The 60,948-nt window shown below is 38.3% G+C and overlaps 1 protein-coding gene, 1 long non-coding RNA gene and 1 pseudogene across 2 annotated transcripts; all 3 read right to left on the reverse strand.

The window, feature by feature from the left end:
- Positions 1 to 21,825: 21,825 nt before the first annotated feature.
- LOC113656492 (von Willebrand factor A domain-containing protein 7-like) lies at positions 21,826 to 35,870 on the reverse strand. Its single transcript, XM_047811911.1, has 16 exons — positions 35,620 to 35,870; positions 35,315 to 35,520; positions 34,940 to 35,212; positions 34,536 to 34,629; positions 33,389 to 33,502; positions 32,984 to 33,164; positions 32,656 to 32,825; positions 27,951 to 28,063; positions 27,496 to 27,612; positions 26,391 to 26,576; positions 26,061 to 26,193; positions 25,811 to 25,963; positions 25,588 to 25,677; positions 25,229 to 25,497; positions 23,214 to 23,507; positions 21,826 to 22,814 (listed from the first exon to the last, which is right to left on the reverse strand). The coding sequence occupies exons 2-16, from the start codon at positions 35,510 to 35,512 to the stop codon at positions 22,356 to 22,358; spliced, it is 2,844 nt and encodes a 947-aa protein (XP_047667867.1). The 5' UTR covers positions 35,513 to 35,520; positions 35,620 to 35,870; the 3' UTR covers positions 21,826 to 22,355.
- A 668-nt stretch (positions 35,871 to 36,538) lies between these two features.
- On the reverse strand, positions 36,539 to 42,652 carry LOC125140998. Its single transcript, XR_007140300.1, has 3 exons — positions 42,091 to 42,652; positions 40,033 to 40,248; positions 36,539 to 37,082 (listed from the first exon to the last, which is right to left on the reverse strand). It is a non-coding gene; the product is annotated as an uncharacterized LOC125140998 (long non-coding RNA).
- Positions 42,653 to 49,576: 6,924 nt separating this feature from the next.
- Positions 49,577 to 60,667, reverse strand: LOC113656516 (annotated as a pseudogene).
- Positions 60,668 to 60,948: the final 281 nt, after the last annotated feature.

A 60,948-nucleotide genomic window follows, 5' to 3' on the forward strand; every position in this document is an offset into this window, starting at 1 on the left:
GGCCTTACATGTATGAGACTCACTTCTACAGTACTGTACATCTGTGAACATTCAAATACAAATTCTTTAACAGCAACACATCAGCTTCTTTGTGTTTCTCAAACCACTCTTGTTCATAATGTTCATCTGGCCCAGTGTGCATGTGAGCCAATGTATTGTGTGCATGTAGGGTTAGTAATAGTGCTGGCCTTATCGATGAGAGCTTGATTCACTGAATTCACAAGAGGTGCCGAGTTTTCACTCATACACCTACAGAAGAGGTCTGGGGTCCCACTTAATGCCCTGAAATTCAACTGTTTGACTTATACCCAATTTCAATCTGTTTGGGGTGCTAATTATGCTTATTCAGAATTTGTTAATCAACGTGATTTTAAAATCCTATTTATTTTTGCAGTCAGTACTTTAACATGCATCTCACAGTTGAGTTAGGAGATTACTGTAAGAGGTGTTTCTTCCACTGTCATGTTTTGAGTGCCCTGTACACACTTTTTTTCCGGCCAGTCGCACTTGATTTGTGCGATATCAGCCCCTAACTTAGTGGAGTAGTCGCCACAGTTCAGTGAGGTGGGGCGAAACTCTTTGCCGAATCTCTAACTTCACGGCAAACTTTTCAGGAAAGGGAAAACACACTCCATCACTCACCACATTAGTTGTGATACAGAATCAGGGCCATAATTATTTCTCAGAAAATTCACATTAGGTCCATTGACACTCTGTGTTTTTACTGAATTTGCCTTTAGATTTTCTGTTGCCCATGACGATCTTAGTTTAATGTTGGCAGTCTTTGTGTCAGAAAGCCTGTTTTGTCTTGGTCTCGATCTGTACAAAACAAATAACCTATTAAGAATAACATGACCTCACCTTTCATACCTCCAATTGCTCATGATTCCGGCATTGAGGTGGCTCATGGCGAATTCCCGCGTCCTCTCAGGCTCGGAGCCAATCACGCGATCGAGGTGAACTTAACAGTCTCCAAGGCATCTGCAGTTCGCCTCCTTGGGTGTTCCCATATCCAATCCTCAAGTGTAAAATCTTGTCGACTACGCCTTTTTGTGGAATTTTTTGAGAAAATAAAGTATCAAACTGGTAGGCATGGGCAAGAGTCGAAAGATTCATGATTTATTTATACTGCTCCTTGTCCAGCATGAGTGAGGTCGGGGCCCAATAATTTGTTACTCTGAGTTTTTATAAACATGATTTAAACACAGAATCTGAAGAACGGAAAACATTATCTACCATTGGCTAGATGGACAATGCCTGAACATCTCCTGATCAGGATAATCTTACCCTTACCATGGTCTATAATATTTTATACAAAAAACATTTGGTAATAATTTATGGTCAAAACCAACTTCTAGTCCTTCACACAGAAGGTCAGAACTTCTGAGTAAAGTTTTCCATCACAAGACAGATAGATAAACAACAGTGTCGCTAAGGGAACACCCACATCTATGTCATCCCTGTATCCTATTTGTCCAAACATTAAAGTGCTGACAGTAACAAGTTTAAGAATTTCAAGCTAAAATGGTACATTCTAGCTCATATCTCAAAGTCATAAAAGCACACTTTATACACTATGAAAGGATATTACTTTGATTTCTACTTTAAAATGGCAATAGCATTGGATCACTGCATGATGCCCCACCTCATTTCAATCAAACCTCATAAAATCATCAAAACAATTGATTGGAATCCTGGATGAGAGAGATGATGTAGCTTCCAGAAAGTATAACGTACCATTATTTTACAAAGGGTTTTGATAGTAATATCAAATTCCTTGCTGTTCATTCCTTGCTGAATGAACAGTAATACTGTATTTAGGGACAGCCCAAAAATGTTACCCTTTCAGCATAAAAGCTATATAATTTAAAATTTGATGTAAAATTTATAAAAGAATGCATATGTTTTAAATAACAAATTTAATATATGTGAATGAGCCTTGTCATTATTTCCCTGTAATTTTCACCATTTTCCCCTCCTCTCCACCGCCCCATCCTGCCCTTCTGCTGGCACTGTCCTTTGTGCTCCTGCGCCCTCTACTGGCCGATCACACCGCTGCAACCATGCAGGATAGAGCAAACAGCCAAATTGCACTAAACTTATTATGCCAAAGATAAAGTTACAAATTAAACAAAATAATCCAATAAGTTAACAAAAGAATTAGCAAATAATAGCAATCAAAAAACTAATTAAATAAAGTTATCAATTAAATACAAGACCAAGTACTTTTCATTTACAAACAATTATCCAAAGCTAAAATATTAAGACGTCAATGTTATATGACAACATGCAAGTTGATGGTATTGTTTGATGGGTTTGGATTTTGGGGGTAAGAATAGACAGAAGTTCATTGTCAGGTTTGCACAATGTCTTGGATTGGACTGCTCCATCCTATAAATGACCTGCATGATGTCACAAGGAAATCACATTATTTGAGCAGTATTTGGCAAATTTTAGAATTTTTAAAAAATTTAGAGTGGGCAAATGAGAGTCTTGATTCAGAGAGATTACAATTAACAATATTTTATTCACTAGTAGACAAGGATTTAGGTTTCAGACGAGGACAAGGCCAAAATAATAAACAAAACGATATTCCTCAAAATACTTCACTCTTACTTAGACCAAAATGAAAGACAATAAAATACAAATCATTACTTACCCAACTCCCTCTAAAAACAAAAAACAAACAAACAAAATAAATGGTGTCGATCCCACTAAATACCTTGTCACAATATGTTGGTACTTGTGGAATAAAAGTGTATTATAAAGTGGCTAATAAGTCAAAATCAAAGTCAATATCACACATTTGTCAAGCACAAACAAATCTATCAACTAAAAAAAATAAAAATAACAAATAAATAATAATAATAATAAACACTCACAGGCTCTGAACACAAAATTACAATCTTTCTCTCTAATATGACAATAAACTATAAACAAAATTGATTAAGTCCTAGAGGATATACTATACGAATGCGCAATGTGAAAGCTCAACGCAAACAAAAACGCCACAATCAGAGATCCAGGCAGTCCTTTTATAATGAACAGATGGAGATAATAACCAATCGGAGCCGTCATCATATTAACTCCATTAACCGCCTTCCTGAAAACAAATGTCAAGTACAAAGAGAAGACACAAGAGGGCAGCACAGAAATGACTGAAGGTCATAACACCAACCAATAGGTTTCATATTTTTATGAACTCCTGCCTCGATGCCCGATGACGCCTGAGATAGGCACAGGCTCCCCGAGACGTTCGGATAAGCGGTAGAAAATGAATGAATGAATGAATTTTTATGAACCTTAACATAGCAGTTATGTTACTCATGTAGACAAATTTAGCAGCAGAGTGATAATTTTTTTTAAAAACGAACAAAGAAAACCGACAAACAAACAAACAAATAAAAAACTTCATAAAAACAAAGTCTTTGACTTTGATATAACTCAATAATGAATATACATTCTTGTTTTTATGACCCAAATACACAAGAAATATGAACTAATAAAATATAAAAATAAATAAATAAATAAATTCTTATATTTAACACAATTTAAAAAAAAATAAAAAATACAAATTTGTTTCCCACACAATTCCTGCAGTAATTCTCTGCTAATTCATAGCTCTATCTGGATCTGCATTTAAAGAGAAAAGTCCCTTACAATTTAACTATTCCCTTTAAATGACCATTTTTACGTAGTTTTAATTGTAATGCATATTTATGTCTTGTGCATATGTAATGAATTAATCCTTATTTATTTGACATTAAATGCAAGAATTTCAAGCAATTAATTCCACAATGTGTGTTCTAAATAGTTGCACAATAACAAGCTTGTTCATGTTCTTTGTATTCAATTCAATTCAATTCAAGTTTATTTGTATAGCGCTTTTTACAATAGACATTGTCTCAAAGCAGCTTTACAGAACATAAACACAGAGCAGAAGGTAAACATAATTAATGATAAAGGAATTAACGAATAATAAAAGAAATAAGAATTAACAGAATAAAAATTCTAGATTATTATTAGATGTATATAGTTCACAATGTGTATGTATTTATTCCCCTATGAGCAAGTCTGAGGTGACTCAGGCAGCAGTGGCAAGGAAAAACTCCCTTGAATTGGTAAAGGAAGAAACCTTGAGAGGACCCGGACTCAAGGGGGAACCCATCCTCATATGGGTGACACTGGGGGTGTGATTGTAATATACAGTCAGTTAAATGTTGTATTGGTGTGAGGTTCAAGGACTTCTGATCTCCTGAGTACCACAGAGTCTAACTGGAGATGTCTCAGGATTCTTAGAGTCGGCCTCGGTTCAGTGGACGTCCAAAGACTTCGTCCCACAGAGGACGTTGGGAGCTGGTACAGTGTCTGGATGCCTCGGGATAGGTACAAAGAGAGAAGCAGTGGAAAGGGATTAACATATCTGCTGTTCATAAAAATGTGCAGGTCTGATGTACTGGTGCATGATATTATGGGATGTATTATGTGTACGCCTGACTAAAGAGATGAGTTTTTAATCTACATTTAAACTGGGAAAGTGTGTCTGTGCACTGTTTTTTGGACCTATGAGTAGTATTTCTGTCTTATCGGAGTTTAACAATAGAAAGTTGCAGCTCATCCAGTCTTTTATCTCTCTAAGGCACTGAATTAATTTGGACACTGTGGCTATTTCATCTGGTTTTGATGAGATATATAACTGTGTGTCATCAGCATAACAATGGAAACTAATCCCATGCCTTCTAATAATGTTCCCTAATGGAATCATGTATATAGAGAAAAGCAGAGGTCCTAGAACTGATCCTTGAGGGACCCCATAATTAACTGGTAGTAAACTGGAGGATTCACCATTTAATTCTACAAAATGGTATCGGTCAGACAGGTAGGATCTAAACCAGCTTAAAGCCTGACCATGAATACCTGTGTAATATTGTAAGCGATCTAGAAGAATGTTGTGATCTATAGTGTCGAATGCAGCACTAAGGTCAAGTAGTGAACTAATAGTGACATACAGTCTTGGTCCGAAGCTAAGAACAAGTCGTTTGTAACTTTAACAAGTGCAGTTTCTGTGCTATGATGGGGCCTGAAACCTGACTGAAACTCTTCAAGGATGTTGCTCTCCTGTAAGAAGGAGCTCAGTTGAACAGACACAACCTTTTCAAGTATTTTAGACATAAACGGAAGGTGTGAGATAGGTCTGTAATTTGATAGTTCATTAGGGTCTAAGTTAGGTTTTTTGATGAGTGGCCTAATAACTGCCAACTTAAAAGACTTCGGGACGTAACCTAAAGATAACGAGGAATTAATTATATTAAGAAGAGGCTCACCAGCTTTATGTAACACTTCTTTCAGTAGTTTAGTTGGGATGGGGACTAGTGAACATGTTGTTGATTTAGCTGTAGTAATAAGTTTATCTAACTCTTCCTGTCCTGTACTTGTAAAGCTGTGTAAAGCCTTAGGTGAGATTGTGTCACTGGTTGCTCTCATATGTTGAGAGTCACCTATTTTATTCCTGATACTTTCGATTTTATCAGTGAAGAATCTCAAATTCCTCACTACTGAAATGTGATGGAATAGTGTGTTCAGATTTCTGATTTTTTGTTAAACTAGCCACTGTGATAAATAAAAACCTGGGATTGTTCTGGTTATTTTCTATGAGTTTGCTCAGGTGCTCAGCCCTAGCAGCTTTTAGAGCCTGTCTGTAGCTGGACATACTGTCCTTATACGCAATTCTAAACACCTCTAATTTAGTTTTTCTCCATTTCCGTTCGAGGTTACGGGTCTCCCTCTTGAGGGTGTGAGTATGACTATTATACCATGGTGCAAGTGTTTTATCTCTAACCTTCTGTAATCTGACTGGGGCAACAGTGTCTAATGTGCTAGTGAATATAGCGTCTATGCTGTTAGTCATTGCATCTAGGTCGTTTGAGTTTGAGGGTACAGTAAGAAGTCCAGACAGATCAGGCAGGTTATTTGTGAATCTGTCTTTGGTGGTCGAAATAATGGTTCTACCGAGTCGATAACGTGGTGAGACACAGTTAGTCTGTTCTATAGGTAGTGTGTACATTATGAGGTAATGGTCTGTGATGTCATCACTTTGAGGTATGATATCTATATCAGTGACTTCTATTCTGTGTGATATTATTAAATCTAGTGTGTGGTTACGTCGATGAGTTGCACTAGTGATGTTTTGTTTGAGCCCAAGTGAGTTTAGTAAGTCCATAAATGTGAGTCCTAAAGCGTCGTTTGTGTCGTCAACATGAATGTTAAAGTCTCCTACAATTAATGCTTTGTCAAAGTTAACTAATAGGTCTGAGAGAAAATCTGTGAATTCTCTAAGAAAAACTGTGTAGGGCCCTGGGGGTCTGTACACGGTCGCTAGAGCAAGAGACATCGGGGATTTCTTCGTGTGCACGTGCGATATTTTAACATTAAGGACGAGCACTTCAAAAGAACTAAATCTAGGCTGTGTTCTCTGGGTAACAGTGAGGTAATCACTAAGGATAGTGGCGACACCACCTCCACGACCAGTCAGACGAGGCTCGTGCTTATAGATATATCCTGATGTTGTAGACTCGTTTAGACTGATGTATTCATTTGGTTTAATCCACGTTTCGGTGAGGCAGAGTGCAGTAAGGCTATTATCTAAGATCATTTCATTTACAATAAGTGCTTTGGGTGCAAGAGATCTAATGTTCAGAAGTCCAAACCTTAAGAACTGTTTTTGTTTGTTTCTTTGGCATTTTTCTGGTCTAATTACAGTAAGATTATTTTGAGAACTTCTCGTGTATTTACTTTTGGATCTCACTGCTCGGGGAACAGACACAGTTTCTATAGGGTGAGCTATGTGTGCATTTTCTGTGTCAATGTGCTGAGGTGAAGGATGGCTATTAAGATTTAAATTTAACTAACTAATAACTAATAACTTTGTATTGCTCTTTCATTTACTTTGATTCCACTATACTCACAATATTAAAAAAAAAACTTTTTTAATATGAAAATAATTCCATAACTTCACTATTATGGAAATTATATTCAATAACTTCACTGTAATACACTGTACTGTCACCAAATTCAGCTCACACATCACCGATGTCCTGATACTTAAACACTTATTTAGAGAAACCTTGCTTTTTGATTATTTTTATTGTTTCCATTATAATATTTTATATATATATATATATATATATATATATATATATATATATATATATATATATATATATATATATATATATACACACATATATTATTTCACTGTGACGTAAACTTCAACGTGTAAGTCAACTTTTGTCAAACATATGTAATCCTGCTGCATATATTAGTGCTATTACAGATATTGTTAAACTCTATGGTCTCTGTACTTGCTTTAGATCAATGCGCAATACCAAGAGATATGTCAGCTCGGTATTTGTGCTTCTGTCATCCCAAGGCATTTTATGTGGAACCATTTTGTGCAGGTTCCACACTGAATCTATAAGGGGGGATTATGTAAATTATATCTATAAAATATTTGCTTTATGAATCCTGTAATTCATAAACATATTGAAATATTTAATTACTTTAAATTTATCCATACACTCCCTGACAAAAGTCTTGTTGCCTATCCAAGTTGTAGGAACAACAGATAATAACTTGACTTCTAGATGATCATTTGGAATCCGAAGTGGCTCATATGAAAGGCAAAGGCCTCTAGATTAATCTTAGTTTACCAAAATTATGTTTTTGTGTGGGGGGTTGGAGGTGTCACTCTTGCCTTTCTTCAAAACTTGAGAGCCCTGCCTATAGGGGACAGAGGAGGGCTCAGGCCCTGGCATTGTGGCAGCAGGAAGAGCTCTCACAGAAGGAGGAGGCCAAGTAGCCCACAGGCTTTGGTGGTTGTGGTGCCCACAGTTTTTTAGATGATAACTGGGGGCTTGCAGCAAAAGCGTGGAAGAGTCTGGTTCCAGTATATACCAGTTCCTCCATTTTCTGTAAAAAGCTTAGAAGTGAAGATGATGGAGAGCGGTATAATGTATCTGGTGAATGGGGCTTTGGCTCTGGTATTTCTGGTGGCTGAAATATGTTGTCCTGGCTTCCCTGGCTGTTTAGCAAAAAATTCTCATTGGGTGCTGAGTCTTGGAGCTGTTCTGATACATCACAGTCTGTCTGTGATGAGCTCTGTGGGCAGGGCTCAGCTGGTATAGTGTCCATAAGCAGTGCTTGTTTTGACTGTGTGGCGTTGTGCATGTCCTTGTGGGATGTGTCGACCACATGACGACTCTGAAGCTGATATGAAGTTCTGTCGTTACTCATACTTTGTCCAGGTGTGTGTACCATGTTGGGTGGACTGGCACACTCTACTAAAGGATTATGGAGTGAAAAATAGATGTTGTCCTTTAGCACTCTTGCACCAAGTTTGTTTGGGTGGAGGCCATCCAGTGTAAACAGTTGGCTACAGCCCCAGAAAAGGTGTTTAGAGATTTTAACAAGTTTTAGTCTGTAGGTGTATGGAGTCACCCACTATCAGAGTGATGCGCTCGGTTGTGCTCTGAGCTGAATCCTTTGTAGAAGTCTGTGGCAGTTCACACACACTCTTCACCCTCCTGCCATCTGGAAAAAAGGTACCGAAGCATTCAGGCCCTCACGACCAGACTGTGTAACAGTTTCTTCCCACAAACCATCAGACCTCAATAATAGAAATGAACTGTACCGAGCACAACATACACACACATCATCTGTATGGACTGCACAGACCCACACAAAACACACAATGACACATCAAACTGTTTACATGCTGCCTACAATCCATCAAACTGTTTACATTCTGTTTTGCCCACTTTTTTGCTCTTTTGCACAAACTGTGCAACATCTCAGCCGTTTTCACATACTATACAATATTTCAGTAATTTGCTGTTTTTGCACAATTCTATATATTATCTCAAGGACCTGCTGCTAAGAAACTGTTTATTCTGATGTTACTGCACAAAACATTGTTTGAACATTCAGTATTCACACACAGTATTTTTTTATACTTTTTGTATTGTCTTGTAACTTTTTGTCTGCATTGTCTTTGTCCTGCACATTGTCTGTCTTGTCCTGTACTGTTTGCACCAGGTTGCACAGCTGCAATTTATGTGGCTAAGACTACTTACCTTAGTCCTTAGCCCTGTCTTTGTTTTATGTAGCAACAAATTATTGTATGTATTGTAGGGCATATGAGTAAGGGTCAGGTGATGATTCTGGAAAATAAGGGGAATTTAGAAAGCCAGGATATGAAGTCACTGAAGGGGCGTATGAGGTAATTCGGGGAAATAAGGGGATTTTGGAAGAAGCATGTAAAAGATTAGGCGGAGCCCCAGAGAGCAACTTGAAACATAATGGGAACCTGTCTGAGAGTAGGAGGGATCAAAATAGGAGGCGCTTAGCAGCGCCAGGGTATATATTGAGGGAAATTTGGAGGGGAAGGAGAGAGTGTTTTTCGTGGGGTAGCTTGGACGGTGAAACCATTTTTGGATGCTGCAGCTCCTTCATTTCTTTTGATACTTTAACTTTTGTTTTACGAGAGAGAAGTTTTTGGTGACGAGTGAATGCTCCTTTTGGGTTTTTCAATTGTGCCTTTTTGACTTAGTGATTTGTTTTCTTTGAGCTCAATGGAATGGATGACTGATTGTCTACAATAAAGAAGTTTTTGCTCATTCTCATCCAGGTCTGAGGAGTTTTCTCACTACTTCAACAATTTTGATTATAGTATAATTAGAAGGATTTAGTTAAATTAGTTGACAATACAGTTACAGTTATAAGTATAAATCACCCTTGTGATATGTCAGCTTGGAGGCGGGCTCTAAGTTCCGACAATGATCCTGGAGAAACATTGTCTCATTTCACTATGTATTGCAGCAGCTATATATGGTTGAAAATGACAATGCTTCTTGTCTTGACTTGACTTGACTTGACTTGATCTTTCTTCTGTGATGAAATTAGACAGCTGTGTTTTCCCATCTCCAGAATGTAAGCTGCTGTCTGTGGGAGGCAAAGAGCCTCCGTTTTTGTAGTTATAATTCCAGTTCCGAAGTTTTTAGTTTAGTGTTTGTGCTAAAAATGTGTTGTTTAAGTAATGTGCTGATCTGCTAAAGTTAAAAACTTAGAAAAATCTGAGAAAAGTACATAAAAATGGAGCAAAGCGCAGAGCAGTATGCTAGTCTTTAATAGACATCAAATCTATTAAATCTTTGCCTCCCACAGACAGCAGCTTACATTCTGGAGATGGGAAAACACAGCTGTCTAATTTCATCACAGAAGAAAGATCAAGTCAAGTTAAGTCAAGACAAGAAGCATTGTCATTTTCAACCATATATAGCTGTTGCAGTACATAGCGAAATGAAACGTTCTACTAATTTTGACTTAATATGTAAAAAATAATACATACAGTATTTTAATAAGGGTAAATCCTATCCCATAAATGCAAATATATTTATATGATATTTTAAGCATAGCCCACAGACTGACAGGATGTCCAGACCAGGGGTCGGCAACCCGCGGCTCCGGAGCCGCAAGTGCCTCTTTCATCCCTCTGCTGTGGCTCCCTGTAGATTTGGAAAATAAATATTTAATTTAAATTTATTTTATTTTATTTTGTTATTTTATTTTAATTTTTTTAATAAAATGTAATTCTAAGATTATGATGCTCTTGTAATGTTAAAATAAACCGTGCTTAATTTTTTTGTCGCTCAAAATACGTGTCATAACTGCCAACTTGTGAAATCCGACACATAGAAGCAGACGACTTCCGGGCGAATGGCGGGCTAGTCGCACGTTTTACCTTGACACGGCTCGTGCAATCTCCGAATTTTGTTTTGACTACTGTTATTGCTCTACTACAGGCACTCGTTTTTCTTTATGTAAAGCTTATGAAGACAGCATCTTAGATTTTATAATGCAGAAGTCACGACAGAACGCGAAACCGCCGAAAATTGTTATTCCACTGGCGGGAGATATGATCAGGGTAAATGCGGAGTCCACTCCACCCATCATTTAAAAAGGTAACAAGAAATCTGAGAAACGGCGTGATTGTTCTCATATCACTCCGACGAAAGGTAAAGACGAGGAAGAGCTCTCCAATGTGGTCTTGTTACAAGCCATCAATGCTCTCATGGCACGTTTTAAAGTTTTAATGGATCAGATGGAAGTTTTAATGGATCAGATGCTGAAAATTAGTGTCATGATAGCAGAAATTTCGAAGGCAGTTGAGTTTAATGCAGCGGAGATAAAAGACTGTAAAAGAGAAAATGCAGAAATAAACAAAGAAATCGTGACACTGAATAAAACTGCAACCGAATTGAGGAACAGAATGGTGGAATTGGAGCGTTACAAGAGAAGATGGAATCTCCGTATCAGCGGCCTGCAGGAGAAATTTGACGAAGATCCCCGTAGAGATATGTGTGGGCTCATCGGTGAGATAGCTCCACATCTGGTTCACAAGTTGGAGGATGTCATTGACTCTGTGCGTCGCGTTGGGAAAAAAGAACATGGAAAACAGAGACAAACGATTGTACAGTTCACAATGAGGAAATATAGAGTTCAGATCTGGAAAGCGACAAAGAACTCTTCAGTGTGCAAAGATCGAGGAGTAAGATTTGTGGAAGACCTGACAATGGAGGACCGAAATGCTCGGGCTGCGCTGTGGTCTCAAATAGAGAAAGCTCGGAAAGAAGGGAAAAAAGCTTTCTTCAGAGGTGCACATGGTTATATCAAAGGGAGACAAATTAGTGTTACCTAGTCGATTTCTCGCTGTATTATCACTCGAGTGTATCTGTCATGAGATATATTACGCTTGAGAGAGACCGGGCTGTGAGGCATGTGTTAGTGCTTCTAGAAACATCCAAACAAGAAAACTTGTAACTACTTGTTTATTTTCCAATTTGTGTTTTTGTTTTTTATTTAGCTTGTAGTTTTTTATGTGTTGATCTTGTATGTTTTCTGTTAAAATACCTTTTTCGATTACTTCACTTAATGTCAGGGGATTACAAAATTTAGTTAAAAGAAAAGCTATGTTCCTATTCTGTAAAAATCGGGGCTCGCAGTTTATCTTTCTTCAAGAGACACATTCCAGTTTGAATGATGTTATATTTTGGGGTAATCAATGGGGAGAAAAAATTGTATTCAGTCATGGAACGACCCGTTCAGGCAGAGTAGCGATTTTGTTTAACATCTTCTGGAAAAATAATTACAACTCGTGTTGATTTGAATGGGCATTGGGTGGCGCTCGTGTTAAACATTGAAAAGATCTTGTTTATTTTAATTGATATATGCGGGTATAACAGTATTACACTTAATCAGCGCTTGTTCTCTGAGCTTTTAGATATTATTATAGAGTTAAGAACTGATATCTGATATCCAACTGATGATATTATTTTGGGTGGTGATTTTAATATTGTACCAGATGAGGTTATTGATCAATACCCATCCAAATATACTTCTCAACAAAATGCATGCATTTATTTCTCGGTATTGTGAAAAATTAGGTCTGTTAGATGTATGGAGATATTTGAATCCTTCTCGCAAACAATATACATGGATGAACTCCAGTTCTTCAAGTAAATCTAGAATCGACTTTTGGCTTGTGTCAAATCAATTGATCACTTATGTGAAGGAATGTTCCATTTCGGCCGCTCCGCTTACAGACCATTGTAGTATTGATATCTCATTTAAACCAATATCGGAAATTTCAAGGAATAAAGATTATTGGAAATTTAATGCGGATTTACTGTTTAATGAAGGTTGTTGTAATAAGATAAGTGAGAGTTAATTCAGAAAATTACAAATGATACAACACTACAATAATATTTTAATATTAAAAACAAAATTGGACAATATATATTAGAAAGGCAGAAGGAGCGTATATTAGGTCAAGAGCTAGATGGCTTGAAGAGGGAGAGAAGAGTACTACATATTTTTACAGAGTTGAAAAAAGAAGGCAAGCCAAAAATGCTATATTGTCATTGATAATTGACAAAACAGAAATTTCTGACCCTAGATTAATAAGTAATGAGATATTCAAGTTCTATAAGGATCTGTATTCACCTCATTTTTCTCAAGAAGATTGTAATTTGTTTTTTTAAAGACTACAACAGTTTATTCCTCATATTGATAGCGAATTTAAAAATCTTTGTGAGGAAGATTTGCAAATAGAGGAAATGAATTTAGCTGTGAAAAACCTCAAATTATATAAATCACCCGGTCCTGATGGGATAACCTCTAAATTTTATAGACTTTTTTGGAATGATTTAAAAGAATTATTATTTAAAGCTTTTCTACAATCTATCGAAGAAGGCACATTAAGCTCTACACAGAGACTAGGGCTGATTACGTTACTACCTAAACCCGATAAAGACTCTAGATACATAGATAACCTGTGTCCGATTACTTTGTTAAATACGGATTATAAAATTTTCTCACACATTTTTGCCAACAGACTTAAAAAAGGTATAAATAAGGTAATTAGTGAATCTCAGTCAGGATTTTTGTCGGTCCGTTCCATTCATAATAATATAAGATTGATAATGGATATGTTGGATTATAGTGAGTGGATAGAAGATGATGGATTTATATTTTATTTTTGGACTTCAAAAAAGCTTTTGATATGTTAGAGCATCCTTTTTTATTTCATGCTCTTCAGTCTTTTGGTTTTGGTGACAAGTTTGTAAATGTTATAAGGATGATCAACAGGGATATAAATAGTTCAATATCTCTTCCGTTTGGTACATCTAAAAGGTTCAAGTGTGAACAAATTGAAGGTATTTAATATGACTATTGGTATTAGTCAGTTAGCAGACGATACCACTCTTTTTTTACAAGATGCAAATCAAATTTCCCTTTCTATTTCTCTAGTTGAATTCTTTTCTGAAGCATCAGGACTCCATTTAAATATGTCCAAATGTGAGCTTATGCCCCATTCATAATTGTGATCACACTTCTATCTATAATATTCCTGTTAAAAATTCCACTAAGTATTTAGGTATTATAATTACCAGAAATTTGGAGGAATGCATGGAAAGAAATTTTTAAGAAAAATTAAAAAAGGCCAAAACGATCCTAAACAATTGGTTACAAAGAGACCTCTCTAGAGTATTGTTGTCTAAGCTGAGTTCCTGTCAAGGGTCATCTATCCAACAATTGCTTTAGCCCCTTCTTCATATGTTTCCAAATTAATTAATCATTCCTTGTATAACTTTATTTGGAAGAATAAGATTAATTTTATTAAGAAAAATGATATAGTTAAATCTTATGACCTGGGTGGTTTAAACATAATTGATTTTGAATGGATGAATGGCATGCTGAAGTTAAAATGGATGCAAGCTTTTGTATACAATTCAGAGAGTTTTTGGTTTAAAATTACAGCATCCTTATTTAAGAAATTGGGTGGAATTGAATTTTTACTTAAGTGTGATTTCGAAATCTCTAAACTTCCGCTGAAATTGTCTACTTTTCATTGTTTTACAATATTGGAAATTAGCACACACTCATAATTTTACACCACACAATTCATCGATATGGAGTAATACATATATTATACACAGAAATAAATCATTGTTTTATGAGGATTGGTTTTGTAGAAATATTTGGTCATTAAATGATCTCTTTAATGATGCTGGAGAGGTGTTGGATTACAATGCTTTTACTTTTAAACATGGTTTTGCATGCCATCCAAAACAGTTTTTCACAGTAATCTCTGCCATCCCATCTGGAATTAAAACTATTATGAAAGGTTATCTATTATATAGTCAATTTACACCAATCTTACCGGCACTATACTTAGGGCAAACTAAATTTAAAAGTAAGGATTGTACAAATGTTTATATTAGGCAAATCTTAAATAATATTATGTTTCCCTACAGGTCTTTAAATAAGTTTTCTTTGACAAAAAAATGCTTGAGCATATTAGAACCTCATACTTGAAATTTCTAGTTCAACCCAAAATTAAAGAATCTCACTTTAATATTTTATATGATATTTACCCATCTGGGGAGTTTCCAAGGGTTAGATTTAATTTTGATATGACATTATGTAAATTATGTAACTCATCTCCAGATGATACAAAGCATATTTTTTGCTTGTAAATATTCTAGTGTCTTCTGGGACAAAATGCAATTATGGTTAAAAGAAAGAAATGTGGTTAAATTAAAACTGTCCTTTATAGATATTAAATATGGAAACTATGAAGAAGATGGCAAAAAAGGTTTGTTGATTAATGTCTTACTTTTGTTAGCGAAGAGCTTTATTCATAAATGTAGATTCTTTAAATCACCCCCTAGGTTTACAGTATTTAAGAATTATTTGAGACAATATTTAAAAACTTAAAACAATAAAAAAGCTGGAATCCTGTTAGATTTATTTGATAAGTATAATTTATTATTACATTTTTTTTCATCCCCTGGACGACCGTGAGGACGCTTATTTTCACATGGGCATTCTGCCAGAGCACAGGAAGTTCCTCAGGTTCACTTTTGGGGGCGAAGTGTATCGGTATTGTGTTCTTCCTTTTGGCCTAGCCCTTTCACCACGCACGTTTACAAAGTGCACGGACACTGCCGGTGTCTCCAGGGCATCCATGTACTGAATTACCTGGACGACTGGATCATTCTGGCCCAGTCGAAGGCTAGGTCAGCCAGTCATCGAGATGCTGTGCTTGCCCATATGAGGTCTCTAGGCCTCAGGTTGGACCAGAAAAGGGTGTGCTTTCTCATTTTCAGAGAACCCCCTTTCTGGGGCTAGTTTGGGACTCCACCACGATGCGGGCACATCTGTGTCTCGCTCGGGTGGTTTCCATCTTGTCAGTGGTGAAAGCTATTCAGCTAGGCCAGGGCCTCTCTGTCACCGAGGCACAGAGGGTGCCCGGCCTCGTGTTGGCAGAGCCAACGTTATCTCTTTGGTTCTGCTTCACATGAGGCCATTCCAGCTCTGGCTCAGGGTTGCGGGCTTTCATCCTCGCAGACATCCCCTCAGGGCTATAAGGGTTACGCGCTGTGGACTTTGTACCCTTCTTATGTGGAAAAACTGGCCTTGGGTCCCACTCTAGGGGTGTGTCACTGTCGCAGGACTCTTTCGACGGGCGCCTCGCTTTCTGGCTGGGTAGCGGCCTAGGATGGCCATCCTGCCCAGGGTTTATGGGAGGGGCCCTATCTCTCATGGCACATAAACTGCCTAGAAAAGAGGACCGTGTTTCTAACACTTTCTTCCATGCCTCAGGGGCTGCCATGTCTTAGCATGAACAGACAGCACTGCGGTGGTTCCGATCAATCATCAGGGCGGTCTGCATTTGTGCCCCCGTTTTAGGTTGGCACAGTGGATTCTGCGCTGGGCAGAGATCAGGTTCCTTTCGCTGAGAGTGATTTTCATCCCAGGGCATATAAATAGGGAGGCAGACTTCCTGTCGAGGCAGGTGCTGAGGCCCGGGGAGTGGTGTCGATGCCATAAATGTTTCCACCCGACATTGGTGTTGACATGGCCGAGGCTACGCCGGTGCGCCTTCCCCCTGGTAGCTCTGCTCCCGCAAGCTCTAGTCAGAGTGCGCCACGACCGGGTCAACCTACTCCTAGTTGCCCCTCGTTGGCCCTCTTGAGTTGGTTCATGGTCCTCCCTCCTGAATGGCACTCCATGGAGGTTCCCGTCAGGGAAGATCTAATCTCTCGGGTGCAGGTTGCAATCCTACACCCCCACCCCAAGAGATGGAAGATTCAGGTCTGGCCCCTGAGGGGGACCAGTTCCTAGAGGCAGGCCTCTCATCTGAGGTGATCAAAACTCTGCTGAATGCTAGTACTCCCTCCACTAGGAACCTATATGCTCTGAAGTGGAGGCTTTTTCGCCTCTGGTGTGATGAACTGTGTCAGAATCCAGTTCACTGCCTGGTTGGTACAGTGCTGGAGTTCCTGCAGTCTCTCTTTTCTCGGGGCTTGTCCCCATCTACTTTAAAGGTGTACGTGGCCGCCATTGCTGCCAACCACGAACCTGTCCTCGGGGCCTCCTTGGGTAGGCACTCTCTGGTCTCTCGCTTCCTGCGTGGTGTCAGGTGGCTTAGGCCTTCCTGCAGACCGTGCCTTTTCTCCTGGGACCTCTCTGTGGTCCTGGAGGGGCTGCTGGAAGCCCCCTTTGAGCCCATGGAGTCAGCCTCTGAGAAGTTTCTGACCCTGAAGTCGGCTCTGCTTTTTGCCTTGGCCTCTCTCAGGAGAGTCGGGGATTTGCAGGCTTTGTCGATCGCCCCCGCCTGCCTAGAATTTTCCCCCGGCATGTCCAAGGCTATTCTGCACCCCAGGCCGGGATATGTCCCTAAGGTGCCCAAGATGGCGGGGTGTCCAATCATCCTGCAGGCCTACTGTCCCCCGCCCCATGAGTCAGCGGAACAGGGAAGGCTGCACTTCCTTTGCCCGGCAAGAGCCCTGAGGACTTGCGTCCACCGCTCTAGCTCGTGGCGTAACTCCTCCGCCCTTTTTGTCTGTTTTGGGGGCCAGAATGGGGTAAGCCGGTTTCCAAACTGCGCCTGGTGCACTGGGTGGTGGAGGCCATTACTCAGGCCTATGAGGTGCGCGGTCATGCCTCACCTCTCGGCATCAGGGCCCACTCCACTAGGGGTATCGCCTCATCCAGTGCCTTGGCCAGGGGTGTCCCCATTGAAGATATTTGTGCTGCGGCAGGATGGGCCTCTCCTAGACCATTCTATGACCTGGACTTGGACCCCACTCCAGGGTCCCAGGTATTCAATGCAATTCAAGTTTATTTGTATAGCACTTTTTACAATAGACATTGTCTCAAAACCCCTTTACAGAACATAAACATAGAGCAGAAGGTAAACATAATTAATGATAAAGGAAAGAGTGAATAATAAAAGAAAAAGAATTGACAGAATAAAAAATTCTAGATTATTATTAGATATAAATAGTTCACAATCTGTATGTATTTATTCCCCTATGAGCAAGTCTGAGGTGACTCAGGCAGCAGTGGCAAGGAAAAACTCCCTTAAATTGGTAAAGGAAGAAACCTTGAGAGGAACCGGACTATAGGGGGACCAATCCTCATATGGGTGACACTGGGGGTGTGATTGTAATATACAGTCAGATAAATGTTGTATTGGTGCAAGGATCATGGACTTCGGATCTCCTTAGTGTCACAGAGTCTAACTGGAGATGTCTCAGGATTCTTAGAGTCGGCCTCGGCTCAGTGGATGTCCAAAGGCTATGTCCCACAGAGGACGTTGGGAGCTAGTACAATGTCTGGATGCCTCGGGATGGGTACAAAGAAAGAAGCAGTGGAGAGGGATTAACATATCTGCTGTTCATAAAAATGTGCAGGTCTGATATACTGGTGCATGATACTATAGGATGTATTATGTGTACACCTGACTAAAGAGATGAGTTTTTAATCTACATTTAAACTGGGAAAGTGTGTCTGAGCCCCGAACACTATCAGGAAGACTATTCCAATGTTTGGGAGCTAGATAAGAAAATGCTCTACCACCTTTAGTAGACTTAGATATTCTGGGAACTACCAGAAGTCCTGAGTTTTGTGATCTCAGAGCGCGTGAATGATTTTAATGTGTTAGAAGACTAGTTAGATACATGGGAGCTAAACCATTAAGAGCCTTGTACGTAAGTAGCAGCAGTTTGTAATCAATTCTAAACTTAACAGGTAGCCAGTGTAGAGATGATAAAATTGGGGTTATATGGTCATACTTTCTTGTCCTAGTGAGAACTCTGGCAGCTGCATTTTGGACTAACTGTAACCTATTTATTAAAGATGCAGGACAACCACCTAATAATGCATTACAATACAGTTCGCGGAGTTAATGATATTAAGAAGAGGCTCATCAGCTTTATGTAACACTTCTTTCAGTAGTTTAGTTGGGATGGGGTCTAGTGAACATGTTGTTGATTTAGCTGTAGTAATAAGTTTATCTAACTCTTCCTGTCCTGTACTTGTAAAGCTGTGTAAAGCCTTAGGTGAGATTGTGTCACTAGTTCTCATATGTTGAGCGTCACCTATTTTATTCCTGATACTTTCAATTTTATCGGTGAAGAATCTCATAAAATCCTCACTACTGAACTGTGATGGATTAGTGTGTTCAGATTTCTGTTTTTTTGTTAAACTAGCCACTGTGCTAAATAAAAACCTGGGATTGTTCTGTTTTTTATCTATGAGTTTGCTCAGGTGCTCAGCCCTAGCAGCTTTTAGAGCCTGTCTATAGCTGGACATACAGTACTGTCCTTATACACAATTCTAAAAACCTCTAATTTAGTTTTTCTCCATTTCCATTCGAGGTTACGGGTCTCCCTCTTGAGGGTATGAGTATAACTATTATACCACGGTGCAAGTGTTTTATCTCTAACCTTCTGTAATCTGACTGGAACAACAGTGTCTAATGTGCTAGTGAATATAGCGTCTATGCTGTTAGTCATTGCATCTAGGTCGTTTGTGTTTAAGGGTACAGTAAGAAGTCCAGACAGATCAGGCAGGTTATTTGTGAATCTGTCTTTAGTGGCCAGAATAATAGTTCTACCGAGTCGATAACGTGGGGAGACATAGTTAGCCTGTTCGACGGGTAGTGTGTACATTGTGATGTCATCACTTTGGGGAATGATATCTATATGAGTGACATCTATTCTGTGTGATATTATTAAATCTAGTGTGTGATTACATCGATGAGTTGCTCTAGTGATGTTTTGTTTAAGCCCGAGTGAGTTTAGTAAGTCCATAAATGTGAGTCCTAAAGCGTTGTCTGTGTCATCACCATGAATGTTAAAGTCTCCTACAATTAATGCTTTGTCAAAGTTAACCGATAGGTCTGAGAGAAAATCTGTGAATTCTCTAAGAAAAACTGTGTAGGGCCCTGGGGGTCTGTAAATGGTCGCTAGAGCAAGAAATATCAGGGATATGTGCGATAGTGTAACATTAAGGACAAGCACCTCAAAAGAACTAAATCTATGCTGTGTTCTCTGGGTAACAGTAAGGAAATCACTAAAGATAGTGGCGACACAGTCAGACGAGGCTCGTGTTTATAGATATATCCTGATGGTGTAGACTCGTTTAGACTGATGTATTCATTTGGTTTAATCCAAGTTTCGGTAAGGCAGAGTGCAGTAAGGCTATTTTCTGAGATCATTTCATTTACAATAAGTGCTTTGGGTGCAAGCGATCTATTGTTCAGAAGCCCAAACCTTAAGCACTGTTTTTGTTTGTTTCTTTGGCATTTTTCTGGTCTAATTACAGTAAGATTAATTCGAGAACTTCTTACGTATTTACTTTTTAATCTCGCTGCTCGGGGAACAGACACAGTTTCTATAGGGTGAGCTATGTGTGCATTTATTGTGTCAATATGCTGAGGTGAAGGATGGCTATTGAGATTCTCCCGCAGCTCGGCCTGCTTCACCTGTAGTTCGCGGATCTGCTTCTCCACAGCCTCCAGCTCCAGTTCTACCGAGTGCAGCTCCAATGTGTCCTCACCTGCACTCAAAGGCAGAGTAATAACCGACATGATGTTACAGAGCAAGTACAACAGATTGTACTAGCGGTAGCCGAGCTAACAGGCTAGTTGTGCTCGCCGGCTAGAAGCGGACTATTTAACCTATTTATTTATGTATTTATTTATTGTCTATCATTTGCTTCTAAAAGATGAGAATGGACGTGGAGGAGAGCAGAGTGGGAGTGAGCCACTGGACTGAGCAGGTCAACTCCCTGCCTCTCACTCCAGTCTTGTGAAAAGAAAATGTGGAAGATGCGAGAGCTTGTACTAGCGGTAGCCGGGCTACCAGGCTAGTTATGCTAGCTGGCTAGAAGCGGACGCTGCAGGACAAGTAAATACGATGTCAAGAATCAAGGTGTAAGTAGATTAAAGTGTAAACTCAAGATAACTTGGAATCAAATAAAAAATACTCAGCCAAGCATCTAAATTGGAAGATGCGAGAGCTCCAAGTCTGCTGCTTCCTGCTCTTCCTGCTTCCTTCCTGCTTCTCAAGGTACTGCGGGGCCTGTGATGTGTTGTTCCCAGTCTGCTCGTGCTCTCTCATGACCTCTGCCACAGTCATCGGCCATTGCGTGGCGGCGTGGGTATTGGCGTTCCCGTAGCGTCAGCACTGACGCAGCGTCTCGTTCCCTTCTCAGGGAACCGGGTTACATACATAACCTGGTGTAGTTTTTTCTATACTTTCCATAAAGGTAAAAAACTATATATGCAGTTATCTTCATTTTAGATATCAAAATGTTTTTGTGGCTCCCTGTGTTTTTTTTTCTTCTGTTGGAAACGGGTCCAAATGGCTCTTTGAGTGTTTAAGGTTGCCGACCCCTGGTCTAGACCATCTGAATCAGTTTGTTTCATCACTTCAGGTAAATATGAGCCTCAATGTAAAAATAATAATAATAATAATAATAATAATAATAATAATAATAATAATAATTGGCAAGATTATAAAATAATATTATTACAAAATGTATGTTTGTTCAATAAAAACACTTTTCCACATAATTTTGGTGAATTATGTTAGTGGATTCTTACAATTGATGTGTCATAATATGCAACAGGCAGAAAAAAACTCTTTGGGACAAATCAAGATTTTTAGTCAATTTTACAAACTTTAACTGCCAGTACAAATAGAAATAAACACATTTCAAATGTCACACTTCGGTTCTAGCACTTAGTTATCTTTCCTGATGAAATTAATATCTGAATTTCTGGTTGTAACATTTTTTGTAAGTTTGTATTGGTTAAAGATTTTAATTCCACATCGAAATTCTTAAACCTAGATTTATGCAGAATTTCCCTGTACCAATAAAGCCATGCAGAAAATAAACTCTGCTTATACATAGGTTTGGATGTATTTATTACTTATATGATAATGTATGGGATATGTTTGTGTTTCTCCTGGAAGCATTGGAAATGCAAAATAGGTGTTTCACTATGTTACATCCCCATGTCATTATCTGTAAATCCCTTTATAATTCATCTTATTTAAAGATAAATGCATTTACATTTTGTCAATAAAATAGAATTATTCAACGCATGCAAGAAACACCAGAGCTATACCAGAACTTTATAAACACTATAACCATATTTGCATGTACAGTAATAGCAATAATCCTGTATTTTCTCTGAACTCACAAAAGACTCAGGAAACAGGTTTTTCTTTGGATGTGAATAACAATAACAAATACTTAAGAACAAAAAGAAAGTGATGCTATAGAAGATCAATACCACAGATTTCAGATGTAATAATATGATTAGCACAAATGGTTTGTGCACTGACATTTAAAGATAATAGGCTCTCAAATCAAAGAGTAATACATTCAGAGTATAGACAGTTTAAATCTGTTGAGCATTTTTTTTCTTCATTTACTTAGCGCTGCATGAATTGGTAAACTGATATTCCAACATTGAGCCAAAGAAGAACTGGCAAAATCAAACAACATTCAGCACTATTAGTGCCGGTTTGGTGGATGAGACGAGACATGGATGTTGCTGTTACAGGGGGTGCAGTGCTGGTGCTTAGTTCTGTAGCTCTTACAAAATTAAAACAGGAAGCAACATTTCCTGCTTCATCCACAGCAACCAGTTCCAGGTCCTGTGAACAGCAAGAGGCATTGTAGGTGACCATAGTGACATTCACACCTGTGTCACTGAACACAGTGGTAGTGGCGAGGTTGCCGTTTCCCTGAAGGATTCTCACACTCTGAATTCCTGACCCATTTCCATCAGTCACATTAGCAGTGACGTGCCATGAGGAGAGGCTGCAGTTGCCTGAGCAGTTAGCATTTACACTGAATGCCTCACACAAGGGAGGAGTAAAATCTGTCATCTTTAAGGAGTAGAAAACAGTTCAGCATTAGTTTCAGTTTAGACATTTTGCCATTTTTTCTTGTTTATACTTAGAAAATTAAAATATTTCATCCAAATAGAATATTTTTATTTAGGATACATTTCCCTGTGGCTTGTATCCCAAACACAAAATCGGGTGAAACAAGGTTTTAATCTATTAAATTTCCTTTTTTTTTTTTAGCTGTTCAGCAGGTTTTAATAGATGTCCACAAAGACATGAAATAAATATCATAGTAGTGGTTGTATTGAGGTATAATGGTATGACCTGCCAACTTAACCTAAACTCAATCTAAATGTGCTTCTCTTCAACAACAGAATATAGACATTAATAACTCCTTCGACAATGTCCTGGAATATTTAACGTATTTTTAGTAATTACCGGAGCAATGATAGCGATACGTAGCACAGCGTAGTTGGAGTCGCTTCCATCAACTGCTTCAGCTTCAATTGTCACAGTGACATCAGTTCCAGAGGAAGTGTTTTTAGGTACAGTCAGAGTTACTGTATCATTCACACTGATTCCACTCTCAAGAGTTATGGATCTGTTAAACTGAGTTTCAAAATTGTGATCATTGCTAACTCTAATATTAAAGCTTCCAGCAGTGCCATTGGTTGCAAGAGTGAAAGGGAGAGTGAATTGTTTTCCTGGTTCCATTGTTTCAACAGGTTGAGTCTGAGAGTAATAATGAAAGAAAGTAAACTGTAACAGAATAAACTGAAAAACTAATGCTTTTAATGCCATTACAATCATCTTTTCATGAGCAATAAATATTCTGAACCATGAAATTTATTTATAATATATAAATACTTGATACAATAATAATGAGTGCAATTAAATGGTTATATTATATTATATTATATTATATTATATTATATTATATTATATTATATTATATTATATTATATTACATCCACATAACATCCAGGGCAACCAAATTAGATGCCTGGGAAAGTGGTATGATTTCCAGCACCGGAAGACAAGTTGAAGAGTGGCTGAAGAAGATCGACAAGTCTGGCCTGCCTGGGAAATACAAGTGCTGGATTTACCAACACAGCCTGCTCCCAAGACTCATGTGGATTCTCACTGTATATGAGGTGGTCCTACCAACAGTTGAAGAAATGGAGAGGAAGTTCAACAAGCACCTTAGAAGATGGTTGGGAAGCTTTACATCCTTGGGGCTTTACCAAGGGCCAGCCCCAGCTCCCCCTGTCATCAGTGGTGGAGGAGTTTAAAGACGCTAATTGCAGGCTGTCCCTGACATATAGGGACTTACAACTTACCAGGGAAGCAGGAATCAGAACAATATCAGGCCGCAAGTGGGCCGCCAGCACAGCAATAAACCAGACAGAATGTTCGCTTATGACCAAAGATATCATGGGAAACGCTTGTACTGGAAGGCAGGGTTTAGGAACATCACATTTTCAGTAGTCAAAGTGAACTTTTAGGGAGAAGAGAACCATGATCCAGGAAAAAATTCAAAACCTTGAGGAAGAAATGAGAAAAGCAAAATCCATCGAGCTTGCAACTCAAGGTGCCTGGACGAGATGGAACCTCCCCAAGAAGACAATCATGTAGTGAACTGTGTTCTGCATTCATGAAGAAGTAAGACCATTGCTGAGCACCATTGCCTTTGTGAAAGAAGGCCAAAGACCTGTCGTCCACAGCCAAGACAAGCAGAACCTTCTGCAGTCAGCCAAGGGTTGGGAAATGGAGGTTGAACTGGGGAGGAAACTCCACTTCCCCAAGGCGGTACTGGCTACAACTCTAAGGCCCGATATCCTCATGTGGTCTCTGGAGGGAAGGAAGATCATCATGGTGGTGTTCACATTGCCGTGGGAGGAGGGCTGTGAGGAATCTGCAGAGAGAAAAAGTCAAAATACCAGCAACTTGTTGAAGGCTGCCAGGACAAAGGGTGGACATGTCGACTGATGACGGTGGAAGTCGGATGTTGTGGATTCCCAGCTCAATCTGTGTGGAATCTATTGACAAAGGTTGGACTGAGAGGCCACTTGAGGAAAGCAGGTGTTCGTAAGCTGAGGGAAGTGGCAGAGAGAGCCTCGTGTTGGCTCTGGCATAAGAGAGAGGATACAAGCTGGAAACGTGGAGGAGAGGGGCAGTGACCTGGCCAGTCACTGCTGACCCAATAGTATAGGGTGTTGTGGTTAAGGGTCGAAACACCCAGTGAAGACTGGGGACCGCCTGATGACCTCACCTCCAGGCCAAGGCTTCATCCATTAGAAACGGATATACAGTTAGCATCTTAGATGTATTATATAACAATATAATATAATATAATTATATAGTCCCTTTTATTAGGGTATCAAGAAAAAGATAATTTTGTATTTGCTTCAACTGGATTATATTAAGTAGGAATATTTTGTATTCAGACTTACAGTAATGGTCACAGTTGATGCTTGGAATTGAGTTGGTGACTGTCTCTGAAAGGTGTTAGCTGAATACCTAGAGACACTGATCTGTCCAAACACACGAACAGTAAACTCTCGTGCTGGGATGCTGTTGAAGGTCACTAAGTACTGGCCACTAGCTACTTCTTCTAGTGACCCATTTAAAGAAATTGAACTTGAGGCTTTGACCAGAGACACCTCTGTAAGACTCACACTGTCCCCACCGACCATGGACACCAACAGGGTGACATTGCTATCTAAATTGAAGTGAAAAATAGAATAAAAATATAAGCTAAAAATGTAAACAGAGTTAACTAATTATCTGTTAGGCAGAGTTATTGACTTACTTGCAGGCCTGCTGTTTAATACAGAATAGCTTGGATGAAGCCCTTGGGAAAGTTCTACAAAGTCAAACATGAAGTCAACAGCACTTTGACCTGAATATTAAAAACAAACGGAGATAAAGACAAACAGACAGACAGACAGATCTATTTACTCACTGAACCACATCTTTCATTTTTGTCATTTATTAATTCACAGATAATCAGAAGAGAGTTACAAAGATTGTACCAACAACTTTGATGGTGTACATCTGTGTGGATTTAATACTGAAGAGCCACAATCCAACCTGCTCTGCAATATTTGGTCGCACTGTATGGAAGTTACCGACTCTCTGAATAAGCCCCAACATCCCAGTTAGTTCAGTGCTGCTCTGTGAGACTCCTGAGTTAGATAATAGCACATTATGACTATTTAGTCTAGCATTGCATTAACTTGATGTTATTGGAGGGTTATTGGAGATATATTACAATCTACACACCTGAGGGACTAGTGATAGTGTAATCTGGAGAGTTGCCTGTGATGTAAATTGTCAGGTTTTGCACAGAGGAATCCACAAAGACTGAGAAGTTTTCAGTATCTACTGTTTTTCTAACAGCCTGGAATAGTGTGACCTGAAGAAGCAGAAATGTGATTGTTACTGATTGCTTATATTACTCAGTGCTAATATGAACTATGAAATAAGAAGTTTTCTACAATTTTTTAAAAGTATTATATCATTTTAACTTCAGCACTAAAGTTTCTTTAGAATATTTTTTATGAGCTGTACTGCAGCAGCAAGCTATAAGGTTTAAAGTTAATCTGTAATTACCAGTGTAGACCTGGAGATATCTGCAATAATGCTAGTGGCCTGGCTTAGTGTTTCCTTGGTTACTTCTATAGCCTGACCTCCAGAGTCCTGAGCCAGGTCATAGTAGACCTCGTTCAGCTGAGTGGAAAGCCCAGTGGATGCTCGCTTGTGGAGACGACTAGGCTGTGGCGTTAGCATAAAGTTCACCTTCAGATTGGGAAAAAAGAAAACATAATTGCTAAGTGGTTAAAGATAATCTCATCATTAATTAGAATTAAGTTAAGACAGAATTAATGATCAGCATAATTTCAAAACTTTGAAATGTTTTAATTAACCGTATCAATAATTGTTGTGTGTCTGTATATGTTATAGTCTCTTAACACTGTGGAGTACTGCAAACTAATTAGACATTTCACCAGAGCATTATAAGCATTTTGCATTGGTTTATGGTATGCTTTATGCTTTATCTTTATGGTAGCCTCCTAGGCCCTGTACTAGTACCAGGCCATGCACCAATCTAAGGTTCAGGCACTTCGTCAGTCTATGTCTATTTTACATTCACATTTCTTGCATTTAGCAGACACATTTATCCAGAGTGACTTGCATTTTATTTCAATTTATACATCTGAGCAATTGATGGTTAAGGGCCTTGCTCAACAGCCCAGCACTGGCAGCTTGGTGGCATGACCCTCTGACCAGTAGTCCAACACCTTAACCACTAGGCTATCACATGTTTTATGTCTCATGCCTAGCTTCAGTCCCAGTCACACTCCCAGTTATTTAAACCCATGTTTGTGTTTTCTTTGTTGTGATGTGCACATTCCATGTGTTTACCTGCAAGATTTCTTCAGCATTCACATTTTTCCTTTTTCCTAACCATAACCTGTTCTCTTCCTTCACGTGTCTTTGTTTTGATCTGATTAACTATGATTAATTTAATTTTTTTAAGAAATAGAAGTTAATGGTTTAAATAGTTTCTTCCTTCTGTAGGTAATACAAAGATTTGCTCACAGTATAAATTCCTGTAGTACTTGCATTTAATGTTTTGAGAACTTTAAATCTATTTTGGGCCAAAGCAAACTGAGAAAAAAACAGAACATAAAAAATAAGATTTGCATTTACTCACAACAGACTTTGTTTTCTCAATCAGTGCTTTCACGTTACTTGCCAACCATTTATCTTTTGCATCAGCATCAGTGAAAACAAATATCTGAGTTTGTGGTGGAGATCCAGTGAGGGCGAGCTAGAATGGAAAGGAAACACTGATAGTAATATGCATGCTTGTAATTTCTGTCAGGAATGTCCAAATGACAGAGGCATTTTTAAATATATATATATATATATAAAATTATATAAATAGTCATTTATATTAAAAAAAATTTCATGACCAAATGAATTTAAGGAAGCACTTGATGCTATTTAGACCCCTTGACATCTTTTTGTATATATTTTTTAGAAACAGAAATACATTTTTATTCACACAAATATATGAATTTGTACATGAATCAAGAAAGCATTAATGAGCTTAATAAGCTGGTATATATTTCAGGATATTCAAAAAGCAATACGTTAGGAAATTACCTGGAGACCTGAAAAACACATTTCAGGTACATCTCCTCCATCATGAGCTCGAAGTGCATTAAGCTTTTTTTTAAACACATTAGGATCAGATGTTCTTGTTAGTGGGCCATAATCTGAAAGAATGAGCAACAATTTTTTTTGTTTAATCAATCCATTTTATAATGTTATGCTTAATGATTTTGTCTCTGCTTAGATAAAAAGCAGCATCTATGAAGCACAGATAATATTCATTTTCAATTCAGTTCAATTTATTTGTATAGTGCTTTTAACAATTTTCCATTGTATCAAAGCAGCTTTACAGACATATGGAAACAAAAAAGAAATATATAATAATAATAATAATAATAATAATAATAATAAGAAGAAGAAGAAAAATAAGGGTAAAAATAAATAAATTAATATAAACAATTAAAGTTTACAATTAATTTAGAAAAAAAAAACTTTTTCTATATAACTATCCCTATCCCTAATGAACAAGCCGGAGCTGACGGCGGCAAGAAAAAAATTGATGAGGAAGAAACCTTCAGGCTCAGAAGGGAACCTCATCCTCATTTGTGTGACTACAGTAAATAGTGTAAATGTAAATATTGTCCTTTCTACAATAGTTTATAATAGTGCAGCCGAGAGGAACTAATGGGTCATCGTAAACTCTGAGTTCACACAGACCTGGTTGCTGATAAAGACCAGACCATACAGTTGACTGACACAACATTCAAAAGAAGGCATGACAGTCTCCGGGCAGCTTTATACACAACAATCCCATGTGACATTGGCTGACCATGCAGATCAATCCCTGGCAAGGTGACCAAAGGGCGACGAGACTCCAGCCATTGGTAGAACATCAGGATTGACGAAGTGGCTCAATTTCTTCTTTTATTTAACATTATATATAATATGAAAATTAATTTTCTGTTTTTATTCATGACATTAAAAAATTTAACTTTTTTCTTTTTCTTTTTTTTTTTGCTATTGGAAACACTAGTCTCATAAATTTCAAATTCTGACTAATTTACTATAACAGTTCTGACAGTAGTCCTGACTGCAAGTCCAGTCACATTTTATCAAATCCCTTTTTTAATTGTTTCTATACTAGCAAATTACATAGGGATCTTTATAGCAGAAACTCCACCTAATAAGTGTACACAGACTGCCCAGGTACTTGTTCAGTCTCTTGTCATTTCTAGACTGGATTACTGCAATGCACTGCTGGCAGGTCTACCTATGAACGCAATCCATCCTCTGCAAATCCCTCCACTGGCTTCCGGTAGCTGCACGCATCCGATTCAAAACACTGATGCTGGCCTACAAAGCCAAAAATGGACCAGCTCCCTCTTACCTCAAAGCCCTCATCATTCCTCGCACTGCACCCCGTAACCTCCGATCTACCAGCATTGCTCGACTGGTTCCACCATCTCTCAGGGTAAGAGGCAAGTATACTACAAGACTCTTCTCTGTACTGGCACCAAGGTGGTGGAATGAACTTCCCCTAGAGGTCCGGACAGCTGAGTCACTGGCTATTTTCAAGCGGCAGTCGAAGACCTACTTATTCAGGAAGCACTTCAACTAGCACTTCTTTCCTTATCCTTTGCATTTAAAAAAAAAAAAAAAAAAAAACCTTTGACACTTTTTCATTGTAACTTTGAACAAATGTTTTAAACTCATGGTATCTTAAGTATGTAACCTAGTGAACCAGCATTAATGTATTCAGTGTTAGAGATTTAAGCACTTATGTACGTCGCTCTGGATAAGGGTTTGAGTTGCCTTTTACCTGGCAGCTCCATCTCCAACATCCTTCTACCAATATAACCATCTCCCTCCTCTGTACATGTCCAAACCATCTCAATCTAGCCTCTCTGACCTTCTCCCCTGACAACCTGAGCTCTCCCTCTGATGTGCTCGTTCCTCATCCTGTCCATCCTCGTCACTCCTAAACAGAACCTCAACATCCTCATCTCTGCTACCTCCATTTCTGCCTCATGTCTGTTCCTCACTGCTACAGTCTCTTACTGTACATCTACAGCATATCTGGTCTCACTGCTGTCACATACACCTTTCCTTTGATTCTTGCTGACAATCTTCTGTCACGCAACACTCCCTCCACCCACTCCAACCCGCCTACACTTGCCTCTTCACCTCTTTTCCATCACACTGGACAGTTTACACCAAATACTTAAACTTCTGCACCTTCTTTACCTCAGCCCCCTGTAACCTCACTGTTCTATTTCCCTCCCTCTCATTCATACACATGTATTCTGCCTTACCACTACTTTCATTCTTCTTCTTTCTAGAGCAGACCTTCACCTTTCGAGGTGTTCCTCCACCTGCTTTCTACTCTCACTACAGACCACAAAGTCAGCCGCAAACATAATTGTCCATGGAGATTCCTGTCTGACTTCATATGTCAACCTATCCATCACCCCAGCAAACAAGAAGGTACTCAAAGCTGATCCTTGATGTAGCCCCACCTTGAACTCCTTTGTCTGACCTGCAGCACATCTTACTGCTGTCATACTCCTGCCACTCTTGACATCCTCATACAGTACCATAGCTCCTCTCTGGGCACCCTGTCATACACTTTCTCTAAACCCACAAAAATGCAGTGCATCTTTCTCTTCTTTTTTTAGCCTAGCTTCCACCACTCTTTCCCTTTACACTTTATAACTTTATACCTCTGTAGCTGCTACAACTCTGCACATCACTCTTGTTCTTAAAGATTAAACTAAAACGGCACTAAAACACTTCTCCTCCATTCCTCAGGCATCTTCTCAGTTTCTAAATTCCTGTTGAACAATCTTGATAGAAACTCCACTGCTATCTCTCCTAGACCTCCACAGGTATGTCTTCAGGACCAACAGCCTTTCCACTCATGATTCACCTCAGAGCCTTCCTCACCTCAATCTTTCTAATCTTTGCTATTTCCTACTCTACAAAGTTCACCTCTTCCCCCCCTTCTTTACCTCTCACTTTCCTCATTCATCAGCTCAAAATAGTAATTCAATCTTCTCAGCACTCTCTCCTCACCTGTTAACATCTTTGCATTTCTATCGTTAACCACCCTTATCTGTTGCACATCCTTCCAATCTCTATGTCTCTGTCTCGCTAATGTGTACTACAGTAAGTCCCTTTTGTCTAACCTGACAACTCATTGTATGCCTTCTGTTTGGCCTACCACATCCCTCTTCACTAGGCACTGCAATGTCTTGTAATCCTGTCTATTTTCTTCAGACCTTTCTACATCCCAATTCTTTTTAACTAGCCTCTTCCTCTGAATGCTGTCCTGTACTTTCTTGTTCCACCACCATGTTTCCTTATCTTCTTTTCTCCTTCTCCTGGCTACCCAAACTCTGTCTCAGCTTCTGTCTGAATTCCTCACAACATTCTTCTTTTTTCAAATTCCACCACTTCTTTCCTCCTCAAATTTTATCTTATAATGTCTGTTAAGTTATCATATCTCTGTTATGGAACAATCTTCCATTTTTTGTTCTAGACACAGGCCCAGTCTCAGTCTTCAAGTCAAGGATAAAATCCTATTTCGTTCATCAAAAATTTTGTTAATAGCTTTTCTTTTATGTAATGGTGTAAATTTGGAGGGTTTATGGGCATGGATAGTTCGGTCATCCTCAACTCTTTCAAAATATAAAAAAAAAAAATTATAATAAAAAAAATAAAAAATAAAAAATAAATAATAATAATAATAATAATAATAATAATAATAATAATAAAAAAGTACCCACACAGACACAGAGACATTCATACATGTCCGTAGCTAGTCTTGGCAGAATGTCTGCTTGCTCTTTCCACAGAATATACTCCCCTTAAATTGGTATTTAAAAAAAACAACAACTAATGATACCTGTTCGTTCTGCCTTGTGTGATTTTTACCATATAAGGGAGGATTTCATTTCACCATGATCTCTAGCTTGCTCATTAGAAATAAATCTAAATCCCTATCCAGACACACTATACAAGTTTAAATGCTGATTAAATGTATATCTCTTTAGCCAGGCATAAGCATAATACATCCCATTACTTTGTGCTCCAGTACATTTGATCTGACAACAATGAGCATATAACAACCTAACATATAACAACCTATCATACATTTTAAGGCTCTGACATGGAGTAGTTAGCTTTAAATCTACAATGAACTCAGATGTTAAGCTAATTTAAGAGTTGCTCAGGAGCTCCTAGTTACACAACTCCAAATGACCGTATATAACTGTAGAAAGGACATTATTATTTATAATCAAACTAAAAAGATAAAATGTTGTTTTTGATAAATCACCCTTTCTAGTGTTTATAATGATTTATAATCACGCCCTCCAGTGTCAAATAATGACTCAAACTTTTGTGTCCTATTCCTCTCAAGGATTCTTCCTCATACCATCTCTTTTTCATTGCCATGTTTTCCTCAGAGTTGCTCATTAGTAATGATTACAAATAAATTTAAATATAAGTTTAATATTAAATCTCAACTTTTTGTTTATTATTTTGTATAATCTGTAAAGCTGCTGTGACACAATATCCTTAGTTAAAAGTTCTATACAATTGACATAGAAATTAATTTAATAGTTTCACAGTATACATACTGTATAGCATTAAATCCATTTATGTTTATTATGCATGTAATAACATACATCTTAAAGTAGTAAAATAGTTTCCTTTTAAAATTCATATTTGAAAACAATTTAGGAATCAGACTTACCAGGGTCATTAAATGGCACAAGGATGTATTCTGAAGGTTGAACAGCTGTGCCTACTTTACTGTCAATGATAGATGAATAAACTCTCCTGATCTCATTAATGTCATCAGACATACTGCCAGTGGTATCAACAACAAAACACAGTACTGAAGTCTGGCTGAATCCCATCAGTCTGTGGGGTGACATTTAAGAGCAGTGTCACAAACAACTGTACTACTGAGTAGATATTCCTGGGTTTGCTGATAAAGTACATAGTAGCATGCATTTGTCTGTGCTTTTATTTATATTATTACTCAACATATTTATACAGTAATAGACTTGTTCTTATACCTAAGAAATTCAGAATCCCCAGTTGCTGCTCTTATATCCTGCAGTAGTTCTCTGGTAGCAGCAGTAGCTACCGATGCTGCCTCATAATGCAGATAACCATGGTCGGAGTCATCAGTATCCTTATTTATACCACCTTGAAACCAACTTGATGGATCAAAACGTCCCCCATGACTGCATTTTCCTTGAGGTAAAACAGAAATTTTAAGATAACAACATATTTAACTTGTATGTCAGAGTAAACAAAATCTAACTTGTTTTATTAATATTGCAGTTCAAAATTTAACAGATTCAATTAAACAGGTAAAACTGGAAAATATAAAAATATTTATCAGATAATTTTCTTTATGTTCATCTCCTATTAAATACTTCTGACTTTATTTTTATGCTTAGTCTTTGAGGCATTACCTTTTGGTTTGGACCAGCCAAAGTATGCTGTTGTTAGTTTCTGCTTTTTGATGACATCTTCCAGGATGTTGCCTCTGCAGATTCTGCTTGTACATTTTCTGCATGTTTCCGAATCTGGCAAAAAGATAAGAAACCTAGAAACTTAGGTTGTATGACATCAAATCTATCTGTGTCATTTCCTCTAAAAAAATGTGCTTGCTGCTATGGATTCTTTTTGTGATTGCATTGTCCATGGTGCAGAATTTATTTCCACATGCAGCGTTAGTATACATGATACAAGTTTTGCCATGGATACACTGAACACAATTTTTGCACTTCTTCAAAAGAGCTTGAAATCTTTGCCTGGAAGAGACCTTGCTGATGCTGTATAACTACCCCAGTCTTGGGGTATGACCTGTGACATGAAACTCCCTTCCACAACCTCAACAAATCCTGTTTCAGAAGGCAGAGGAAATTTGTCATACACTACCTCTCTTATGTTTGTCTTTTTGCAAGAAATCACAGTGTTACAATCACAATTTCATGACACATTTCATATTTAATGTAAACTCTAAAACATAACAGTTTAATCAAAATGTCTATCTATCTATCTATCTATCTATCTATCTATCTATCTATCTATCTATCTATCTATCTATCTATCTATCTATGTTAATCTTTCAGCAGTGATTTTGTCTTTTACACAAAAATGTGTCTAATTGTCTTCCTAATTTATATTAATAAATCATGTTTTTTGACAGAAAACGGGAGTGTCTTCATGATAAAATTCAGACCCAAATGCAGGGATAGCTAAAAACACAATTTATTCAACATAACACATACAAAACCGAGAAACCCTGGGAAAAAGAAAAAACAAGACCGAGTACATGGAGACCATACAAAGACAAAACAAAGACAAGGATCAAAAGGCAAGGCAGCATGGACAAATAAGGAAGACAATTAGACACATAAGGGACAGGTGTGCTGAGGCGGGATGGAATTAGACAAGGGCGGGGCAGACACATGACCACAAAACAAACAAATGTCATAAAGTCCATGCTAGATCCTGACACTAAGTACATTTACTTTTAAGGGAACAGGAAATACATGTAAAGGTAAACCACAAATTCACAACAAACACCCATATATCTACACTGTGTTTATTTACCTGCTATGTTGTTAATCGGGGTGTGTGGTTTAATCAGGTTGGGGTAAGGTTTTCGCTTTCCCATCTCAATCCAGTTACTATGACTGTAGAAATCCTTAGGGAAAGACATGAAGCTGGGACTGAATTACAACACAATCATACAAATTCAAATTTTTTTTTTTCAAGAAGTAAACAACAAGCCTCACATTCTGTTAATGCAAATTAAGCAACTAAAGTAATGTCCCAATAAAGCATTACACCAATGCTGTTTAATGTCTAACTTATTAAATTTATATATATATATATATATATATATATATATATATATATATATATATATATATATATATATATATATATATATATATATCTCATTACCTTAATTTTTAGCAATTCTGCTATTCTTCAGTAACATGCCATCATACCTGCAAAGGGTGTAAGATTTTACCAAGTCTCTCTCTGGCAGCTTCATATCGTCCCCTTTTGACATTGTATTTGGCAGCAGAAACTCCTGCAGTAATAATATCCCTTCCAGCCAAAATCTCCTCATTGCAAAAATGGTAACTTGGTGTAAAAAATTTCCAAAAGTCAACCCAGGCATTGTGATGACTTATGTCATTGATGCTCCATTGAAAACTTTTTGCTGATTCAGATGAGGAACAAGCTTCTGCCACTGAGTGTACATTCATTGGCAATTTCTGGGGTAGAAAGATAAAATGAAAAAAACAAAAAACAAACATAATCTTTAAATGGTCATTAAAATGATTATTTATACAATATATAAAAAAAAATTTATTCACCAGAACAAAATTTCGTCCCTTATTGAGTGCTTGCTGTTTGCAGGCATCAGCTGTTGTCTGTAGAATTGCATCATGAGTTATGTCCTGATGCTTTATTGATCTTGTAAACAACGGCATAAAAGCCATTGTCTGACTTATGAGGATCATTATAAGATACAGACAAACCGGTGTTTGAAACTGTACATTTGTGACGATCATCTTTAAGCCTGTGAAGAGAAAAAGAGTAGAAATAATCTGCCATCTCAATATTTCTTTCAGCAAACTTAATTAATTACATCCCTATGACAGTGTAGTGTAAATCATACCTTAAGGCTTGAAGCTTCAGATGTCTGCAGTAGATCTACACTCTCTAGTGATGAACAAACTTTTGTGCATATACTAGTCATTAAAATCATCACAAAAGAGGGAATGACACTCCCATGTTGAGAGTCCTCCTCCAAGTGGACACATCACAGGGTGAACCAGGGTCTTTTGTCTTCAGCCAAATATCCACTAAACTGTCAAACACTTTACTGAACTATATGTAATAGATTAGGAATAAAACAATGAATAGACTTTTCAGATATCGATGAGAAGGTGCAGAGATCTTTATTGCAGTCAATCAGCCAACAAATCTATTGAGCTCAAGGAAAATTTTAGGCAATTTCCAATTATTTCTCAGAGTTGTACCTGTACCTGAAGCCCCTCATATTCATTTACATAGTTTCTCAAAATTCCCCTTACTGTTTTGATTTATGTCATGCTATTGCTAGTTTTGCTTATGCTTATTTGCTAGCTTGCTACAGTAAGTTCATTGTTTTTTCATGATCTCAGCCTGTTATTTCTCACACTGTGTTTGCTTGTGCATTTTTTAAGCATTAGTTCCATTATTCCCACTAAAAGTTACTCATTTCTCCACTTCCTTAGATCAACAGCCTCAACCTCAGCGGGGCTTTCCAAAGGATGCATCCTGCTCGTTCCAGCTATTCCAAGCAGCCAGATGGATTTCTATTATCATACCGTTGCTGGCAGTTTGCCAAGTTTTATGAACATCTCAGTGACACTAAAGTGCCTGAGTGTCTTGTCATGCCTTCACACATCGAGAAAACCCTTTACTTCCAAAGAATCCACCCAAACCCCTCTGAAAGTGAAAGTGACGTGACATACAGTATGGCTACGTACAGTGACCCATACTCAGAATTCGTTCTCTGCATTTATCCAAAGTTTACACACACTGTGAACACACACACACACACACACACACACACACACACACACACACACACACACACACACACACACACACACACACACACCATGAACACACACCCAGAGCAGTGGGCAGTCATATGCTGCAACACCCAGGGATCAGTTGGGGGGTTCGGTGGCTTGCTCAAGGGCACCTCAGTCGTGGCCGGCATAAGACTCGACCACAACCTTAGGGTTAGGATGCAAACTCTCTTTTTTTTAATCAATTAATAAAGATGGGAGGTTAAAAGTGTTGCGGACATTACCAAAATTTTTTACTTTAACAGTTTCTTTTGTCCTGCACCTGCCGGAAGGTGGGATGTGCACACATTTACTGATTTAACAGATTTTGCAAACTCTCTAACCATTAGGCCAAGACTTCCCTGTGTGATACAAATGAGCAGTTTACCCAAACTGATGGTTGCCTTCATGTTGGCCCTTGCTGCCCTGAGCTCAATCTCCTGCCTCTTCAGCATCTACCCATTCCTTCATGCGTCCCATCTCTCCCACTTCACCAGCCTCTCAGTCAGGTCCTCAGGCCCTTATAGGGAAAATAATAAAAGAGTAGAAATAATCTGCCATCTCAATATTTCTTTCTTTCAGCAAACCTTAATTAAAAAAAAAAGTGACGTGACATACGGCTAAGTACGATGAACCATACTCAGAATTTGTTCTCTGCATTTAACCCATCCAAAGTGCACACACACAGCAGTGAACACACACACACACCGTGAACACACACCCGGAGCAGTGGGCAACCATTTATGCTGTGGCGCCCGGGGAGCAGTTGGGGGTTCGGTGCCTTGCTCAAGGGCACCTCAGTCGTGGCCGGCCCGAGACTCGAACCCACAACCTTAGGGTTACAAGTCTGACTCTCTAACCATTAGGTCACGACTTGCCCCACAATTACATCCCTATGACAGTGTAGTGTAAATCATAACTTAAAGTTTGAAGCTTCAGATGTCTGCAGTGGATCTACACTCTCTAGTAATGAACACACTTTTGTGCCTTGACTAGTCATTAAAATCATCACAAAAGAGGGAATGGAAGACACTCCCATGTTGAGAGTCCTCCTCCAAGTGGACACATCACAGGGTGAACCAGGGTCTTTTGTCTTCATCGATGAGAAGGCGCAAACATCTTTATTGCAGTCAATCAGCTAACAAATCTATTGAGCTCAAGGAAAATTTCAGGCAGTTATTTCTCAGAGTTGTACCAGAAGCCCCTCATATTAATTTACATAGTTTCTCAAAATTCCCTTACTGTTTTGATTTATGTCATGCTATTGCTAGTTTTGCTTATGCTTATTTGTTAGGTTGCTAAGTTCATTGTTTTATCAAGATCTCAGCCTGTTATTCCTCACACTGTTTGCTTGTGCATTTTTTAAGCATTAGTTCCATTATTCTCACTAAAAGTTACTCATTTCTCCACTTCCTCTTAGATCCACAGCCTCAATCTCAGCCAGGCTTTCCAAAGGATTTAGCTGGATACTTTCAAGCAGCCAGATGGATTTCTATTGATTATTACTGGCAGCTTGGCAAGTTTTATGAACATCTCAGTGACACTGAAGTGCCTGAGTGTATTTTCATACCTTCACACATCGTTAGGAAAACCTTTACTTCCAAAGAATCCACCCAAACCCCTCTGAAAGTGAAAGTGACGTGACGTGACATATGCCTACTTACGGTGACCCATACTCAGAATTCGTTCTCTGCATTTAACCCATCCAAAGTGCACACACAGCAGTGAACACACACACACACACACCGTGAACACACACCTACAGTAGAGCAGTCGCCAGCCATTTATGCTGCGGCACCCAGGGATCAGTTGGGCGGTTCAGTGCCTTCTCAAGGGCACCTCAGTCGTGGCTGGCCAATCTTCTGCCTCTTCAGCATCTACCCATTCCTTCATGCGTCCCATCTCTCCCACTTCACCAGCCTCTCCGTCAGGTCCTCAGGCCCTTATAGCGCTGAGTCCGGCTATATGACTGTTTATTAAATAATAACTTTTTCTAAGTTTTTGATTTGAATAAACTACTTAACCCTTTAACATATGGCTCAAGTGTAATTATTTTACATCTTTAATAATTGTAACATACTGTTTTATAATTAATTCTTTATGTTGTAAGACAATATATAACTTTTTTCATCTACTATCTGTATGAATAATTTAGCTTGAACCTGGTATATCTAATCTGGGTGTGGATTGTAAGGCTAGTTTCAAATGTTAAGTATTAAGGTAACTATTAAGTGCACTGGGTGCTTGTAGATCCTTCCCATGAGCCATTGCACTCAAGGGAGCTTTGAAGATTGCATAATTAAGTATAAAAGGTCCTACAATAGGAACGCATGCCAAAAACACCAAGTTTGAGAACCACTGGCAGAGAACACTTGTTCTGAGCAGATGTTTTCAGTGAACCGGAGCCCCATGGCACCATCTCAGGGCCCCAAATTGAGAACCACTGGTTGTGTTAAATCTTACCCAGATACAATAGTGCTATTTTCTGATTGGCTATTGTGTAGCCTCTTTTTTTGATTGGCTGTTAAGTGTCAGGCTCGACTAAGAACTCCAGAGGAGATGAGCTTGATTTCTGTGCGGACAGATACATTTTGGGCTCTGCGGCATATTAAATATATGATAAATAGTTTATGATAAATGTTTTTCTGTGTGAGAAATACAATGTGTGGCAGGAGTGTGTGAGAAAAGACCGATATGAGTGACTGTAATTGCCACATTGCTTTTAGCACATCTTGCTTGTGGTGTTATTTGAAATGTTCTGTCAGCCAAGGCTATCCAGCACAAAGACATTATAATAGGCTTTAGTTTATTCACCATGGGTTCTGACCTGGTCCACTTTCCTAAATCTACCCAGTGACTAGACAGTGCTGGCCTTATCTATGAGAGCTTGATTCACTGAATTCACAAGAGGTGCTGAGTTTCCACTAATACACCTACAGAAGGTACTTAATGCCACTTAATGCCCTGCAATTCAACTGTTTGACTTGTACCTAATTTTAATCTGTTTGGGGTGCTAATTATGCTTATTCAGAATTTGTAAATCAACACGATTTTAATCATATTTATTTTTGCAGTCAGTACATCTTGCAGATGAGTTAGGAGATTACAGTAAGGGGCCTTTTTTCCACTGTCATGTTTTGAGTGCCATTTACACATTTTCATCCAGTTCAGTGAGGTGGGGCGAAACTCTTTGCCGAATCTCTAACTTTACGGCAAACTTTTCAGGAAAGGGAAAACACACTCCATCACTCACCACATTAGTTGTGATACAGAATCAGGGCCATAATTATTTCTAATAAAATTCAAATTAGGTCCAGTGACACTGTGTTTTTACTGAATTTGCTTTTAGATTTTCTGTTGCCCATGATTATCTTAGTTTAATGTTTACAGTCTTTATGTCAGAAAGCCTGTTTTGTCTTAGTCTCGATCTGTACAAAACAAATAACTTATTACGAATAACATGACCTCACCTTTGATGCCTCCAATTGCTCATGATTCCGGCATTGAAGTGGCTCATGGCGAATTCCCGCGTCCTCTCAGGCTCGGAGCCAATCATGCGATCGAGGTGAACTTAACAGTCTCCAAGGCGCCTGCAGTTGGCCTCCTCGGGTGTTCCCATATCCAATCCTGTGGAAACTTGTCGACTACGCCTACTTCTTGTGGAATTTTTTGAGAAAAGTATCACACTGGTAGACATGGGCAAGAGTCAAAAGATTCATGATTTATTTATATTGTGTATCACTTGTGTAGCATGAGTGAGGTCGGGGCCCAATAATTTGTTACTCTGAGTTTTTATAAACATGACTTAAACACAGAACCTGAAGAAAGGAAAACATTATCTACCATTGGCAAGATGGACAATGCCTGAACATCTCCTGATCAGGATAATCTTACCCTTACCATGGTCTACAATATTTTATACAACCTTTGGTAATAAAAATTTCTAGTCAAAACCAACTTCTAGTCTTGCACACAGAAGGGCAGAACTTCTGAGTAAAGATCTCCATCACAACACAGATAAACAACAGTGTGGCTAAGGTAACACCCAAACCATGTCATCCCTGTAACCTATTTGTCCAACCCCTAAAGTGCTGACAGTAACAAGTTTAACAATTTCAATCTAATATGCTACATTCTAGCTCATATGTCAAGGTCACAAAAGCACACTTTATACACTATGAAATTATATTACTTTTTTTTTAACTTTTAAATGGTAATAGCATTGGATCACCTCATAAATTATCAACAGAAATATATAACAGATTATTGGAATCCTGGATGAGAGATGATGTAAGTTCCTGAAAGTATAATGTACACTTATTTTACAAAGGTTTTGATAGTAATATAGCTGACATTGTATTTATATTTTAGAAAAAAAAAACTGTATACTTATGCCAAAAACATTACTTATCAATAAGACTATACTCAGAAAAATATAAAAATGTGATTTTTGTATTATTTTGCCTTTAATTTAAAAAGCTTGGTAAATGAACAGTAATATTAGGGACAGGCCAAAAATCGTACCCTTTCAGCATAAAAGCTATATAATTTGTTTAAAAATTGATGTAAAATTTATGAAAGAATGCATATTATGTTTTTAAATAAATTTATTTGCAAATATTTGTTTATGACCCTTGTCATTATTTCCCTGTAATTATTTTCACCATTTTCCCCATTATTTCTCCACCTCCCCACCGTGCACTTTTGCTGGCACTGTCCTTTGTGCTCCTGCGCCCTCTACTGGCTGATCACACCGCTGCAGCCATGCGTGATGGAGCAAACAGGAAACTTATTATGCCAAAGAAAGTTACGAATTAAACAAAATAAACCAATGTTAACAAAAGAATTAGCAAATAATACCAATCAAAAAACTATATTAAATAAAATAACCAATTAAATACAAGTCCAAGTCCTTTTCATTTACAAACAATTATCCAAAGCTAAAATATTAAGACATTAATGTTATATGACATGTAAGTTGATGGTATTGTTTGATGGGTTTGGATTTTGGGGGTAAGAATAGACAGAAGTTGAGTTCATTGTCTGATTTACACAATGTCCTGGATTGGATTGCTCCATCCTACAAATGACCTGCATGATGTCACAAGGAATTCACATTATTTGATCAGTATTTACCAACTGTTACGACCGTCTAGGAATCAGTCAACAGAATGGATGAATGAGGGTCTTGATTCAGAGAGATTACAATTAACAATTTTTTATTTACCAGTAGACAAGGATTTAGGCTTAGACCAAAATGAAAGAAAATAAAATACAAATCATTACTTACCTAACTCCCTCTCCAAACAACAACAATATAATAAAGATATTCAAAATAAATGGCGTCGATCCCCCTACATACCTTGTCGGAATATGTTGGTATGTGTGGAATAAAAGTGTATTATAAAATTATCTGACTAACAAGTCAAAATCAGAGTCAATATCAGACATGGGCCAAGCACAAATAAATATATCAATTGAAATAATAAACAAAAAACAAAACTCACAGGCTCTGAACACAAACTTACAATCATTCTCTCTGATATGACAATCAGCAATAAACGAAATGGATTAACACTTAGAGGATATACTATACGAATGAGCAAGCTGATGTGAAAGCTCAACGCAAACAAAGTAGTCACGATGGCACGAAAAAGGACTCCAAAAAAAAAAAAAAAATGGGAAAAAAATCTGAGCCGTCATCATATTAACTCCAGGAACCGCCTTCTTGAAAACAAATGTCAAGTACAAAGAGAAGACACAAGAGGGCAGCACAGAAATAAAACAAATGACTGAAGGTCATAACACCAACCAATAGGTTTCATAATTGTTATGAACCTTAACATAACTGCTATGTTACTCATGTAGACTCATTTTTAAAAACGAACAAACAAAGAAAACCGACAAACAAACAAACAAATAAAAAGATTAGTCTTTGACTTTGATATAATATAACTCAATAATTAACATTAATACATACATTCTTGTTTTTATGACCCAAATACACAAGAAATATAAACTAATTAAAAAAAATATATTTATTCTTATATCCAAAACAATTTAAAAAAAATAAAGACAATACAAATCTGTTGCTTTTCCCACACAATTCCTAATTCTCTGCTAATTCATAGCTCTATCTGGATCTGCATTTAAAGAGAAAATTCCCTTACAATTTAAGTATTCCCTTTAAATTACCATTTTTTACGTAGTTTTAATTGTAATGCATATTTATGTCTTGTGCATATGTAATGAATTAATGCCTATTTGTGTATTATTTATTTATTTGACATTAATTGCAAGAATTTCAAGCAAAAGCAAATGTGTGTTCTAAATAGATTTTACACAATAATGGGTTCATTGCACAAGCTTGTTCTTGTTCTTTGTATTGCTCTTTCATTTCCTTTGATTACACTATACTCACAATAGGAGTATTTTACATGTGGTGTAACCACAAGCTCTTAAACTTCCTGTGTGTATATTCAAAAGGAACTAATTTAGAGCTTTCACAGCAATGGGGGTGAATACTAATGCATAAAACTATGTTATTTTCAATTCAATCCCCTATTCAATATTATTCAAGCTGGTTTGCATTGAACCACTAGAGACCCATCTAGAACCCATGCATTTACTGGGATATTGGTCTTTTCCAGACACAAGGCCAGACTACCAAAGGCCCATTCTGTGCTATCCCAAAGGTGCAACACCCTATGCATATATTCATATTGTCATTAAATTGGCTTCGGAGGAGTGGAGACTGGAGGGGGCGAAGCATCCATTCCTCATTATTAAAGACGACAAGAACTTCACATATTTACCAAGCTGAATCCACAGCAGGGTGTCCCTGGTTTTCACCGGTTCTATTTCATCCTGTCTTTTCAAACAAGGCTCAAAGAACTAATGGTATTAGTTAGCATGAAAGTAACCCACAGATTGGCAATGAATAGAGGTTTTTATCAGCATTCGCCTATTTTTTTTGTATTATTATCTCTTTTGTTTGAATGTACTCACTACAGACTTTATTCCCTTAATCAGTGCTTGCATAGTGTTTGTTTGTTTTTCGACACATTATCTTTTACATCAGCATCAGCAATTCTTGAACGCATTGTCTATAATCAACTGTCTGTCTATCTCTCACAGAACAACCTCCAAGATCCCAAACAGTCTGGCTTTAAAGCAGCTCACTCTACAGAGACAGCCCTTTTGGATGTCTCTGAGAAGCTACATACTGCTAGATCAGCCAAACTATCATCCGTCCTTATCCTCCTTGACCTTTCAGCAGCGTTTGATACGGTCAACCACAAGACTCTCTTATCCTCCCTCAAGAGTCTTGGGATTTGCGGATCAGCTTGGGAATGGTTTGCCTCCTACCTGGAAGGACGCTCATATCAAGTAACATGGAGGGGAGTGACATCTGCTCCACGCAGACTCTCCACTGGCGTCCCACAGGGCTCAGTACTTGGTCCTCTTCTTTTCTCCTTGTATACTCACTCTCTTGGTGAAGTTATTTCATCACATGGGTTCTCTTACCACTGCTATGCTGATGATACACAACTTATCTTCTCTTTCCCACCCTCAGATGCCACAGCTTCTGACCGGATCTCAGCATGTCTGGCAGAAATTTCATCATGGATGACTGCTCATCAGTTAAAGCTCAATCCTAGCAAAACTGAACTGCTGTTCATCCCAGGTGATTCATCCCCAGGTCACGATCTTGCTATATCCTTGCACAACGATCTGATCTCCCCTTCAGCCACAGCTCGCAACCTTGGGGTAACCATGGACAATCAACTGTCCTTTTCCTCTCATGTTGCAAATGTGACTCGCTCATGTCGGTTTCTTCTCTACAACATTAGAAGGATTCGGCCATTTTTGTCCACACAGACTGCCCAGGTACTTGTTCAGTCTCTTGTCATTTCTAGACTGGATTACTGCAATGCACTGCTGGCAGGTCTACCTATGAACGCAATCCGTCCTCTGCAAATGATCCAAAATGCAGCTGCCCGGCTTGTTTTCAACCTGCCAAAGTTCTCGCATACCACCCCGCTACTGCGATCCCTCCACTGGCTTCCGGTAGCTGCACGCATCCGGTTCAAAACACTGATGCTGGCCTACAAAGCCAAAAATGGACCAGCCCCCTCTTACCTCAAAGCCCTCATCATTCCTCGCACTGCACCCCGCAACCTCCGATCTACCAGCACTGCTCGACTGGTTCCACCATCTCTCAGGGTAAGAGGCAAGTATACTACAAGACTCTTCTCTGTACTGGCACCAAGGTGGTGGAATGAACTTCCCATAGAGGTCCGGACAGCCGAGTCACTGGCTATTTTCAAGCGGCGGTTGAAGACCTATTTATTCAGGAAGCACTTCAACTAGCACTTCTTTCCTTATCTTTTGCATTTAAAAAAAAAAAACAAAAAAAAAAACACCTTTGACACTTTTTCATTGTAACTTTGAACAAATGTTTTAAACTCATGGTATCTTAAGTATGTAACCTAGTGAACCAGCATTAATGTATTCAGTGTTAGAGATTTAAGCACTTATGTACGTCGCTCTGGATAAGGGCGTCTGCCAAATGCTGTAAATGTAAATGTAAATGTAAATGCATCAGAGAAATTAAAAATCTGTGTCTGTGGTGGAGATCCAGTGAGGGCGAGCTGAAACAAAAAGTATGAAATTAGTGTTACTTTCTATTTTCATGTTACTAAAAAGGAATTAGTTAGAAAGCCAACTTGAAACAGGAATTTTGACCGAACAATTGACTGAGTAACTGATGGAATGACTGACTTACTGTCTGACTGAATATGTAATTGTGTGACTGATTTGAATGATTGAGGGACTGAAAACAATGATTAAATGACTAAGTAAATGACTGACAGACTAACCAGATGTCTAAGTAAATGAGTTACTGACTAAATGATAGATGAACGACTGACTGATTGTCTGATTGACTGATGAACTGAGTTATGGAATGACTGACTGAAAACTGAGTAACTGACTAACTGACTGATTGATTACCTTGTCTGACTACCTGAGTGACTGGTATACTGACCAACTGACTGATTTAAGAGCCTGACTTTGATTAACTTTGAGTGTAACTTTGAGCCTAGAGGACTAAATATCCAACTGATCAACTGACTGACTGACCAAAAGACTAAATGACTGACTGTGAGTAACTGACTGACTAAAAGACTAATTGACTACCTGGCTGACTGTGTGACTGAGTGACTTTTAAATTTGTCAGTGCACACTTCTGCAGGGCTCTCAAGTTTTTAAGACAGGCAAGCGTGACATCTCTAACTGAGTGAGTGGCTGACTTACAAACTGACTGAGTGACTGGCTAACAGGCTGACTGAGAATCTGACTGTCTCAATAACTAGTTGACAATAACTGGTTGACTTATTGACAAACTGAGTGAGTGAGCATTCTTTGGCAGGAAAATGACGGATACACCTTGTTTATTTCATAGAAAATAAATAGACCAATTTTAAAATAGTTTAATTTGTCACTGTCAATGATGTATGTAGTAATTCTCCTGATTTAATCAATGTCATTAGACATGCTGCTAGTGGTGTTGATAACAAAACAAAGCACTGAAGTCTGGCTGAGACCCAACATTCTGAGAGATAAGAAGAAGAACAGTGAGGCACAAAGCTGTCATTACTGAGCAGATAAACCTGGAAACAAATTAAATGACTCTCAGTTTAAAACGTGTGTGATACATCTTGACATCTTTAACATATTCCTCTGAAATATTTGTGAAATAAATAAAATGAAGTATTTTTGTGAATAACAAATATGTAATGTAAAATAAAACAACCCATGGAGGTGAATGGACATGGCACTGGTACATAGCAGTTGGTATATGTACAGTATGTGCAATTATTTATATCATAACTTAATTACATATATCATATTTAATACATAAAACACTTTCGCTGGCACTCAGTATCTCCAACTGCTGCTCTAATATCCTGTAGTAGTTCTTTGGTAGCAGCTACTGATGCTGCTGTTTTATGTATATGACCAGGGCTGGTAATCAGAGTATCATTATTTTTTATGCCACCATTCTCCTGAAATATCCTACATTAACTATTTCAGAATAACAACACAATTGTTCCAAACTAAATTAAGCCTAAATTTGAAAGATTAGATATATCAGCCATATAATGTAACATCTTAAAATTTATTAAAAATATATCTCAGAATATCTTTATCTCTTATACCATTTCTTAATTACAACATATTAAGAAGCCTTAAAAAGCATTATAATCATAAATCATGCTTTATAGCTTTAGTATCTAGATGACTTTATGGATCTATGTTCTGTAGTAGTAAAAAAAATTTTTTGCTTTTGTCTTATCTAATAGTTATGAATGTCAAATGAGTGCACAAAAAACACTCCTAAAGCTAACATATGGTATGGTAATATATGCATTAGTGTATGTATGATGCCCATCATCAATTTTACATTAAAATTGATGTAAAGTATATTTAAGTTGTTTTTCACTAGATTTTGGAACATAGTTTTGGGGATTTTGAACATTTGAACATTGCCAATATTATAGACTATAGTTTTGATCACAGGAGAATTATTGAAGTCATTTAGCAAGAAGAATGTTTTGTGAAGACATAAAGATTGCTTACAATTGGATAATTGTCCAACATTCACGGACAAGGATTTGGTAAGAGTTGTAATTATATTACACTTGTAATTAAAATATTATAAATATTGTAATTATATTACACTTGTAATTAAAATATTATAAATATTGTAATTAAGAAAAGGTATTGATCATAATTGAGATGAAGATATACTGAGATATATTTTTTAATAAATGTTACAATGTTACATCGCATGGCTGTAATATCTAAAGATGCTACTAAAGAACCACTGCAGGATATTAGAGAAGCAGTTGGGGATACTGAGTTTCTTAGGTATCAGAGAGTGTGTTTCAATGTATAAAATATAATTTAAGTAATGGTATAAAATATAAATAATTGCACAGTTACATATAAGCTGTAATGTACCCGTATTTTTAAGTAGCGTGCCATGTCCATTCTCCTCCTTGGGTTGTTTTCCAATTTTACCATTGCCCATTTCTTATTCACAAAAATACTTTAAATATTTCACAGGAATATTTTAAAGATGTCAAGATGTATCACATACGTTTTAAACTGACGCTGTGGTAATTGCCCCTGCTTCCAGGTTTATCTGCTCTTAGTGACAGTTATGTGCGTCACTTTTCTTGTTCTTATCACTCAGAATGTCATGTCTCAGCCAGACTTCAGTGCTTTTGTTATCAACACCACTAGCAACTTGTCTGATGACATTGATGAGGTCAGGAAAAGTACAGTAACAAATAACACTGCAGATCAAAGTTCACAATACATCCTGGTTCCATTTAATGACCCTGGTAAGTTTGATTCCTGGAATGCAGCCTTTTCATACATTTCTATATTCATACACCAAAATGTAATGTAAAATGTAAAAATCACTTCTTTTCAAATACATAACATACAATAGCACACATAAACAAAAACTGAAAGTGCATCCGTAAGGATGGAACAATATTTACAGGTAAACACCCCGGCAGAGACATACCTGTAGACCAACACCCACTTCCAGTTAAACCAGGTTAAATCATTCGGTATAATCTTCAACTCAGTTATTAGCAATACATTATTCTCTTGGCTGAATGATGTATTGTGAAGTATTTGTACCTAAGAGGTTAGTAATAGTATTTTATAATCAATGAGAAATTTGACTGGGAGCCAATGCAGTGAGGATAAGACAGGGGTGATGTGTTCATATCCTCTGGTTCTAGTTAGGACTCTAGCTGCTGCATTCTGGACTAACTGGAGCTTGTTTGTCCTACTACTTGGACATCCGGACAGTAAAGCATTACAATAATTCAACCTAGAGGAAACAAATGTATAAACTATATGTAACATGTTTTTGCATCATGTAGTGACATCATATTTCTTATTTTAGCAATATTTCTGAGCTGAAAGAAGGCTACCCTTGTGATATTATTTATGTATTAATAACCAGTCTCTCTTCAAATTTGAGTTAGAGGAACAAGGGAGGCTGCATCTGCTATGCCTAGTAATTGCCTTGAGAACGTGAATGGCCTTGTCCATGGCATAAGTTTTCCAACCTGTTTGTCTGCTTTAGAAGCCAGAACAGGGGTAATCTGGTCTCCAAGCAGCACACTGCATACAATGAGGTGCACAGTGTTTCTTCACCTCTAGACCTCAGTGCTTCACTAGGGTTATCACCTAGTCCAGTGCCCTGAGCAGGGGTGTTCCTCTCGAAGAAATTTGAGCTACAGAAGGCTGGTCCTCTTCACACACATTTATCAGGTTCTATAACCTGCACCTAAACCCAACTCCAAGGTCCCAGACCATACAGGGCAATTGATATCATAGTCATCCACCGGTGTGTAATGGCGCGGGTATTGACGTTCCCAAAACAACAGCCTTGAAGCTGTGTCGAGTTCCCTCAGAAGGGAACAATGACAATATGTTTGTTTGGAATTTAAAAGAAATGTTGTCAGTAGTTTACAGAATAAAACTATTACTTCTAAGTTTTAATACAAAAATTACAAAAAAAATTCCATAGCAGTATCTCTATGGAAAATAAGAGATTGAATGGAAGGTTGGGGTTCAAGCTATAGCACCACCAAACTGCCTTTGTTAAGTCTTTTAGCAAGGACCCTACAACCTTTATATCTGTATCATATCTGCCCCTGAGCTCTGAGACCAACAAAGTATTTTATATGCTGTAATGTATGTGTGGCAATAATAAAGGCTACTTCTTAAAGCTGGACCTGTCTACATCTTTCTTTACATAGGTAAAATGAATTTAAAATGATATAAAAGGATTTAAGTTTTATTATTACAAATGAACAAAACTGCATTCAGAGTCATTTTGATTTAGCTTATAGCAAATCAAATAAAGAAAAAAAATACAAGACAAAGAAAATATTGACAGTACTGTAAAAACATAGGCTGTAGTAAATAAAAATAATAAATATTCTATGCAATACATCAAATCACCTTATACCAGTTAAATAAAACTTCCTCATTATTTACCTGTACATACAGTTATAGAATGTAATTCAGGTTATTTAAAAATAAATGCACATAAAATTAAGCAATAATAATAGAATTATTCAAATGCAAGCAAGAAAGAATCAAGCTACAGTATATCAGAATTATATTATACAAAATAACCCTGTATACATGCAATAGCAATGAGCTAAATAAATAAATTGAGTGAATAAAGCAAAAAAGAAAAAAGTAAATCATTTCCAAACAGGTATAACTGAAAATTATTTGGATCTTTTATCTGAATTTCTTTGATTTCTTAGAGCTGAATGAACTGGTAAACAGATGCTCCTACATTTATCCAAAGGAAGACTGGCAAAAACAAACATTCAGCACTATTAGTGCTGGTTTGGTTGCTGGGACGAGCTGTGGATGCTGTAGCAGTATTTGTAGTGATGTTGGTGGTGTTGGTTGCAAGGGGTGCAGTGCTGGTGATTGGTTCAGTAGCTCTTACAGATTTAAAGCATGTGGCAACATTTCCAGCTTCATCCACAGCAACCAGTTCCAGATCTAGGGAACAACAAGAGGCATTGTATATGACCATAGTGACATTCACGCCTGTGTCACTGAGCACAGTAGTGGTGGTGAGGTTGCCATTTCCCAGAAGGATTCTCACAGTTGGAACACTTGATCCATTTCCATCAGTCACATTGGCAGTGAGGTACCATGAGGAGAGGCTGCAGTTGCCTGAGCAGTTAGCATATGCACTAACAGCCTCACACACAGGAGGCATAAAATCTTTTATCTTTAATAAAGACACAACATTTCAGTATTAGTTTCAGTTCAGACTTTTAGACATTTTGTAATGCTCAGACTACAGACTTTCCTTCAAATAATATTCTCCATGGAATGTATCCCAACCACAAGTAAAATAGCGAAAAGTTTTTCTTGCAACTGTGCATCAGTTTCCAATATTACAGTTTCCAGTATTACAGAAAGTATTGACTGGGATCGTATATGTTCTGCTATGGCATGTAGCAAGGTTTAGACAGCTTTAAGCAGATATACTTTGAAATCTAAGGCAGAAAAAAAAATTTGTACAAACCAGATTTTATTATTCTTTTTATTTTTGGCAATTATGCAGCTTTTCCCAGATCACCAGAAAAACATGAAAATGTTTCTGAAAATTAATTTGTTGAATGAATTCCAGTGGTGCTGAGGCATAATGTAATGGCCTGTCAGCATTAAAACCATCATTTGAAAATATAATTCTTTTCAACAAAATAATCTAGACACATAATTTCTTTTGACAATGTCTTGGGATATGTAATTTACATAATAACCAAAGCAACAACAGCAATACGTATCACAGTATACAGTAGTTGGAGTACACCTGTGTCTGTGTGCATGTGAAGATATGCTTATGGTATCAATATCATACATTTTAAAGTCATAAAAATTAATGTTTATTAGACATTGATCATTCCTTTGACAGCATCCAGGAATATAATTGTAATATTAGTAATTACCGGAGCAATGACAGCAATACATAGCACAGCATAGTTGGAGTCACTTCCATCAGCTGTTTCAGCTGCAATTGTCACAGTGACATCAGTTCCAGAGGGAGTGTTTTCAGGAACAGTCAGAGTTACTGTATCATTAGCACTGACCCCACTCTCAATTTTTATGGATGTGTTAAAGTGAGTGTCAAAATTGCGATCATTGCTGACTATTATATTAAAACTTCCTCCAGAACCATTGTTTGCAACTGCAAATGGGAAAGTATATTGTTTTCCTGGTTCCATTGTTCCAACAGGTTGAGTCTGTGGGCAAGTCGAAAAAAAAATAAATGTAAGTAAATACAGAAAGTAAAGGGGAAAAAATCCTATTTCAAACTTTGTTTGTGAGTAATTTTTATAAGCAGGAAATGATATGAACAGGAAACAATGCAATATATATTCTGTACTTAATTCATATGATTTAAGATTAAGGTGTTTGGAAGATCATTGGTTCGAATCCCAAGTCCACCAAGTTGCCACAGCAGGGCCACTGAACAAGGCACTTAACCCTCAATTGCTCAGGTGTATAAACTGAAATAAACATATAAATCACTCTGGATAAGAGTGTCTGCTAAATGCTGTAAATGTATTGATTTGTGGGTTAAAACAAACAAAAAAAATACATTTCTTATCCTCCTTAAAAGAGAAGATGTAAGAGCCAGTAGTAAAAAGGCAAATAAATTAACCATATAAATAAATAAATCAAAATATGTTTTTTCTGAAAATGAGGATATGTAAAAGCTTGTATAAACAATATTTCTGAAACTTGATTAAATTTGATTATTTACTGGAGAAAACTGCTGTGTTGATCTATCTCAAAGTTGTTTTTTTTTTGCAAATGTTGATTAATATTTCTTCTTCTTGTCACGGATGGCTTAGTTTCCTGTATGAACAAAAGAAGGGACGTTCGAGCAGGCTTTTTTTTTTGTGTACATTCTTCCCTTCAATGCCTCTGCAAACCTGTTCCTTGTGTCTCAAGTTTTTCATGATTTCTTTTGTTTTTGTTGTGTATTTTTTTTTTTTTTTGTATGTCATGTGTCATGACGCGTGGCAGGAAGCGGACCCAGATGCAGGATAGCAAAACAAAACAGGGTTTAATAACAAAGGGAACACGAAACATGACACAGACTGAAGACAAGACAGGACAACAGTAGATTCCGCGCTGCACAAGGCAACGCGGCACAAGGCAACGCGGCACAATTAAATATAAAAGACAATCATGACACAATGAGGAGCAGGTGTGGTGACAGGAAGGAGCAGACAAAGGTGGGGCAGACACGTGACGAGAAACATAAACAAAACTGCACATGGCCAAAGTCCGAGCTGAATCATGACAGAGCCCCCCCCAAGGCGCGGCTCCCGAAGCGCCAAATCCTGACAAGGTCCAGGAGGGGGGGCGAGGCACATGGCGAAGGCAGGTGGGGGGAGCAAGGCACACGGCTAAGGCAGGTGGGGGGAGCAAGGCACACGGCGAAGGCAGGTGGGGGAAGCAAGGCACACGGCGAGGCAGGTGGGGGGAGCAAGGCACACGGCGAGGCAGGTGGGGGGAGCAAGGCACACGGCGGCGCAGCCAGCGGGGGCCGAGCGACGTCCACAGCCAAGCAGAGGGGCCGAATGACGTCCACAGCCGAGCAGAAGGGCCGAGCGACGTCCACTCCGAGTAGAAGGGCCACGCGACTTCCATAGCCGAGCTGAAGGGCCGAGCGACATGCACAGCCGAGCTGAAGGGCCGAGCGACATCCACAGCCGAGCTGAAGGGCCGAGCGACATCCACAGCCGAGCTGAAGGGCCGAGCGACATCCACAGCCGAGCTGAAGGGCCGAGCGACATCCACAGCCGAGATGAAGGGCCGTGCATAACTCCCAACGCACCGCTGCTAGTCCCACCCCTCAGGAACAGGAAGGGAGGGAGGGCGGGAAAGAAGAAAAAAAAATATATCCTCCACAGAACAGAAAATCCAAAAAATACAGGCCTACAACACCCCCCACGAATAGGAAGTGGGGCAACGTCCTCCACGGAAACAGAATGTGAAGCAAAGTCCGAGCTGAATCATGACATCATGTTTCCTGTTTCCTTATTTCAGTTTCCTAGCCCCGTAAAGTTTTCCATATGTTCACAGTTTTGTGATTTTCTTAATAAATCTCTTTTATGTTATCCTAGCATTTGGGTCTGACTTTTTACCTGTAAAGACATCCTGTGCCCTGACTTTATTATTATTATTATTATTATTATTATTATTATTATTATTATTATTATTATTAGTAGTAGTAGTAGTAGTGTTTAAAGAAAATGCTTTTTTATTTAACTTACAGTAATAGTCACAGTTGATGCTTTGATTGCTGACTGTCGCTGAAAGGTGTTGTCTGCAGATCTAGAGTTGCTGATCAGTCCAACCACATGAATATTGAACTTTCCTGCTGGGATGCTGTTGAAGGTCACCAAGTACTGCCCACTAGCTACCTCTTCTAATGTCCCATCTAAAGAATTTGAACTTGAGACTTCGACCAGAGTCACCCCTGTAGGCCTTACATTGTCCTCACTGACCATGGTCACCAACAGGGTGACATTGTTATCTGAATGAAGAAAAAAATAATAGCAGGAACATACTGAAAGAATTTGACCACAACTTCATTTGATTATGTTTATCATTATGAAGGATTGTCCACTTACTTGCGGCAGGCCGGCTGTTTAATACAGCATATCTTGGATGAAGACCTTGGGAAAGTTCTACAAAATCAAAGAGGAAGTCAACTTCACTTTGACCTGGATAGAAAAAAAGTAAATTCACACTGAACAATTTCATAAACATGAATATACTTTTTATATTAATCATTTATTTATACAAAGCTGAACAGGAGAGAGCTGAAAAATAACTTATCTTACCAACAACTTTGATGGTGTATGGCTGTGTTGAGTTAATACTAAAGAGCCACAGTCCAGTCTGGTTTGAGATATTTGGTTGCACTGTATAGAAGTTGCCAACTTTCTGAATTATCCCCAACATGCCATTTAGTTCAGTACTGTTCTGCGAGACTCCTGGGTTAGATAACAACATCATTAAAAATATATTCATCAAAAAAAAAATATTTACCTCTCATTTGTTTTTAGGTATAGTGCTATCTCAGAATAGGATTATTAGTTAATATAACGTTCTACACACCTGAGGGACTTGTGATGGTGTAAAGTGGAGAGTTGCCTGTGATATAAATTGTCATGTTTTGCATGGAGGTATCCACAAATGCTGAGAAGTTTTCAGCTTTGGCCGGGTTTCTTACAGCGTGGAGTAGAGTGACCTGAACAAGCAGAAAAGTGAATCATTATTCACATGATACATTGCAGGACTTGGCAAATACCAAAATAGGTTGTAGTACTTCTATTATTTAGTGTTGCCCAGTTTTACATATAACATGAGGTTGAGGATACAGGTTTTAGAGTTTAGAGTTTAGAGTTTTCATTGACTCTAAACGTTAAACTGCAAATTTTATAGTAGCCTTTTGATATGCCACACCTGTAGCCTTTATAGTAGCCTTTTGATATGCCACACCTGTGAGGTGGATGGAGAAGTGCTCAGTAACACAGATTTAGATGGGGTTATGAACAATATTTAAGAAAAATAGACCTTTTGTGTACATAGAAAAATCTTACATCTTTGAGTTCAGCTCATGAAAAATGGGGGCAAAAAACCAAGCATTTATAATTTATAATTTTGTTCAGTGTAGCATGTGTCTATAAGATTGCCACCCACAGCTCCCCTGCTACCAAACCATTTTTGCTGCCATACTGAGCTGTTGATTTTTCTACTGTGTTTCTGCCTTTGTGTATGACCTGTTCTTTCTGTATTTTTGGATTTTCATGTATGTTGGATTTGCCCGTTTCTGTTTTTGTTGCCATGCTGTTAGCTTAATTGGATTTTGATTCCTTTGCCCATGTTTCCCCTGTCTTTTCTGTTGCTCGTTTTGGATTAGTTTGCTGAACTTTTGTGTTTATCAAATGGTTGTAGTTCTCCACATTATGGATTCTATTAACTCACAATTTCAGTATGAGTGATCTCTTGAGGTGTACAGTGAAATATACTTTTGAAATCTGCATCTACATAATGTTAAATTTAATACACAACAGCATTCAGTTAGCTAAAGAAAAATGACATTATAGTATACAGTAAGCTTTCAGTGGTAATGGAAAAAGTAGAATACGACTGACATTTATATGTAAAGAACATTTCCAGGATTGACTTTTAAATTGACAAAACATCTAAATATTTTGACCATCATTGCTTACACAATGAATAACTAACCTACTATATACTGTAGTTATGCTGTACTATTTAAGCTGTTTTGTCTTATTTACTAAAGTATCAATGGTTGATCATTAATATGGCTGATTTGTTCCCGTTTTGGGACACTTAAACTAAAGAAATGTATATTACAATAACTGAAAGCAGAAATCTTTTTTGACAATGCAGCAATGTAACTGTTCCATCCTTTAGACATTCCAGGCCCTATTTACAATTAAACTGTAAACAGAACTTTCTGAGTTTGGAATATAACATACAATAAATGGGATGCTAGTACAACTGGTGTCCTAGTGACCATTACAGTTCAACTAAAATGTAACTGGTTGAGCCATATTTGTTTATATATATATACAACATTATATATATATATATATATATATATATATATATATATATATATATATATATATATATATATATATATATATATATATATATTTTACCAGTGTAGATCTGTAGGTAACTGCAATAATGTGAGTAGCCTGGGGCAAGGTTCCTTTGGTAACCTCAATAGCCTGGCCCCCAGAGGCCTGAGACAGGTCATGGTAGACCTGGTTAAATTGGTATAAAACCTGAGTGGAGACTTGCTGTTGGTCTCTTGCCTCTTGATGCGGCACTCCTTGACATGAAGTTTACATGAAGTTTACCTTCAGAACGGGGAAAAAAAGATTTGATCAATTTTTGCCAACTTTATCTAGTATGTATTTATATGTCTAATTGGTTTGTATATGTTAGTTAACTTAGATTTTAAAAAACTTAAAAACAGTATCAGTAATTGCCTTGTGTGTATATGAACATTTGCATGCATTCACTTTAGATTTTGTTGTCTCAATTAGTGCTTGCACAGTACTTTTCAAATTTATATCTTTTGCATCAGCATCGGTGAAAACAAAAATCTCACTCCCCTGTGGAGATCCAGTGAGGGCAAGCTGGAATAAAAAAAGATGCTTGTATTTAATTTGAGATTTAAATTGAGCAGGAATTATTTAGGGGGCAGGTTTTAACTGAATGACTGATTGATTAAATCAGCGGTCCCCAACCCCCGGGCCGCGGACCGGTACTGGTCCGTGGACCAAATGGTACCGGGCCGCCCAAGGAACATTAAATTATTTCCATTTTATTTACTGTTGTGTATTTCTCTCGGGTTTATGCGACTTTCCATGGGCAAGAGGTTAACCGGGAGCTGAGAGACGTCACCTAAAGCCGCACCAATACCGCGCATGTGCAAAATATCGTGACATCGGGGCAGTTTTAGGTGACGTCTGGAGCTGAGCGGCTGCAAGCGGCAGAGGCATTGTAGCTTTGGTGGAGAGAAGGTGTGTATCGCTCTTCTCTCTGTTCACCGGTACTTTCTCATGTTTAACAGTGCTTGGTGTACGTGTATATTCTGTTTGCTCAAATCTAACCCACAAATTAGCAAAAATGAGTATGAAACAGATGTCGTTAGAAAGTTAGAAACTCTGCCGGTGTTCTGGATTAAAGTCATGGTGGAATACCCTAAGATTGTCACCACAGCACTTAAATCCCTATTGCCATTTCCGACATGTTATCTGTGTGAAGCAGGGTTTTCTGCAGTGACAGCAACCAAAACAAAACAACGGAATAAGCCGGACATAAGCAACACACTTCGGGTGTCATTGTCTCCTATTACCCCAGATGGAACCGTCTCGTTACAAAGAAACAAGCTCAGGGTTCTCATTCATTTAGCGTTGTAGTGAGTTAAAAAGGCATGTTTAAATACAAGTGAATTAAAATTATTAATTTTAATTCAATTGTACCCCCAACATACCCACTCCCAGCGGGCCGCGGTAAAATGATCAAACATTGACCGGTCCGTGGCGAAAAAAAGGTTCAGGACCACTGGATTAAATGACTGAATGATATGGTGACTGTCTGAATAAGCGAGCATCTGACTGATTGACTAGTAGGAATAGTAGGTAACACCTTTTCTTGTTTGACCAAAAATTCAACCTTTAAAAACAATTTAAAAAAATTTTTAAAACACAATTATGATAATAATTTTATTTTTTTAAAAATAAAAATACATTTTTCTATTCTGAAAAATATGTAATGAAACCAAGGAATTATTAATGACATTACAAAGTGAATTTCAAAAACATGATATGAAAGAACACCCAACAAATTAATGGGGTATCATACCCTAAGTCCTGAGAGACACATTTCAGGATAATCTCCTCCACCATCAGCTTTAAGTGCATTTATTCGTTGTTTAAACACATCAGGATCTGTTGTTCTTATAAGTGGACCAAAATCTGAAAGAATAAAGAAAATGTACTTGTAGTTTGTTTGTCGAAACAGTTATTTTTTTTCAATTCATTAAATACTGCACATAGATCCTACACCTTCTGTGCCTGGTGCATCTTTACAGGATACTGCAAAGGATCCTGTTTTGCTATGGATCCACCTGCTATCGATCCAGCGGAAGTTACCCAGCTACAGGTCATGGTCTCTCATCAGGGTGAGTTGCTGGAAGAGTACCAAAAGCAACTTAATGTGCTGCAGATCTCCTACAACCACCCTATCTAAGTGCACTTCAGTATGTGGACTCCCTGGATGGCCCTCTCTGTAATGTTTGAGGGCTCACTGGATGTTTACAAAGGATTTGTGCACCAATGTAAAGTCTTTTTCTCACACAAAGCAGAGGGTTACCATGTAACCAAGTGTGCATTATTCTTACCCCATGCCGATCCACAGGTACACACCTCTTACACCTTCATGCAAATGAAGTGGGTATAAGGTTTTCCAGTACCCACCTGTGGGATGCGATGCCTCAGTGCAGTTGTTACATCTATGCCAAAGTGTTAGTGTCACATTTCACTTACTGGTGGCTCAACTATGCCACTAGCTCTGCTTCTGCTGCAGCCAGGGTGGTCAGAATCAGAATTTATAAATCCCCAGGGGGACATTGGGTTCATTACCACAGCTCAAAGTCACCAAAATAAGAATACAAAAATAGAGACTAATATAAAAAAATATAATATACACAAAAAAATAAACATCATAAAGCCGGTGAAAGTTGTTGTCTGAGCTGGCTGGTAGCCTAGACAACATCCTTCTGACACTACAGTCAGAGTGTCCAGCTCCACTCCCACAACATTACCTGCATTAGGGATAAGTTTGTTCAATCTGTTGGCATCAGGTGCGCCTACTGCCCAGAGAAACTCACCCGGGCTCCTAAGGTGAGCTCCGCCACATACTGTATCCTTTCTCTCTTTCCAGGCAGATTACTATGCTAATGAAGTCCATACTGTGTCAGCCTTTATAGATGCTAAATCCATTGTAAACCTTATCCAAAATTATCACCCCAACCTGCTTCGTCCCCCTCAAAATCAAGGAAGTGTACGACCAGCCCATCAGGGATGGCTTCATCACCTGTACACATACGTACATATACTACAGTGCTAACTGTTCAGAAAGTATTGATTAAATTTATTTTGAAGGTAGCTTTGTATACAGTATGTGTAGTCACATATATTGTAGCAATGTAGCATGCTGTTTAGAATGCATAAATTATAAACCAGCAGCACTCCAGGAATAAAGCTTACCAGGGTCATTAAATGGCACAAGGATGTATTCTGAAGGTTGAGATGCTGTGCCCACTTTACTATCAATGATTGATAAAGTAACTCTTTTGACCTCATCAATTTCACCAGACATGCTCCCAGTGGTGTCCACAACAAAAGACAGCACTGAAGTCTGAAATCCCATAAGTCTGGAAGATAAAAAATACAAGAGAAGCAATGGATATAACTGTACCACTCAGCAAACAAACCTGGGTTTGTGGAAATTGTGTCCAAATCTCTGTATGGAATCAGGCCAATTTATTGGCTTGGGTTGGTCATGTGATGAAGCAGAGTGCACAGGCAAGATAATTAAAGGATATAAAAAAAGAAGCCTAATGTTGTAGCCTAAGCCTCGCATGTAAAATCTGTGTGCTTGGCCAGCGCTTATAGCCAGGAAAATAATCCGAATGCCTGAAGGCTAGGGTTTCCAAGAATGTCCATTTATGGCCATCTCCACTGCTGCTTAACCCTACACCTCCAGTGTTTTGGGGGTCAGTCATTTGTCTCCCAGTTTGAGCCTCCAGTCGGTATTTCATGGTTCCCAAGAAGGATGGGGGCTATGCTTAATTTTGGACCTGCGGGCTCTGAATTTTACACTGAAACATACAAGTTTGAGATGTTAACTTTAAAGGTTATTGGGACACGGATCAGGTCTGCAGATTGGTTTCATAATCCTGAAGGATGCATATCTTCACAAAGTCATAATGCCAGAGCACAGGAGCCTCCTCAGGTTTGCTTTTGGGTGCCATGTTGTCTCTTTTGGCCTAGTCTTATTGCTCACTTTCACAAAGTGCATAGAGGATGCTTTGGCATCATTGCTCTCCATGTCATCCATGTATTCAATTTGACAATTCAGCCTGGCATTAAGATGCCCTGCTTGGGAGGGCTCCTGTCTCATGACACACAGATTGCCTGAGGATGGGGACTGTGTTTCTAACACTTTCTCCCAACCTTTTGTGTTCAATTTCATCAATCATTAGTGCTGTCTGTGTGTGCCCTGTGTTCAGGTTGGTGCATCAGATTTGGCCCTAGGTAGAGACCGGATTTCTCTCACTGGGAGAAATGAGTACATGATTGGTGCTCCTTGGAAGATTCCCATCAGGATGCACCTCCGCTCTCTGTTCCAGAGGGTGATCCTTCACCCCCACCCTAAGATTTGGCACCTCTTGGTGTGGCCCCTGTGGGAAACCAGCTCTTAGACTCTGGTCTCCCAACATTTATCAACTTTTTGCACACAGTACATGCCTTGTATGATTGCCTTTTACCCTCTACATTAAGGCCTATGTGGCAGCCAATGCTGTCAGTCGAGTGCCTGTTCACTGGTCTGTTTCTTTCTGTAAAGTGCCAGGCAGTTAAAGTTTTCCTTCAGACCCTGCTTATCTAAGCCAGCTTTGAGCCACTGTAGTCAGTATCTGAAAGGTTTCTGACACTGAAAATGGCTCCACTACTAGTCAGTCTTTACTTTCCAATCTTTCTGCAGGCCTTCTATCTTATGTCCCATGAGTCGGCAGAGCTGAAGGGACTGCACCTGCTGTGCCCAGTTCGGGTTCTCAGCACTTAAAAACGTTGTTCCTGCGCTGAATTGTTTGTGCTCATTTATGACCTCCAGGACAGTCATCTCCCAGCATTTGGTGGCCTTGGTATTGGTGTTCAATTGATTGAGTTCAATCGAAACGGAACTACCACAGGTTACATATGTAACTTGGTTCCCTTGGAAAGGAAACTAGCGAAGTTCACTTGTGCTTTCTTCAGACAAGAAAAATGTGATGTAGATGCCCTTTTATGACCTTGCTGATAGGCTATGCTTTGTCACATGACCTACTGTCACGGTGTGACACGGTGGGACAAAGGCGAGTCAGGATCCAAATGCAGTTTAAGGTTTTAATAAACAAAACACAA

The sequence above is a fragment of the Tachysurus fulvidraco genome, chromosome 4 (assembly GCF_022655615.1).
Source record: "Tachysurus fulvidraco isolate hzauxx_2018 chromosome 4, HZAU_PFXX_2.0, whole genome shotgun sequence".
Taxonomy (NCBI): Eukaryota; Metazoa; Chordata; class Actinopteri; order Siluriformes; family Bagridae; genus Tachysurus; species Tachysurus fulvidraco.

Bases quoted from the DNA above. Each gene is read 5' to 3' on its own strand.
- LOC113656492 (XM_047811911.1), bottom strand. From the start codon at position 35,512: ATGATCGTCACAAATGTACAGTTTCAAACACCGGTTTGTCTGTATCTT. The intron at 28,064-32,655 runs GTAAGTCTGATT...TCATTCTTTCAG, and splicing joins TGTGCCATTTAATGACCCTG to ATTATGGCCCACTAACAAGA. The intron at 26,194-26,390 runs GTAATTACAGAT...CTGCTTCTTCAG, and splicing joins ATATCTCCAGGTCTACACTG to GTCACACTATTCCAGGCTGT.